At 42.6% G+C, this 72,089-nt stretch overlaps 3 protein-coding genes and 1 gene segment (V, D, J or C); 2 read left to right on the top strand and 2 right to left on the bottom strand.

The window, feature by feature from the left end:
• Positions 1-3,317, top strand: part of LOC139372646 (uncharacterized) — a 10,311-nt gene extending 6,994 nt beyond the window's left edge. Inside the window, exon 8 of the mRNA XM_071112422.1 lies at positions 1,686-3,317. Within this exon, the coding sequence (XP_070968523.1) occupies positions 1,686-1,751 (66 nt within the window). The 3' untranslated portion in view covers positions 1,752-3,317. The remainder of the gene's footprint in view (positions 1-1,685) is intronic.
• A 696-nt stretch (positions 3,318-4,013) lies between these two features.
• Positions 4,014-7,280, bottom strand: LOC139372323 (Ig mu chain C region-like). The segment is given in 5 exon segments: positions 4,014-4,051; positions 4,987-5,109; positions 5,281-5,583; positions 5,838-6,173; positions 7,231-7,280. Coding segments are annotated over 5 exon segments (846 nt in total).
• Positions 7,281-8,193: 913 nt separating this feature from the next.
• Positions 8,194-12,764, bottom strand: LOC139372645 (immunoglobulin lambda-1 light chain-like). Its single transcript, XM_071112421.1, has 4 exons — positions 12,444-12,764; positions 12,031-12,330; positions 11,697-11,813; positions 8,194-11,534 (listed from the first exon to the last, which is right to left on the bottom strand). Exons 1-4 carry the CDS (start codon positions 12,718-12,720, stop codon positions 11,479-11,481), a joined length of 750 nt encoding a protein of 249 aa, XP_070968522.1. The 5' UTR covers positions 12,721-12,764; the 3' UTR covers positions 8,194-11,478.
• Positions 12,765-30,203: 17,439 nt separating this feature from the next.
• Positions 30,204-64,958, top strand: LOC139373522 (uncharacterized). 4 transcript variants are annotated; one of them, XM_071114131.1, is made up of 8 exons: positions 30,204-30,357; positions 33,502-33,633; positions 37,711-37,716; positions 54,279-54,317; positions 55,335-55,435; positions 61,234-61,389; positions 62,175-62,303; positions 62,488-64,952. In XM_071114131.1, the coding sequence occupies exons 1-8, from the start codon at positions 30,346-30,348 to the stop codon at positions 64,085-64,087; spliced, it is 2,175 nt and encodes a 724-aa protein (XP_070970232.1). In that variant the 5' UTR covers positions 30,204-30,345; the 3' UTR covers positions 64,088-64,952. The 4 variants fall into 4 exon arrangements, with proteins under 4 accessions (XP_070970232.1, XP_070970229.1, XP_070970230.1 ...); XM_071114128.1 differs by lacking the exons at positions 30,204-30,357; positions 33,502-33,633; positions 37,711-37,716; positions 54,279-54,317 and adding an exon at positions 54,428-54,566 and having other exon boundaries at positions 62,488-64,958; XM_071114129.1 differs by lacking the exons at positions 30,204-30,357; positions 33,502-33,633; positions 37,711-37,716; positions 54,279-54,317 and adding an exon at positions 54,428-54,566 and having other exon boundaries at positions 62,491-64,956.
• Positions 64,959-72,089: the final 7,131 nt, after the last annotated feature.

Genomic DNA, 72,089 nt, shown 5'->3' with positions numbered 1-72,089 from the left:
GTTCGGAGGATAAAGGGGGAGGCTTGCAAGCTGAAAAACACCATCCCAACCTTGAAGCACGGGGGAGGCAGCATTATGTTGTGTGGGTGATTTACTGCAGGAGGCACCACTTCACAAAATAGATGGCATCACGAGGATGGAAAATTATGTGGATATATTGAAGCAACATCTCAAGATATCAGTCAGGAATTTAAAGCTTGGTCGCAAGTGGGTCTTCCAAATGGACAATGACCCCAAGCATACTTCCAAAGTTGTGGCAAAATGGCTTAAGGACAACAAAGTCAAGGTATTGGAGTGGCCTTCACAAAGCCCTGACCTCAAGCCTATAGAAAATGTGTGAGCAGAACTGAAAAAGTGTGTGCGAGCAAGGAGGCCTACAAACCTGACTGCGTTACACCAGCTCTGTCAGGAGGAATGGGCCAAAATTCACCCAATTTATTGTGGGAAGCTTGTGGAAGGCTACCCAAAACGTTTGACCCAATTTAAACAATATAAAGGAAATGCTACCAAATACTAATTGAGTGTATGTAAACTTCTGACCCACTGGGAATGTGCTGAAAGAAATAAAAGCTGAAATAAATCCTTCTCTCTACTGTTATTCTGACATTTCACATTCTTAAAATAAAGTGGTGATCCTAGCTGACCTAAGACAGGGAATTTTTACTAGGATTAAATGTCAGGAATTGTGAAAAATTGAGTTTAAATGTATTTGGTATGTAAACTTCCAACTTCAACTGTACTTATCAATTTAGAGATTGTTTAGTATTTTGGTCCATTAATAGTAGTATTTTCAAAAAGTAAAAATGTCAAAAAGTTGATAAATGTATATTTTCATTAATTTATCATACTACTGCATGTTTAAATGGACATATACATCCATAATTGCAAAGCTCACTACATTGAATCACACATTATTTAAAAGCCCATTTCACAGAGAATATTGCAAACTGGACAAGAGGGTGATTGGGTCTAAATTGGTAGTCTACATTTCAGTGACCTTGTCATTCATTATATGCCATTTCCCAAAAGTCAGACTCTTCCTACCCGCCAACTAATTTTTCTCATCCTCAGAAGCATCTGCACCAAATTGTGTGTGTTATCCTTAGAAATATTCTCTGGATTCTTAGTATGTTGTCAAATGTTAATTCTAGAGGATTTTTTCTTCTGAAAAATTTACCAAAAATATGATTAAGGGGGGATACCCTATTAGGGTGTGGTTCCTGGCCGTAGTATTATGATCCGAACATTCTGCTCTGAAAATTTCTCATGTCTCATACTGGCGTATTAATTGGTAAGTATAGTGTAATTACAGTACTTATTGGCGATATACCTTGTGGTTTGTGTAAAATACAGATTGGCATTTTTATATGGATTACATTTGTTAACAAACTCCAATGAATTGAGGCTAAACCTACTCTCACCTATAGAAGGATTGTTTTAGATTATTACTCAGTTATCTTCATTGTGAATGTATTGATTGAGATTGACTGACTATCCTTTCTATGGTGTGAATAGTCACAAATGAGACCCTGGTTTACATTTGCAGTATTGCTGCCCCAATTCAGTCCACATGAAGTGTTAAAGCATTTCTGTATTTAAAGCAACAGCAACAGCTATACCTATTTCTGATTCCTTGAGAAACAAATGTTCCTATAATGAACTCCCTGGTGTTGATTGTTCCACAGGAGGTCCAGTATGCGACTTTGGACCACATCCAGTTTGGGAGACGCCCAAATACAATTATCCAATAATATTTTGAAGAAGAAATTGCATAAGAGTTTTCAGATTATTATGTATGTATTTGTGTATTAAGCAAGAGCCAGTGTCCCATATTGCTAAGTGCCCAGAGCCTATAGTGCGACACAGAGCTCTTTTTTTATATTGTAATTCAACTGTGGGAAATCCTCCTAATAGTCATTAAACTGTCCCAGTCCTAAAATGTTTTCAGAGGTCAGGTTAGAGCCCTTCCGTGGGAAAACGTGTACAAGCCTACATAGGAAAATTACTGAAATAGTCTTGAATTTTGTATTGATGATATATTTATTGTGGTGTAGGCTAATTGGCTGCTTATAGGCCCATGTGTTTTCCTGTGTATTTTTATTTATTTTGTACCTTTATTTTAACGAGGCAAGTCAGTTAATAAGAACAAAGTCTTATTTTCAATGACGGCCTAGGAACAGTGGGTTGTTCAGGGGCAGAATGACAGAATTTGACCTTGTCCTGGTTTTGTCCTACACAGAGGACCACATTGGAAATAAGTGTTCTTAGCCATCCTGTCTCACCCTCAGGGATTAATTGTAAATTAATATCTTGTTTATTTCTTTGTTTTCATTTTATTACCTCTTTCATTACCTCTTATCTAATTTACAATTTTCCTGGAACTGTTGGTGCCAACACTGCCTATGTATTTGAACACGTTTAAAAACATTGCTTGAATGCTAAAAAAAATACATTCAAATTCTCAATCTGAAACGCACTTTGACGAACTCTGTACGGCCTGTTTCTCTGACCAAAATGAGAAGGTTCACTGTTTTTGACACTTGTGAGTTGTTTGATCCGGCACAGACTGCAGATTGTGTAACATATGAAAAAGTGTGACAGGTGCAGGACTGTAGCCTTCAGAACAGAAGCTGACCACATACCACAGTAGTTTAAGCTTTAGCTGCCTAACGCTCTCCTGCACACACACACACGCTCAATCTATCTATCGCTCTCTCTACGAGGTGTGGTATTCTCAGTGTGATATGCTTATGGACAGACACAGCTTTGGTCAAATCTGTTCCTTGCTATTAACAAACCACTAGCAAATTCTATTTGCAGGCTTTTTTTTCACCCAATAGCACATTATGAGAGATAAACCTTTGTACTTTCGTGATATGCTATCAGCTATCACTTAACCTCAGCAGCTTTCACGATATCAATGAAACTCAGAAAATAGGACGGAATGTACTGTTATTATTGTATCAGTTCATTTTTCCACAACAACATTATTTTAAAGGGTTGGAAAATAGTTATATTCCTGCTTAGTCCTGAATGGAAAATAAAGCACCCTGGCTAATTAATGAAAATGATGCATTTGGATTAAGTCATGGTAAAATCAAGTAAGTAATGGCAAGACTGAACAAAAGTATTCCCATTTAGGTAATGAAATGTTAATACTCTCAATACAAAGTACAGTAGTCATTTCTGTTAAATAAAAGTTACACTGATTTTAGTCAACTGTAAAAAATAAAAAACACAATTAATCACTTTTACACTATGATACAGCATGGGGCAATGTAGACCCATCACAGAAATAAAAACTTAGTTTAAAAAAATGATGGCTAGTTTGTTTAATTGTTGATGCAGACAACTTGGTTAATGGAGTTTTCTACCTGATGTTTTAGAATAGTTTAAAAAAGCTCCAGCCTATCTCAAATCAAATTTAATTTGTCACATGTGCCGAATACCTGACAGTGAAATGCTTACTTTTTAAAAAGTTATAAATAGCTCAAAAAAGTATACACAATAGCACAATTGGTTATGGGATTATAAAATGGCAGCCATCTCCTTCAGGGCTATTCTTCATTCAATCAGTGTCACTACAATGGACGCACAAGTGACAGAAAGGGTAGGTTGTAGATTTTGAGTAAACACTGATATCTACTGGATGTTTTGGGATGGTGACATAAGATGAGGGAAAAAAAACATTTCATCACTACAGTACTTTCAGGATATCACTTTATGGAAGAATTAGGCTATTCTAACACATTTTATTTTTTATGCATATTGCTTATCTGACAATTTTCATAATTTTCATAATGAAATCAAAAGCAAAGTGAAAAGGATTTTTTTTTAATAAGAAGTCACGTAAAAATTATATAGCCTTTCGACACCCAGTGAAAATGTACTACATACTTAGCGTCTTCCTAGTTGGTATGAAGCACTCTGATTCACTCAAAGCCCTCAAATTCTGAATGTTGGTTTCCTGCAGTTTTCACAATAAACACAGAATCCCAAAGCCCTCCTTTTCTTTAGTTTGGGGGGTTTCTGTTGCTTTTCTTACGCTTGCCTGAAGAAAAAACAAACAAACACAGTTAGCACTTTTAGTTAGTTCAAAGTTTTAAAAAAGAAAGAAAAATGTCAAACAAAAAAAACACGTGTGTGTATTCACATCGAACTTTGTTTCACGCACACACACGTAACTATACTGAACCAATATATAAATGCAACATGTACAGGAGCTGAAATAAAAGACAGCAGAAATGTTCCATATGCACAAAAAAAACATATTTCTCTCAAATGTTGTGCACAAATTTGTTTACATCCCTGTTAGTGAGCATTTATCCTTTGCCAGGATATTCCATCCATCTGACAGGTGTGGCATATTCTCCTTGTGCTGGGAACAATAAAAGGCCAATCTAAAATGTGCAGTTTTGTCACACAACACAATGCCACTGGTGTCTCATGTTTTGAAGGAGTGTGCCATTGGCATGCTGACTCCAGGAATGTCCACCAGATCTGTTGCCAGATAATGTAATGTTCATTTCTCTACCATAAGCTGCCTCCAATGTCGTTTTAGAGAATTGTGTAGTATGTCCAACCGGCCTCACAACCACAGACCATGAACATTTAACCACGCCAGCCCAGGACCTCCACATCCAGCTTCTTCACCTGCAAGATCATCTTAGACCAACCACCCAGACAGCTGATAAAACTGAGGAGTATTTCTGTCTAACAAAGCCCTTTTGTGGGGGGGGGGGAAAACTCATTCTGATTGGCTCGAACTAGCTCCCAAGTGTCTGGGCCTATGCCCCCCCAGGCCAACCTGTGGTTGCGCCCCTGCCCAGTCATGTGAAATCCATAGATTAGGGCCTCATGAATTTATTTTAATTGACTGATGTCCTTATATGAACTGTAACTCAGTAAAATCGTTAAAATGGTTGTATGTTGCGTTTATATTTTTGTTCAGTATATAATGAACTATCATACAAAAATACCTCTTACCTGAATTGTTGCTCTTGCAGGATAGCTGTACCCGTGCAGTCAGTGTAAGGAGAAGAAGAAGAGCGGACACAATTCCCAGAACCCTGTAGAGACTCACTATGGTGTAACACATTGTGGAGAAATCTGACAGGACACAATAACATCTCATCAAAAGGAATGGTACAGCTCAATACAGAAAGTTTCAATATCTTCAAATTCACTGCATTTATTGTCAAATTAATGTTACTACATGAACATACGGTCAATATTATTACAGTAGGTCTAACTAATGATAGTAAGAGGAAGAGCAGTTACCATTGTGTTGCACGGTTTTGTTGATGTACTGCCCTTCGAACTCTACCACACACGTGCATTCTGCTCCTCTGTCCCACTCCTCTGCTTTGACCAGAATCTGGTTCCTAGTGAACTCTGTGGCTGAATCACTGTTGTCTGTCCAGGTGGACTCAGTAAGTCCACTGTCCTCTCTCCCGTCTATGAGCCAGAACACATGGACTTGAGACGGTATCACTCCTGACACCAAACACAGGAGAGAGACAGAGGAATGGTAGCTGTTCAGCGGTTTCAGGATTTCAATGGTTGGAGGAGCTTTGGTTCCATCTACATGAAATAAAGGGAAGAAATTGGGGAAGGAAATAAAAATGATGTTAGATCATTTGGAAACTGATTTGATCTTCATTACAAATACTGCATCAGTGACATAGCTCATGCCTGTGACTCTTACGGAACACAAGTTAAAGCTTGAGATACAACACATCAAGATCATGCGAAAATCAGGTTACAATTAAAAGGTCTATGAAGGTTTTGATAGTTAAAATGCTTGTAGGACCAACATAAAATGCTATAATACTAACCTTTAACAATCACTGTGGTGCCGTTGCCTAAGTAGATCTGCTGGCCATATATGACAGCACAGTAGTAAATCCCAGAGTCGGTGACAGTTACGTTGTAGATGGACACTGGGCACATATGCTTGAAGATTTCATACTCAGATCTGGTGTTGATAATGGTGTTCTTGAGGACTCGCAGCGCGCCGGGTTGTTTGGGCAGTCTTATCCAGGCGACGGTATAACAGTAAGAAGTCAACCCTTCCAGAATGCAGTTCATGGTGATGTTGCCGCCAACTACCTCCTCAACAACAGGTGGATACTGGATCACTGTTGAGTCCTCCGACATGATGGACCCTACAACTGAATATGGAAACATGATACTGAACCAAATGCCTTGCATAGATTCATATGGGGTTAGAGTGATACACTACATGACCAAAAGTATGTGGACACCTGCTTGTTGAACATCTCATTCCAAAATCATAGGCATTAATATGGAGTGGTCCCCCCTTTGATGCTATAACAGCCTCCACTAACGTCCGACTTCAACTCTAGACAAGTGTGTGCCTATCCAAATCATGTACAATCAATTGAATTTAATACAGGTGAACGCCAATCAAGTTGCAGGAACATCTCAATGATGATTACTGGAAACAGGATGTACTGGAGCTCCATTTCGAGTCTCATAGCAAAGGGTCTGAATACTTATGCACCATCGAGAGCATCCTTACTGGTTGCATCGAGCAACTGCTTGGCATCTGATCGTAAGGCGCTACAGTGGGTAGTGCTCATGGCCCAGTGCGTACAGCCCAGCATACGGCCCAGTACATCACTGGGGCCAAGCTTCCTGCAATCCAGGACCTACACATACCCAAGAAGAGTCGTGGCTATAATTGCTGCCAAAGGTGCTTCAAAAAATTCCTGAGTAAACGGTCTGAATACTGAGGAGTGGCTTCTCTGTAGCACTCCACCAATCAGGTCAGATGGAGTGCTGACCTGCTCCAGAGCGCTCAGGACCTCGGACTGTGGCAAAGGATCACCTTCCAACAGGACAATGACCTTAAGCACACAGCCAAGACAACGCAGGAGTGGCTTTGGGATAAGTCTTTGAATGTCCTTGTTTTGATTTAAACCCAATCTAACATCTCTGGAGAGACCTGAAAAAAGCTGTGCAGTGACGCTCCCCATCCAACCTGACAGAGCTTGAGAGGATCTGCAGAGAAGAATGGAAGAAACACCACAAATACAGGTGTGCCAAGTTTGTAGCGTCATACTCAAGAAGCCTCGTGGCTGTAATCGCTGCCAAATGGGCTTCAACAAATAACTGAATAAAGGGTTTGAATACTTACGTAAATCCATCTTGAATTGTGTCGAATAAATTAAATACAATTAGTGAATACAAGTAGATGTAGCTTACCTTTCAAAATATGCATGTAGCACAGAATCAGAAGCGGAGTATACATGTCGAAGCTCCTTCAGCTAAGTAATAAAGACATTTGACAGGATGGAAGAATAGTCCACCAACCCCCCCCCCCCCCCCCCCCCCCCCCCCCGCCACCCCCCACCCACACACACACACGCACACACACGCACACAAACGCATACCAATGGGCAATACCTAATGAAAGTATTTCAGATAATTGCTGCAGATCGAAAATATTTCAGCAAAAGATAAGCCTTTGTTAATTGACAGGTGATAATGGGGTACTGAATTAGAAATAAATTAGAAATGAAGAGAACGCTGAATGACAATGAGGGTGTGCTTTTCATTTCAAAACAATTTCTGAAAGATATTACAGAGACATTTATGTAGTTTTGTAGAAAGCTGTCTCTCGATGCAGCCCGTGACAGATTCAGGAGGATGTTATATTCTAAGGCATATCAGTACATTTTTCAGTCCAAGTAATTATAAGCAAAAATGGTTTGTTTACATCAGTATATCTTTACAAAGTACGTCTTTACAGTTTATACACTCTTCTTTAGCTAATTCAAAGTGGCTTTATTCATTTGGCATGTCAACAACAATTGAATCAAAAGTGGACACAGACTGAAATGCTCTCCAACCTAAATGTGCAACATGGTGGCCTTTTGTTTGACCTGATTAAGGTTGTGAGGCCATACCACTGAGTAAAAAGGGACTGCAGACAACTGATGCTACCATTCTGGTTAGCAACCTCAGACAAACACACCTTTTAAAATGAAGAGGTAGTTAGTGGTCTCCATTGTTTCAACGCTAGTCAGTGCCGGTTGCATAAGTTTAAAAAAATATATATTTAATTGAAATGGAACTGACACAAATGATGATGATGATCATGACCTCTGTATTTTTTTTTTCAAAATGATTTAGTTGGAGGTGACAAATAGCACAAAATGTCATGCATTTTTTTTTCATGAGTGCATGAATTCTTCAGAAGTCGACCTATGACATTTGCCTTGAAAGCCCACCTCAGTCAGTGTCGCCTCTTCAAACCACAAGCCACTGCTGTACCTCCTGACTTGATTGTGTGTTTCTTTCTGTCCACTGTTCTGGCACAATTATGAACAGAACGCAAACCACATTCAGGTCTACTCTGCCACTAAGTCTCATTCTCAGCTACAGATCTCACGTCATTTTCAGCAATTCGGAAAGTACTCAGACCCCTTGACTTTTTACACATTTTGTGACGTGACAGCCTTAATCTAAAATTGATTAAATCGTTTTTCCCCTCATCAATATACACACAATACCCCATAATGACAAAGCCAAATCAGGTGTTGACAATGATATATTTTGTCTTCCAGTCCCTGACGCTGAATAACATATCCACAGCATGATGCTGCCACCACCATGCTTCACCGTAGTGATGGTGCCAGGTTTCCTCCAGACGTGATCTTGGTTTCATCAGATCAGAGAATCATGGTCTGAGAGTCCTTTATGTGCCTTTTGGCAAACTCCAAGCGGGATGTCATGTGCCTTTTATTGAGGAGTGGCTTCCTTCTGTCAGAGTGACCATTGGGTTCTTGGTCACCTCCCTAACCAAGGCCCTTCTCCCCCGATTGCTCAGTTTGGCCGGGCGGCCACCTCTAGGAAGAGTCTTCCATTTAAGAATGATGGAGGCAACTGTGTTCTTCGAGGCCTTCAATGCTATAGACATTTTTTGGTACCCTTCCCCAGATCTATGCCTTGACACAATCATGTCTTGGAGCTCTAAGGACAATTCCTTCAACCTCATGGCTTGGTTTTTGCTCTGACATGCACAGTTAACTGTGGGACCTTATATAGACAGGTGTGTACCTTTGAAAATCATGTCCAGTCAATTGAATTTACCACAGGTGGACTTCAATCAAGTTGTAGAAACATTTTAAGGATAATCAATGGAAACAGGATGCACCTGAGCTCAATTTCGAGTCTCATAGCAAAGGGTCTGAATACTTATGTAACTACTGTATTATTTTTTATTTAATAATACATTTGTAAACATTTCTAAAAAACTGTTTTCGTTTTGTCATTATGGGGTATTGTGTGTAGATTGATGACGATTTTTATTGATGTAATCAATTTTAGAATAAGGCTGTAACGTAACAAAATGTGGAAATTGTGAAAAGGTCTGAATACTTTCTGAATGCACCGTATACCAATCTTTCTACTTTTCCATATGAACATGTTATTACTCTATTTAAATTAGCCTGTATGTTTTAACTCCTCATTTGGAATATGGGTTGAATGAAATGACTGTTCATTGGCATATGGTCTATGAGATGTAGGGCAGGAAGGAAGAGGAGGCTTCTATGTTATCGACTGACAAATCTGTAGCAACCCAAAAAATGGACATGGAATATGTCTGGCAGTTCATTCTCTGAACGAAATCATGCTCTTCTCCATTAATTTACCTGGCAATGACATTTAAAGCGATAGGTTCACTCAAATAATAAAATTCATTCATTCATTCCTTAATTCATTAATTTCATTACCCTCAAAGTAGTCTATAGATAAGGAGAGACTGCAATCCATGCTTTGGAGTTGCTTACGGTACCATTTTTTTAAACCAAAAAACAAATCAATTTTGATTTGTCACATGCGCCGAATACAACAGGTGTAGTAGACCTTACCGTGAAATGCTTACTTACAAGCCCTTAACCAACAATGCAGTTCAAGTAATAGAGTTGCTCAGCAGTCTTATGGCTTGGGGGTGGAAGCTGTTTAGAAGCCTCTTGGACCTAGACTTGGCGCTCCGGTACCGCTTGCCGTACGGTAGCAGAGAAAACAGTCTATGACTTGGGTGACTGGAGTCTTTGACTATTTTTTGAGCCTCCCTCTGACACCGCCTAGTATATAGGTTCTGGATGTCAGGGAGCTTGGCCCCAGTGATGTACTGGGCCGTTCGCACTACCCTCTGCAGCTCCTTACGGTCAGATGCCAAGGAGTCGCCTTACCAGGTGATGATGCAACCGGTCAGGATGCTCTCACTGGTGCAGCTGTATTTGAGGATTTGGGGACCCATGCCAAATATTTTCAGTCTCCTGAGGGGGAAAGGTGTTGTCGTGCCCACTTCACAACTGTCTTGGTGTGTTTGGACCATGATACTTTGTTGGTGATGTGGACACCAAGGAACTTGAAACTCTCGACCCGCTCAACTTCAGTCCCATCGATGTTAATGGGGGCCTGTTCGGCCCTCTGTCTTGCCCACATTGAGAGAGAGGTTGTTAATCTGTTACCACACTGCCAGGTCTCTGACCTCCTATTTCAGAAATGAAAGCAAAACGACAGAGACCAGCAATAATCTCGCCCTATCTCACATAGGACACGTTTACACATTTAGTCTGTTGGACTAAATAAGATGATTCGGATAAGCGACGCTGCTGCACACTGCTTACCTCATTTGAAGGACAGGTATTGCACAGCATTTGCAATTATTTTAGCATAAAATATGCACGTATCTGTGTTATTATTTCCTTTTTTTATTTAGCACATAAAAATAAAATAAAACGTTTTAACTCTGCGTTGGTGGGAGAGGGCTCGTAAGGAAGCATTTCACAGTAAAGTCCACACCTGTTGTATTCGGTGCATGTGACAAATAAAATGTGATTTGATTTGATGATCTGATATGCACTTATTAAGAGAAAGAGTTGGGTATCATGTCTCTCCTTTACAAGTTAGGAGTCAAAACAGATGGTGAGGATTTCTGGAAAAGTTTCTTACTTTAGCAAATAAGCCAGTAACAGCATAGCATGAGAATATAGGAATGAAGCAATACTATTGCATTGCATCTTTTTAAACATGGGCATTTTCTTGAAATGGATTCATTCGAAGTCTGTGACGACACAGTTGCCTGCATGAAGCCTAGCAAAGTGTGGTTCACAGAGGGGAATTCAATAACATTTCGATCACTCGCGCAAATGTTTCGAATAAGAAAAAAAGTGGATATCTGACCCAGGACTTTGTAATGAGAGAGCATTTAAAGTGGATAATAATTCAGTATGAATATGTTCTATGAGAAAAATATATAACTGCAATTTGAAATTCTAATGAGCTTTTCCCCAATTTACACTTTCATTTTTCAATATTTAGCAACAGTTAAGCAAGCGACGACAACAACAACAAAAATAAACAACTTTTCCCAATGGTCTTAACACACGTCAATGCGACCAAAATGACTTTGTACAAATGACAAACTGTAAAACCTTTTTATGATGAATTATGCCTTCGTCCCCTGGTCTTTGAGGTATCATTCCTCTGAACACCTAAGTCACAAAATAAAGACAGTGCATGTCAAAACAGGTGAATTACTCGACAGTTTAACTGAACCATTACAACGTGCAGTACATTTGTACATTTGTATTATTACATGCTACTCTATTCATGTATTTGGGTCATTCAGGACCTAAGTCAGTGTTTATACATACCTCTAGTCTTGCCCCTGCATGCTGCCACAGTGGTAGCCAGGATCAACAGCAGAAGCCAGGCAGTTATTCCCAGGAGTCTGTATATCCACACTGTGACGTAACACAGCACGCCAAGATCTGAGGATATGACATACCATACACAAAGAGAAGTACGTAAATGTACTAAGTAAGTAAGTAAGTAAGGTAACTGTAATCTGCATAAATATTCTGTACCTTGTCATGGACATTGTTGAGAGAATTCTCTAGCAGTAAAACAGTCGTTTTGTTCACTGCAAGGGTGCAATTGTGAGGGGAATGTTGACCATGTCCTGAAAAAGCATATTTTTTTACGTACCTATTCTTTGCACAGTTTTGTTGATAGAATTTCCCTCAAACTCCACCACACACGTACACTGAACCCCTCTGTCCCACTCCTCTGCCTGGACCAGAATCTGGTTCCTAGTGAACTCTGTGGCTGAATCACTGTTGTCTGTCCAGGTGGACTCAGTAAGTCCACTGTCCTCTCTCCCGTCTATGAGCCAGAACACGTGGACCTGAGACGGGACCACGCCAGACACCAAACACAGCAGAGCGACGGAGGAGCCGTCGCTGTCTGATGGGACGATTTTGATGTTTGGGGATTCAGTGCTGCTCTCTGTAATGAGAAGAATAACTTTCAATTAACATTTGGGGAAATTCCTTCCGCCTTGTTATTTGCAGTGCAGCTTATATGGTGTTGATATTAGCAAATGCATAGTTGTGTTTCACCTGTGACGATTAGATTGGATCCGTTGCCAGTGTGGACCGCCTTGGAGTGAACAGCCAAACAGTAGTACATGCCAGAGTCGCTCACTAACGCGTTGGTGATGGTTGCCGAACATACTCTGTCCCGTTTCCCCACCTCAGAGGTCGTATTCATCTTTACGTTAGTTCTTGTGCTCATTGTTCCAGTCCTGGCGTCTACTTTCATCCAAGTCACTGAGTGGCAAAAGGCGAGAATCTGATCAACGTGGCACTTCAAAGTCACCGTGCCACCGGCTATCATCTTCACCACACCAGGTGTCTGGGTCACAATTATTTGGTTTGTCCAAGTAGCTGTAAGCAGAAACATGAATGATGAAACTCAGAATTATGCAAACTGTCTGATTGGTAGTTGTGATGGAAAAGCAAATAATTTAAAAACATTTTTTTACCAATGTTTGGGTTAAGAATTTGCCATAAAGGAACCATTGTTGAAGTGGTAATAGCACAAGAGTTGGAAATGAATTTACCTGAGAGAGTACTCCATAACAGAAAAAGGCAGGCACGCATCTTGACACATCAGAAGAATGACTGTCTCAAAGCTTTTTTAACCATATATGTATATATATATATATATATATACACCCTTCAAATCGAAATACCGGAAACCTTTTTTTCTTTTTTACATCTTCAAGTGTCCCTATGTTAGATAAAAGGGGTATGATTAAAAGCTTACACCAATGCTTCACAGCACATTTAAAAAATAACTCCTAGGGATTTTTAGGGAGTATTTTGGGAGCCATTTAAGGAGCACTTTGACTCTAATTCCAATTTTTTTCTGTATTTGTCGTGATAGATAAACCTCAACACATCCATTGAAACGTGGTATAATGGTTAGTAATGGATATTTCAGTAATTATCACAGATTTTTCCTTGTAAGTAAGATTATTCATGTTTATGTACTGTATGTGTTTGCAAAACAGCACAGGCTCCTACCGGAGGAGCTCACAGTGTTTGTAAGAGCTCAGAGTCACTCTCCACCTCTAACCACTCTAACCACACACCTCATATCAAAAACAAGGCTGTGCTCTCTGCATGGGCCTGTGTTTCCTGTCCACTTGTCTGTTTAAAGCAGCAAGCACACTGACTATTAAAATATAAGGAAACGCCTCGGTAGAATCATTGCATCTCACATTTCAGCTACAACTAGCGACTATTAACTGACAACTCTTTTCTTGTTTTAGCTGCTCACAATGTATGACAGAAAAACTGGTTAAAGAAAGACTAAAGCAAGACTGATCAACATGAACACAAACAAGGGGACACTAATTGTATACTGTACTTTCTTCTTTGAATTCGAATGCCTTGCAGTGTCCTTTAAGGGTGGTTGACGTTGAATGTTGAGCATTTGAATCGTTTTGGAGTTATGCCAACTACAGGAAATGGCATTGTGTTAGTGTATTGTCCTATATATCGTATTGTTTAATGTGCCTAACATTGAATGTATTTACAGTTCCTTTGGAAAGTATTCCGACCCCTTTACTTTTCCCACATTTGTTATGTTACAGCCTTATTCTAAAATATATTAAATAAATACAAATCCTCATAATGACGAAGCAAAAACAGGTTTTTAGCATTTTTTGCAAATGTATTAAACATAAAAACAGAAACACCTTATTTGCATATTTATTCAGACCCTTTGCTATGAGACTCGAAATTGAGCTCAGGTGCATCCTGTTTCCATTGATCATCCTTGAGATGTTTCTACAACTTGATTGAAGTCCACCTGTGGTAAATTCAATTGATTGAACGTGATTTGGAAAAGCACACACCTGTCTATATAAGGTCCCACAGTTGACAGTGCATGTCAGAGAAAAAAACAAGACTTGAGGTCGAGGGAATTGTCCATAGAGCTCCGAGACAAGATTGTGCAGGAGTGGCTTCGGGACAAGTCTCTGAATGTCCTTGAGTGGCCCAGCCAGAGCCCGGACTCGAACCTGATCGAACATCTCTGGAGGTACCTGAAAATAGCTGTGTTGCAACCCTACCGACCTGACAGAGCTCGAGAGGATCTGCAGAGTAAAATGGGAGAAACTCCCAAAACACAGGTGTGCCAATCTTTTAACGTCATACCCAAGAAGACTCGTGGCTATAATCGCTGCCAAATATGCTTCAACAAAGTACTCAGTAAAGGATCTGAATAGATATGTACTGATATTTCTGTTTTTTTTGTTGTAAATTAGCAAACTTTTCTAAAATCCATTTTTTATTTGTCATTATGGGGTATTTTATGTATATTTCTGAGGGAAACAAACAATGTAATCGTTTTAGAATAAGGCTGTAACCTACCAAAACATGTCATAAGTTAAGGGGTCCGAATACTTTCCGAAGGGACTGTATATCCAAATGCAATAAATAACCACTGTGCATGTTTGTTCTTATTTGTCGTACTGCAGTGCCTCTCAGTCACATTTTGGTTCTAGCCCAGCACTATTAACACACTCGCTTCAACAATTTACGAGTTTAGTGATTAGTCAAGTAGTTGAGTCAGGTGTGTTAGTGCTAGGCCTTCTGGGTCCCACAGGAATAGATTTAGAAAGACTGTAGTACTGTGGTCAATACGTAAACCAACAAAATAAGCTAAATGGATCAGAATAATCCATGTTACAGATATGAATCAGATGACTGCTTTTATCCTTTTTGTCAAGTAATGCAAATGCATTGGTGGATTTGAATACTTTTTTAAAAATTTTATAACAGTTAGCTGCAGTTCCAAAAAACATAATATAGGCATCATTGAGATGTAAAGTCCATGGAAGTATTACTTAGAATTGACTATTTCAACATCTTTAGGCCTACACAGGTGCAATTAGGCCAAGCAAAAAAAAGTGATTTAGAAAGGAATCAAATAATATCACTAATCTGTCATGCAGGAGCATCCCAAAGCAGAAAATTAGAAATAAACTCAGCAAAAAAAGAAACGTCTCTTTTTCAGGACCCTGTCTTTCAAAGATAATTTGTAAAAATCCAAATAACTTCACATATCTTCATTGTAAATGGTTTAAACACTGTTTCCCATGCTTGTTCAAAGAACCATAAACAATTAATGAACATGCACCTGTGGAACGGTTGTTAACATCTTACAGACGGTAGGCAATTAAAGTCACAGTTTTGAAACACTTACCACACTAAAGAGGCCTTTCTACTGACTCTGAAAAACACCAAAAGAAAGATGCCCAGGGTCCCTGCTCATCTACGTGAACGTGCTTTAGGCATGCTGCAAGGAGGCATGAGGACTGCTGATGTGGCCAGGGCAATAAATTGCAATGTCCGTACTGTGAGGCGCCTAAGACAGCACTACAGGGAGACAGGGTGGACAGCTGATCATCCTCGCAGTGGCAGACCACATGTAACACCTGTGGGACAGGTACAGGATGGTAACAACAACTGCCCGAGTTACACCAGGAACGCACAATCCCTCCATCAGTGCTCAGACTGTCCGCTGAGAGAGGCTGGACTGAGGGCTTGTAGGCCAGTTGTAAGGCAGGTCCTCACCAGACATCACCGGCAACAATGTCACCTATGGGCACAAACCCACCTTGACTGGACCAGACAGGACTGGCAAAAAGTGCTCTTCAATGACGAGTTGCGATTTTGTCTCACCAGGGGTGATGGTCAGATTCACGTTTATCATTGAAGGAATGAGAGTTACACCGAGGCCTGTACTCTCGAGCGGGGTCGATTTGGAGGTGGAGGGTCCGCCATGGTCTGGGGCGGTGTGTCACAGCATCATCGGACTGAGCTTGTCATTGCAGGCAATCTCAACGCTGTGCGTTACAGGGAAGACATCCTCCTCCCTCATGTGGTGCCCTTCCTGCAGGTTCATCCTGATATGACCCTCCAGCATGACAATGCCACCAGCCATACAGCTCGTTCTGTGCGTGATTTCCTGCAAGACAAAAATGTCAGTGTTCTGCCATGGCCAGTGAAGAGCCCGGATCTCAATCCCATTGAGCACATCTGGGACCTGCTGGATCTGAGGGTGAGGGCTAGGGCCATTCTCCCCAGAAATGTCCAGGAACTTGCAGGTGCCTTGGTGGAAGAGTGGGGTAACATCTCACAGCAAGAACTGGCAAATCTGATGCAGTCCATGAAGAGGAGATGCACTGCAGTACTTCATGCAGCTGGTGGCCACACCAGATACTGACTGTTACTTTTGATTTTGACCCTCCTTTGTTGAGGGACACATTATTCAATTTCTGTTAGTCACATGTCTGTGGAACTTGTTCAGTTTATGTCTCAGTTTTTGAATCTTGTTGTGTTCATACAAATATTTACACATGTTAAGTTTGCTGAAAATATAGGCCGTTGACAGTAAGAGGACTTTTCTTTATTTGCTGAGTTTATGAAGTAATTCTTTGTTGAAAAATTAAAATGTGTGACGATGTGCCTGAGTCATTGCCACGTGCCTGAGTCATTTCCCTTCATTTTCCCCACACAAACTGAGACATTAACATTAATGTGTTAATATTAAGTAATGTTCATTTTAATGTCAAGTGTGTAATGGGAATGCCTTTCTAGGGTGATTATCACTTAATGTACCTGTTTGACTGTCTGAGCGGTCTATGCCAGGTTAGGGCAGGTCCTAGGATACCCATTCTCCTCATTCAGGAGGAGCAGCACTAATTGTAACATTTACTTACAGATCTCGATCATATTATACTCAACTTTGTGTGTTTCCATTGACAAGTCAAGTGTTACAAAAGGGTTCATCGGCTGTCCCCATAAGAGAACCCTTTTTGGTTCCAGGTAGAACCATTTTGGGTTTCATGTAGAACCCTCTGTGGAAAGGGTTCTACCTCTAACCAAAAAGGGTTCTTCAAAGGGTTGTCCTGTGGGGACAGCCGAATAGCTTAGGTTATAAATAGCACCTTTCCTTTTTTCCTGAGTGTACTATTTTGGCCAAGTAAGTCTATTATTTTTTAAGTTGATTATTTTGGTCAACTCTTTTCATTAAATCTGTCCATTTTGTAAATACTCAATGCTAGATCCAGTCTTCTTCATTACTGAAGATAAATACCACCTATTTTTGCACCTGAACCTCTGACTCAGTTGCACCTGTTGCTGCTCCACAATAACTAAATAGGCTGCCTGGTCCTATATCTTAGCAAAATTAAACATCCAAAAAATTGTCCCAATTATTTTAATTTTATTTATTTAAAATGGTCCCAAATATCCCAATTCCCCAGGGCAGTGATTGGGGACACTGCCCTGTGTAAGGGTGCTGTCTTTTGGATGGGATGTTAAACGGGTGCCCTGACTCTCTGAGGTCATTAAAGATCCCATGGCATTGATCGTAAGAGTAGGGGTGTTAACCCCGGTGTCCTAGCTAAATTCCCAATCTGGCCCTCAAACCAACTCAGTCACCTAATAATCCCCAGTTTACAATTGGCTCATTCATCCCCCTCCTCTCCCCTGTAACGATTCCCCAGGTCGTTGCTGCAAATGAGAACGTGTTCTCATTCAACTTACCTGGTAAAATAACGGATAAATAAATAAATATAATATATCTGTATCAAATTGGTCAATTCAACTTGATCTATTTACAAAGTATATACATTACATCAGTCGCTATGGGCTGTTATTTCTTTAAGCAGAAACACACAGTTGTAAATGCATTTTACTTGTGACAATTACCCTTGATCCATTGCCGTGTGGACTATTGTACCCTGAACTGAAAAACAGTAGCCTAGTACAGTGGTTCCCAACCTATTTTGGTTGCTGTACCACCAACTGAATTTTTGTTCTGCCCGGAGTACCCCTGAAGTGCCACCCCCTCATGTGCATTTTACCAGTCAGCCTATGGTAAAGTACCCCCCATGGATAGGCCTGGTTGGGAACCACTGCCCTAGTACATGCCAGAATCCCTCACTGTTGCGTTTGTTGATTGTAGCTCCACATATTCTGATCCGTCATCACTTTGTCACTTTTCTAGCGAGGGCCTCATCTTGTTGGTGAGAACAGTCAGAGTCTCTCTCCATCTCTGACCACATGACCTCACATCAAAGACAAGGGTCTGCTCTCTGCAATGGCCTGCCTTTCCAGACCACTACCTGTTTGAAGCAGCAAACACAACTGACTATTACAACATAAACACGTCCGTTTGCATCTCTCAATTACAGCTACAATTACTACTTACCGACAGCTTTTTCTTGGTATTTCAGTTTCATCATGACTTTTTATATAGCAGCTGCGTACAACTACAGTCCTCGTGGACCACAGTGTTCATGCCTTTGAATCGGTCTCTGGGAAATTAGTGACAATCAATCAAGTGCAGGGGGGAATAAAAAACAGCGAGATTGCAGTGCCTGAGGATTGGAGTTGTGCATCTTCAGATAATTATATGACAGTGATAATGCTGCTTTGTCTGTATTTAAATTGTAGTACCTACTATTGCCCTGTAGGGTGACTCATGTTTCTTCAAGTGTAAAGGATGAGGGTGGCAGGAAATCTATGAGTGCATCTCAATAATCAAAAGCGCCTTCCTCTTCAAGTCTCCTTTCCTTCGTTTGCACTGATGTGAAAGAACTTGGACAGGTGAAAGTATATTCCTGGTCGGTGCTGAGCCACACATACATTGCAGAAATGTCTATGGCCAAGTATGTAAACAACACAGGAATATAGTAAATTCACTATGCTGCAAGTTTTAACATGTTCTGGAATTCCGTAATAATGACGTGACTGAAACGAGAATAGAAGTGGTTTAGCCGTTATTTTTGTTGTTTCGTTTTAAAAAATGGAACAGTATCTCTCTATCTCTCTCATAGTGTAAACATAATTTTGATTTAAGATATACATGAGATGAAGTCCTTGTGGAAGCAATCAAAATATTTACATATTTGAACAACCTGGTAAGCACTACAAAAAAAGTTTCAATACTGGGAGTGGTCAGCCTGTTTGCCTTCAGAGTGAGACCAGGAGCTCGATACAAGCCCCCAAAATCGCAGCACCATATCTCAACTATGAGACTATGAGTCATTTAAGGACTCATGACCATACAAGTCATATTTTGTCAAAGAATTGAAAGGTAGTTCAGGGACATAAAATTAACCCAGTTCAAGTCGCTTTTTCAGGCTTGTCAAGTAAACAAATTTACATAAGTTTCAACTGCAGTAATGACAAGAATTCTGTCATAGATGTGACACACATGTAGACACACACACACACACACACACACACACACACACACACACACAGGTTGGCACGCCAATACATGCAGAGACAGAGGAATGAGACCACACATAATGACACTATTACAATACAAAGGGCATGACTGTCTGAAAGTGAATTATGTAGAAGACTAAGAATGCGTTGAATTGCCTGTGCCACAGTGTGTGCCTGTTTCCTTCCCAAAATCATATCTGTATAAGTAGCTTGTATAAGTTATGTACTCATACTGAACTTTCGCTCATTCATAGGGAGTTTTTAATCTTAGGGTCATTAAAGATAATTTGATCATTAATGCCAAATTTGACTACTGTTTTATATAATAGCTATACTGTACGACACGTGTCAAACTCATTCCGAGGGCCGTGTGTCTGCGGGTTTTCGCTCCTCCCTTGTACTTGATTAATCAATTAAGGTCACTAATTAGTAAGGAACTCCCCTCACCTGGTTGTCTTGGTCTTATTTGAAGAAAAAAAAACCAAGAGACACTAGGAAGGCAGATGGGCACAAGCATCTGCCTCAGGTCAAGCATCTGACTCTGGGTGCCAAGGTTGCACGTTCGAATTCGGTGATAGAAAGTGTTTTTTGCTGGTCAAGCATCTGCATCTGGTGCCAAAGGTTGCATGTTCGAATCCAGCGATAGAAAGTTATTTTGAGACAAAATAAATAAATCATTGGAGTTAATGCATGAACTTAACCTTAAACACTTCTAAATTTGACATTTGAACTTTGATGTGTCAGAAAGATGGAGCATCTGCCTCTGGTGCCAAAGATTGCATGTTCGAATCCGGTGATATAGAAAGATGTTTTTGTGATTTTTGTTTTAAGACTATTTCAAATCTTAACCCTTACCTTAACCATTCAGAGTTAATGCCTAACTTTAAGATTTCAAAATGAATGCTTAAACCTAAATTTAACCTTAAACACTTTAAAATTTGACATTTGGAAGAACTTCGAAATGTGACGTTTGAGAAACATGGATGAACGTCTAATTCTGACATGAGACTGTGGGAGCTAGTGTGGTTTCTAGTGGTTTCTAGTGGCGTCTAGTGGTTTCTAGTGGTTTCTAGTGGCGTCTAGTGGGTTCTAGTGATTTCTAGTGCCTATATGGCATGTTGATTTTGCTTTATATTTGGCTCTAGAGTTTGAGCGGTTTAAGCTACAAAATATTATGACCCCATTCCTGAAAGCTATGACTCAGGAACATGCACATGCCTTCTGTTTTCCTCTCTGATGGTCACAAGGACTCGTTAGAAGCAGTGGAGGCTGCTGAGGAGAGGACAGTTCCTAATGATGGCCGGAACGGAGCCAATCGAATGTCATCTAACACTTGGAAACCACGTGTTTGATGTATTTAATACCGTTCTACTGATTCCGCTCCAGCCATTACCACGATCCCGTCCTCCACAATTAACATGCCACCAACCTCCTGTGGTTAGAAGGGAGTGTGTAAAAAAAAAACGCACCTAATGACTGAGGGAATTTAATTCAAACATACAGTGCATTCGGAAAGTATTCAGACCCCTTGACATTTTGCAAATTTTGTTCCCTTAAAGCCTTACTCTAAAATTGATTAAATTGTATTTTTCTCATCAATCTACACACAATACCCCATAATGACAAAGTAAAAACTGTTTTTTAAGAAATGTTTGCAAATGTATAAAAAACCAACAACTGAAATCTCACATTTACATGTATTCATGTTTACTCAGTACTTTGTTGAAGCCCCTTTGGCAACAATTACAGGCTTGAGTCTTATTAGGTATGACACTACCAGCTTGGCACACCTGTATTTGGGGGGTTTCTCCCATTCTTCTCTGCAGATCCTCTCAAGCTCTGTCAGGTTGGATGGGGAGCGTTGCTGCACAGCTATTTTCAGGTCTCTCCAGAGATGTTGGATTGGGTTCAAGTCTGGACTCAAGGACATTCAGAGACTTATCCCGAAGCCACTCCTGCATTGTCTTGGCTGTGTGCTTTGGGTCGTTGTCCTGTTGGAAGGTGAACCTTCGCCCCAATCTGAGGTCTGGAGAGCTCTGTAGAAATGTTTCATCAAGGATCTCTATGTACTTTGCTCCATTCATCTTTCTCTCGAACCTGACTAGTCTCCCAGTCCCTGCCGCTGAAAAACATCCCCACAGCATGATGCTGCCACCACCATGCTTCACCGTAGGGATGGTGCCAGGTTTCCTCCCGACTGGACGCTTGGCATTCAGGCCAAAGAGGTCAATCTTGGTTTCATCAGACCAGAGATTCTGAGAGTCCTTTAGGTGCCTTTTGGCAAACTCCAAGCAGGCTGTCATGTGCCTTTTACTGAGGAGTGGCTTCCTCTGGCCACTCTACCGTAAAGTCCTGATTGGTGGAGTGCTGCAGAGATGGTTGTCATTCTGGAAGGGTCTCCCATCTCCACAGAGGAACTCTGGAGCTCTGTCAGAGTGACCATCGGATTCTTGGTCACCTCCCTGACCAAGTCCCTTCTCCCCCGATTGCTCAGTTTGGCCAGGCGGGCAGCTCTAGGAAAAGTCTTGGTGATTCCAAACTTCTTCCATTTAAGAATGATGGAGGCCACTGAGTTCTTGGTACCCTTCCCCAGATCTGTGCCTCGACATAATCCTGTCTTGGATCTCTACAGACAATTCCTTTGACCTCATGGCTTGGCTTTTGCTCTGACATGCACTGTCAACTGTGGGACCTTATATAGACAGGTGTGTGCCTTTCCAAATCATGTCCAATCAATTGAATTTACCACAAGTGGACTCCAATCAAATTGCAGACAAATGTAAAGGATGATGAATGGAAACAGGATGCACCTGAGCTTAATTTTGAGTCTCATAGCAAAGGGTCTGATGCTTAGGGTCATTGTCCTGCTGAAAGAGCTCCTTGGTCTTCATGGTGCCACTTGCATGAAACAAGTTTTTTATTTTTTTTTCACTTAACCAATTTGGACTATTTTGTCCATTACATGAAAAATACAAACACAAAAATCCATTTAAATGACAGGTTGTAATGCACCAAAATAGGAAGAACGCCAAGAGGGATGAATACGTTTGCAAGGCACTGTAGGCCATCCCTTAAGCTATAGCTGGGAATGGTGTCCCTTGAGAAGGCAAGCATGAGATGTATGCCCGGAGAAGTGCAGTATTATCACAAGGAGACGTATACTTAGAGGAATGGAGGGAAAAGGAGAGGCAGAGGAGGTCGAAGAGAGAGAGAGGGAGGAAGAGGGTGAGCTTGAATAGGTAAATAATTGTGGAAAAATGGGACACGGTTTGTTAAAGAAGAATGGTGGAAAGTGTAAGCAGTGAGCTGCACACCAGATCGAAGACAGGATGAGAAATGGAAGTGAATGAAGGTGAAGTATCGGAGGTGGAAGGAGTGGTGAAGATCTCGGAACCCAAGGCTTGCACCGAGGGTCGGGATAAAGATGAGTCTGTGACAGTAGGAGTGACATTTTTTGGAAAAAGCGGACCCTTTCCTTTTGGCTGATCCATTTGTGGTTTCAGGGTGGGTGAAAGCGGAATTAGGTGCTGTAGAATCGGTGAAGGTAACCCGAAGTGGTCTTGTGATAATTGTTTGTGTTTGTATTTGTATTTACTAGGGATCCCCACTACTCTTCCTGGGGTCCAAACACATTAAAGCACTTACATTACATATAAAACAAAAGATAAAACAGTACATCATATAATATTATTACACTACTACATATCTACAATACAAAATGTTTGATACCACCATACAAAATATCACAATGTATGTGTATGCATGTGTCTGTACCTTTGTGTGTCTCTTCACAGTCCCCGTTGTTCCATAAGGTGTTTTTTTTAACCATTTAAAAAAAATCTGATTCTACTGCTTGCATCAGTTACCTGATGTGGAATAGAGTTCCATGTAGTCATGGCTCTATGTCGTACTGTGCGCCTCCCATAGTCCATTCTGGACTTGGGCATTGTGAAGAGACCACTGGTGGCATGTCTTGTGGGGTATGCATGGATGTTCGAGCTGTGTGCAAGTATTTTAAACAAACAGCTTGGTACATTTAGCTTGTCAACACCTCTTACAAAAACAAGTAGTGTTGAAGTAAATCTCTCTTCCACTTTGAGCCATGAGAGATTGACATGCATGTCATTAATGTGAGCTCTCCGTGTACTTTTAAGGGACAGACGTGCTGCCCTGTTCTGAGCCAACTGCAATTTTCCTACGTCACTCTTTGTGGCACCTGACCACACTACTGAACAGTAATCTAGGGGTGACAAAACTAGTACCTGTAGGACCTGCCTTGTTGATAGTGCTGTTACGAAGGCAGAGCAGGGCTTTATTATGGACAGACTTCTCCCCATCTTAACTACTGTAGTATCAATATGTTTTGACCATGACAGTTCACAATCCAGGGTTACTCCAAGCAGTTTAGTCACCTCAACTTGTTCAATTTCCACATTTTTCATTACGAGATGTAGTTGAGGTTTAGGGTTTAGTGAATGATTTGTCCCAAATACAGTGCTTTTAGTTTTAGAAATATTTAGGACTAACTTATTCCTTGCTACCCATTCCAAAACTAACGGCAGCTCTTTGTTGAGTGTTACAGTCATTTCAGTTGCTGTAGTAGCTGACGTGTATAGTGTTGAGTCATCCGCATACATAGACACACCGGTGACTTGTCATTAATTTTTTCACCTCTCCCACACCGACTTCACAGAATTAAAAAGTACAAATCTTGTCTTTCATAATTTGGTCAGATATAAACGCAACAAAATAAGAAACGTCCTCTCACTGTCAACTGCGTTTATTTTCAGCAAACTTAACATGTGTAAATATTTGTATGAACACAACAAGATTCAACAACTGAGACATAAACTGAACAAGTTCCACAGACATGTGACTAAAAGAAATGGAATGATGTGTGCCTAAATCAAAAGTAACAGTCAGTATCTGGTGTGGCCACCAGCTGCATGAAGTACTGCAGTGCATCTCCTCCTCATGGACTGCACCAGATTTGCCAGTTCTTGCTGTGAGATGTTACCCCACTCTTCCACCAAGGCACCTGCAAGTTCCCAGACATTTCTAGGGGGAATGGCCCTAGCCCTCACCCACCGATCCAACAGGTCCCAGACGTGCTAAATGGGATTGAGATCCAGGCTCTTCGCTGGCCATGGCAGAACACTGACATTCTTGTCTTGCAGGAAATCACGCACAGGACGAGCAGTATGGCTGGTGGCATTTTCATGCTGGAGGGTCATATCAGGATGAGCCTGCAGGAAGGGCACCACATGAGGGAAGAGGATGTCTTCCCTGTAACGCACAGCGTTGAGATTGCCTTGCAATGACAAGCTCAGTCCGATGATGCTGTGACACACCGCCCCAGACCATGGCGGACCCTCCACCTCCAAATCGACCCCGCTCGAGAGTACAGGCCTCGGTGTAATGCTCATTCCTTCGACGATAAACGTCAATCTGACCATCACCCCTGGTGAGATAAAACTGCAACTCGTCATTGAAGAGCACTTTTTGCCAGTCCTGTCTGGTCCAGCGAAGGTGGGTTTGTGCCCATAGGTGACATTGTTGCCGGTGATGTCTGGTGAGGTCCTGCCTTACAACAGGCCTACAAGCCCTCAGTCCATCCTCTCTCTCTCAGCACTGATGGAGGGATTGTATGTTCCTGGTGTAACTCGGGCAGTTGTTGTTGCCATCCTGTACTTGTCCCGTAGGTGTGATATTCAGATGTACCAATGTGTACCATGTGTTGTTCCATGTGGTCTGCCACGGCGAGGACGATCAGCTGTCCATCCTGTCTCCCTGTAGCGCTGTCTTAGGCGTCTCACTGTATGGTTATTGCAATTTATTGCCCTGGCCACATCTGCAGTCCTCATGCCTCCTTGCAGCATGCCTAAAGCACGTTCATGTAGATGAGCAGGGACCCTGGGCATCTTTCTTTTGGTGTTTTTCAGAGTCCGTAGAAAGGTCTCTTTAGTGTCCTATGTTTTCATAACTGTGACATTAATTGCCTACCGCCTGTAAGCTATTAGTGTCCTAATGACCGTTCCACAGGTGCATGTTCATTAATTGTTTATGGTTCATTGAACAAGCATGGGAAACAGTGTTTAAACTCTTTACAATGAAGATCTACAAAGTTCTTTGGATTTTTACAAATTATCTTTGAAAGACAGGGTCCTGAAAAAGGGACGTTTCTTTTTTCTGCTGAGTTTACTTGGATGTGTAGTATCAGCGTGTGTTGCTGGCATGTCATACCTAAGTTTGCTTATTGTATGACCTCTTATTTCATTCCTGTGCTGTTTGTAAATACCCTGGAAGGTTGACTGACAACCTGAAACAGGTTGCAAGCACTGGTTACAGTTTGAAGTTTTTTCTTGAGTGGGCAGCTTGATGAGAGCCAGTCAATATTTAAAATCACCCCAAACATATACTTCTCTGTTGATATCAGACATGGTCAAGCATTTCACACATGTTATCCAGATACTGACTGTTAGCACTTGGTGTTCTATAGCAGCTTCCCACAAGAATGGGCTTAAGGTGAGGCAGATGAACCTGTAGCCATATGACTTCAACAGTATTTAACATAAGATCGTCTCTAAGCTTTACAGGAATGTGGTTCTTAATATAGACCGCAACACTGCCCCCGTTGGCATTTCTGTCTTTTCGGTGGATGTTATAACCATGTATTGCTACCACTGTATTGTCAGATGTATTAACAAAGTGAGTTTCAGAGATGTTACAAGGAAGTTATTGACTTCATGGACCTTGTTTCTCAGGCTGCATATGTTAATATGGGCTATTTTACTACTTTTCTGGATTGCTTGATTGTTTTTAATGCTTTACTGGGAAGCTTATCAGTAGACTTGCTCATGTTATTTACATTGGCGCTGATAATGCAGGGTGAGCTGCACACAGTGGTCTGAGCCAAGAGCCAAGAGTCCAGGAGCCAAGATGATTTGGATGTAGAGTATCTTCTGTTTCCAGAAGGTGTCACAGTTATCTATAAAAATGATTCCAGCTGAGCTACAGTAATATTTTAGCCAGATGTGTAATGCCAGTGGCCTGCTGAATATTTCTTACCTGTGGCCCATCAATGGTACTGGACCTGAAATGATTGGCTGTTTTTTGGAGTCTTTTAATGCTAAAATCAGTTCTTTAAAATCAATTTTCAGATGTTCCGAGCTAGCCCTCTTGCTGTTGTTTGACCCCACATGGACTGCGACAGCATCAGCTCCCGGCATCTCCCGTAGATTAGTCGGAAGCAGTCTTGTTATGTCCCGTACTCGTGATCCTGGGTAGCACAGGGTTTTTGGCTTGGGCACCGAGATGTTTCTCACCATAGAGCTGCCGATGATGACAGTTAGTGATGTTGAATGGGCTGCTCTCAGGCAGTCTCACGGTCTGATGAGGGTGGGAGCTCTGAGGATCTGTGACCGAGGTAGAAGCCACCGAAGACGGAGACAGAATCAAGGACGAAGACGCAGGTACTTCCGGATCCGATCTGGAATGGGAATCCCCTAAGGAAGAAGGTGCCGGAACCTCTGGATCCAGGGCAGCGAAGCCGTTTCTGGTCTGTGTCAGGTCCGGACTTATCATCTCCAAGAAGACTCCCGTTGCCAGAGGACGCTGTCTTCGACTTCCACAGCAAGTGACATATCTCCATGGCTGGTTGGTTGGGTCGAGAACAGCTCTGTTCTCCACGAATGGGGAGACCCCCCTCAGGGATGGATCCTTTCTGAGTACCGGCCAGTCGGCTGTGGAGAGCCGACACGGCGGCGACATTTCCACCAGACCAGAGCAGTGTCGGGCTACTGGGGTGGAAGAAAAATAAAAAGTAGGGGGGCGTTGTTTCCCCAGTAGTTTGTGTAGGTTTGCTACCTGCTTGAGTAGCCACTTTTCCCCTGTGGTCCTCCTTAAGGAAGCAGTTGCCACATTGAAAGTCAACAGGGTCCACATTGTCCCAGAACAAAGGGAAGTAAACACAGCTCCTGCAGTGCTGGAAACATTCAATAGTGACTTCCATTTGAGACCGCCGAGCCAGCTAGGCAAGCTGGGCTTCCGTGACTCTCCCCCTATGCGGAATTTGTCAGAATCCCGGGACAGACAGCAGCGCGTACAGCAACTAAGCCCAAAAGAGCCGCAGGATCCAAAATGTAATAAAAACACTGTCAACTTTACAAAAACAATCAACCAAGATCTCTCGTTCAGCATTCAACAACAAACATATGTCACGCTCAGATGACGCCACTAGGTTGTGTGTTTCTGCTGGTCAGAGGGAGCAGGTGCTCCGCATCGAACCACTGGGGACAAGAAATGTCAATTGTTTTGCTCTCAAGAAAAGGGTGCCATTGAAATTAGTGATTATTGGGGTAGTGGTAAATGTGGAAGTGGACCAACTGAAGGGGAAGATTCCTGGTGTTTGTTATGCTCATTGTTTGAGCGTTGCAGACAGGGTGGCATGAGCAGTGAAACAGAAGAGTCGTTGTCTATTCTTTTGAGTTTTGGTGTTGAGTCTTTGCCCGACAAAGTGATTTGAGTTGTAGATCTGTAACAGTACAGAGAGATTGGCCAACAAGTGATATATGCTTCAGTAAGATTGGGTTTTTAGCATTTATAGCAATGGTTACTGTACTGTACTGCAGGCATGGAACGTAAGTCACAGAAAATTGAGGTTGTGTTGGCAGCTGCTGGCAGTTTATCGCACAAAATCTGCAATGCTTGTATATAGTGAGATGTGCAACAACACGTTTTGAGAACAATGATCAGCAATAGCCAATGAGAGCTCGGGAGATGATGATGTTATTTCACATCACCCAGAATGTGTAGACTCTCAAGCAGGAGCGATGACTACTAGTATACATTCGTACTTGCCTTTAACCAAAGCGTCAAATTGTTACAGCTCTGAAGTTCACAAGCATTATTATTTAACTCAAAATGTTGGCTAGACCGGCCGTGACCGGGAGGTCCGTGGGGCGACGCACAATTGGCCTAGCATCGTTTGACTGAAAGTTTATGAAGCTGGTTTGAGCCACAGCTCGTAGCTACATGAAATCTAATCACATCATTGTTTTTGCAGACAGTGTGATACCGAGAATCCTCATGACCAAGTGAAGAATCATGTAGTGTGTAACCACCGTCTGTGCCACATCGGTTAGTGTGCACACCACTACGTTGGCAACACAAAAGAAAATATAGGAAAGACGGACATTTAATGTGAGAGGCTCAGCGATGTTAGGATTTTGAAAGTCGTGTAGTGTCCACCCGGTTCGCTGATCCTGTGGCTTCGAAAATGTGGGCGTCTGTTTTTTCTGGAAGACAGCGAAGAGGAGTGGCGAGAGAGCAGGACATCGGAAGCTCTGGACGCGAGGACACGCCCATCTCCCCAGGGATATAAGTAGCTACAGAACCCACTTGTGCAACCAAGCAGCTGCACATTCTGAGGACACATGAACCGTTTTACCGGGGACGGTATTTGATTATGACATGAATTCGTTTTTACAATCATATGTTTTTCAAAATTCAAAAGGCACTTGCACATCTGACGAAGGCCATGAGGCCGATACGTAAAGCTTATTAAAAAGCAGTGATACTATCAAGAGCAGTGTGCGGGTTTCTTCTACAGTCATATGTTTAACAGGGGTGGGTGGTAGTGCGAAGCAACGGGTTTGGACCAATGATAAACCCTGTTTTGCTGATGCTATGTATTGGCCATTGTTGAGAGGCTTTGAAGCCACCGGTTGGCCACATTGGCACCCCCCAGTTGGAACAATCCTGCATAGGAATGACATGTAATGTAGTGAAGTAAAAGTAGTCAAGAATATAAATAGTAAAGTAAAGTACAGATACCTAAAAAAACTACTTCAAGTTGTACTTTAATGTATTTTTACTTAAGTACTTTACACCACTGACATTGTGGTAGCATAACGAAGATCCTGGTTGACCTATGACGATATCGAGTGTACCCACCTCTCTGTCAAAAGTCCTAAATCCGTCTTTCAATAATGTGCTCGTGCCTGTTCATTGTGCACGCATTGCTTTTTGGTTCGCATATCCTTATCAAACTCAGATGTCAAAATTAATTTAGGCCTAATGGAAATTGGAATAGACAATTACAAACGACTTTTATTATAAACGACCTCGAAAAAAAACTTGCCCGGGAATGGTTCATAAAATAAATATATTATTTTGGGTGGATATTCAAAGCTTTACAGAAACTGCAGAAAATATGTATCCCAATATGAGGGGTTAAAAATTGCGACAATGAAGAAGAAAAACCCCAGTCTAAACTTGCAGACTGTTCCAACTTTTGCTAAATGTTTCCAGATGTTGATTGAAGCACTCTCGGGCTCTATTCTTGAATAGCCTACATTTTAAATACACAACTATGTAAACTACTCTGACGTAGAATACATTAAAACAATAATGGTTAATAGAAGTTCGGTAGGCCGATATATGACTGCGTGTAGATTCGCTGCCTCCTGAAGTTTACAGTTCCAATGCATCGGGTTAGACAGTGCACTTTAATTTCCCCCACAGCTTTCCCTGACTGACACGGAAGGTGGAATCCAGTTACATGTTTTTTCCTTGAGTGGGAGGATTTAGGAATCTTGCCAATATGTGACTGAAGCAATGGAACGCTGAGCAAGAAAAGTAACAATTACTGAACGTCGCAGTGAGAAAACTTTACTTTGAAAAAGGACAGCACAACACGATCCAAATGGCAGAACAGGTAGGTCTACTATACCATTTTAATATCAACACTTGTCAAAACGTTGCACTTGAAGAGACGGTGTCTTTACTCATCTTAGAAGCAACTAATGGAGCATTCTTTTGGTGCATCGAATGGGGCATTATTTGGGGGATAACTTCCCCCACACTTTTAGGCGTCGTTCTGGTTATCTTTGGAAGTGGCACATATGTAGTTTAACCAAAACTCCATAGACGTTATGCTATCCAATTTATATCATGACATATTCTATTAGATCATATTAAAATAGTCCAAGCCCTGTCTAAACCGGGGAGTTATACTAAGCTATATAGCATTGTTTTAAGAAGGTCATACCCAAGGATAATTTAGTTATTTCATTTAGAATTTTAAGACCCCTTGAAGTATCAAAAAATTATATTAAAAAAATTGATGAAAAATTGTATTTGACCTTACTGCTATTGGCCCATACAAACGCCTTGAATAACAGATTCACTACATGGAACAACAGTCCCCAATTTTTTTTTACATGTATTTAACCCCTTATTTTTGGCACTAAACAGTCTCCTTAAATACTTCCATTAATTTTTTCAACTGGGGACCTTCAGACGAATCTTGTGAGGCCTGTGGGCATCCTAGAGCAAAACACATAGGGGTCATATTAGTGTGTAGCCCAAACTGTTCGGATGCTACAGAGGATTTTGTGAGAAGTCATGAGATGTCTCAGGATCTGACAAACACCGCTCTAGCTCTGTCACCTTTTCACTGCAGATGCGGAAGTGCGTCAAAAGCGGATGAGGTGGATTGAGACGTATCCAATGCAAAAAAATATATTAAAAAATGGATATCTCTAGCACACGTAGAACAATGAGACAGATATTTCACCGGATGTATGAATGTGAAGCATCCACTTGGCTTTTCCACTCACTTCCAAATATGGTGGTGTGAGGAAGCCCAGTGGCCGGCAGTGGGAGAAGATTGAACGAGATGGATTTTGGCCGACATTCTGAAAACCTTCTCATCGATGAAACATTTGATCTCAATACAGTTTTCTGTTCCCTGTTTTCTGTTAGGAACATAGTGGACTAAGTTTTGTAGACTTTACCCTTTGCAAAAGTAAAAAACAAGTTATTGCACACGCACACTTCCCAGAGTAAGCGTTCCCTAACTGAAATATGCAGATGTTTGCTAGAATGCGCCAATAGGATCTTGCTAGCTCGTGGTTGGCTCTGCCCACCTCTTTGCTTGTTCTGCCCACTATGACTAATTTGTTCCCATTGGAAATGATAGACCACAGCCTATCTTGGTTTAGTTATGAACTAAAATGTCTCTAACTTAAACTGACAGATTTTGCTTCTGTATTTTTTATTCTGCTAATTCGATTTCCGTGGGGAGCGGACATCGAGTTAAATCCTATTGGCGCGTTTGCATATAGCCTACTTTCCTTGCACTCTTGCCAGCTTAACGTGAGTTTATATCATTTCAATGCACTGATCAGTGTGCATGCTTGGACAGCAGAGAATAATGGACAATGACAAATTAATCTAGGCCATATGTTGACTATGGAGCAAGAAGCTATTCTCAGTTGTGTCTAAGGCAGAGACTGTGTGGAAATGAAAAGCACTGGGAGTCAATCAGTCTCTTCTCATTCCATCCCCATGGCCTATGACACGGAGACCTTCTTTGGAGATAGACTACTGTGTGAGGGATGACAGCTAGACAAACAGAAAGACAGACAGACAGAATGAGATGCTCACTGTCGGCGAGCAAGCGCCTTACCATTGTTGCCTACTGTATCCATTTTGTGACATTTTTTGGCTGCAGTGAGCTATCTGTGGAAACATCATAAAATGGAGCACTGTAGTGGTAGCCTAGGCCTAGTGAGTAAGGCTTTTAATTTTTTTTGTATATCCTACCCTGACAACTGAAACAACTACATTGTTTCTGGATGTCTCAATGAATTTGGTTTAGCGTTTAGGAGATAGGTAAATAGAGTTTGAAGTCACCACTGATTCCTCTCCCTGTTGCCCAAGGTTCTTGTGCATGCCCCAGGCACAGACTGGGACCAGAACTCGGCCATGGCATTTCTAACACACCGTCCCTTTGAGACCCCCACACCGGCTAACTTTTTCCCTCAAGGCCCCCACACTGGTACACTTTTCCACTTGAGGCCTCCATTATTAGACAGATCATTTTGTGTGAAAAACTCAAGTTAGACAGGCCCAATGGGCAAAATATTGACCAGCCCATCTGGCATTTCGGGGCCTGTCCCCCCCAGCACACCCTGAAGATAAACAGTGACAGGGAGATCTGTCATAGCTACCCCAACCTGCAGGTATTTCATGTACATTCTCCATGTAGACAAGTTGTCTGAATTTTCCTTCCAATACCAGTAGGCCACTCAGTCTCTCATTACTTAAGCGTACTCCTCCCCACCCAAACCACACATCGCCCACATTTCAATAGCATGTTAAAATATCAATTTGTGACATAGAAAAATTCCTTTAGTTATTTAATGTTTGTGATTTAGGATATAAATAAAAAAAGTAGTATGAAGAAAAACCTGTCAGCTACAATAGATTGTGTGTTTGGTTCTTGGTTTAGAGAGAGTATGGAATGATGTTCTTCACAATGACCAAACTAACCAGTCTGTGTGACAGATTCATATGCCGCTGCAAAACATAAGGTCTACTTTTGAACTTTTGTTTTAAGGTGACTTGCAACCTAGAAGTATAACAGTTCTTGTAGGAGTATAACTTTTCACTCAGCATATTATTTCTCACAATTTTTGGTTGACCACTCAGCCTTCCATGACAATGATACTGTGAATGGTGCGATACAAACACAAGTTAAACATCAGAGTGCCATCTTTGCGTAGACTTCGGACACGTGGAGGCATGCAAGATATGCACTTGAGGACGGATGTGAGTGTGTCTGAAAAAATGTTGGTATTTGGGACTAAATTGAGTGGAGATCGGTACACTTTGGCAAAAACCTGGGGAGCCTGTCTCATGAATATATTCATTTTCTTCTTCCTTTCGTAATGATCTATTATAATAATAAACTTCACATAATAAACTTCAAAGGACTGTCAGAGGACGCTTTTCTTGTTGCTATATTATTTGATTCCCCCAATCTAACAGGCTTTTTTCTCCACCTCTGGCGCAGCACTCAGACCTGGAAAATGCCATCAACACTTTGGTCACAGAGTTCCATGCCGCTGCTGCCAATAATGGTCCCACGCTCCAAACCCAAGAGTTCAGAGGCCTCCTATCCTCCCAGCTGCCCAACTTAGTTACGGTACGTAAACTGCAACGGCCGGCTAATTTGCTCCCGCCCTTCCCGGCCACACCCATTGAATCGACCAGTAAGGCGTGGCTCTGACTCTTACTACCCTCCCACTCAGCCCCAAACATACAGTACACACGACCTCCTATGACTTCCAAACAAACACTCAGGAAAAGCTTTGAGGCGTCAATTGCCAGGTTCGATGCAAATCCCAAATTTGCTGTAATATACTGTGTGCTCAGTCACCAATTGAGTTTTAAACATGCTTTATTTGAATCTGACACCTGCTTTATTTGAATCACGGAAAAGGATAAATGATCTTGCTTTGTCTTCATGTTGGAACTGGTTGCTTAGTTGTCTGAGGCCCAAGCCTGTATTCCAGGACGAGTCTGAATTTACCAGAGGGTGACAAAGATAGCTATGCTTCTGAAAAAACAGGAAAAGGCCTGTTCAAATACATGAGCAAGTGAGGAAGGTTCAAGGTTGTTTGCTCATCTAGATGGGGAAAAACAAACGGACAGATAAATAACAGTTTCCATTATAAACAAAGTAGCAAGAAATATGTAATTGTAATATGACTCCTTGCACCAAGTCGACTTCATCCACCATAAACTCGACAAACAAGTAGAGTATTTCTGCAACACAATAGTTAGCCACAACAGCTAGGAAATATTTGTTCAACTGTTGAAGTAAATATAATGCTTAATTACCAAGTAAATATGTTTTCCATTACATCCAGTCTTACACTTATATAAAACCAGAATCTTTTTAAAAGAAAAAGTAATGATCACATCATTCAAATGGGATTCCATTGCAAACAGCTCTTTATATTGTCTCAGCTGTAGAGCAGCATTCATTCAGATTTTCCCAACTCAATTTCCTATTGTGGCTGACAGCTTTATACAATTTCAGAATGAAATTACTGTAGATAAGATTGGCTACCCAGATACTAATATTGATTACCTCATGAATACCAAACAAACGTTGCTACAGTTGTCAGAAGTTTACATACACTTTACATACACAGAAGTTTACATACACGTTTTTCAACCACACTACAAATTTCTTGTTAACAAACTATAGTTTTGACAAGTCGGTTAGGACATCTACTTTGTGCACGACAGTAATTTTTCCAACAATTGTTCACACACAGATTATTTCACTTATAATTCACTGTATCACAATTCCAGTGGGTCAGAAATGTACATACACTAAGTTGACTGTGCCTTTAAACAGCTTGGAAAATTCCAGAAAATTATGTCATGGCTTTAGAATCTTCTGATAGGCTAATTGACATCATTTGAGTCAATTGGAGGTGTACCTGTGGATGTATTTCAAGTCCTACCTTCAAACGCAGTGCCTCTTTGCTTGACATTGTGGAAAAATCAAAAGAAATCAGCCAAGACCTTAGAAAAAAATGTGTAGACCTCCACAAGTCTGGTTTTAAAAAAAGCTATTTCAAAACGCCTGAGGGTACCACTTCCATCTGTACAAACAATAGTACGCAAGTATAAACACCATGGGACCATGCAGCCGTCATACCGTTCAGGAAGGAGACGCGTTCTGTCTCCTAGAGATGAACGTACTTTGGTGAAAATCAATCCCAGAACAACAGCAAAGGACCTTGTGAAGATGCTGGAGGAAACAGGTACAAAAGTATCTATATCCACAGTAAAACGAGTCCTATGTCTCCATAACCTGAAAGGTCACTCAGCAAGGAAGAAGCCACTACTCCAAAACCGCCATAAAAAAGCAAGACAAAGATCGCACTTTCTGAGAAATGTCCTCTGGTCTGATGAAACAAAAATAGAACTGTTTGGCCATAATGACCATTGTTATGTTTGGAGGAAAAAGAGGGAGGCTTGCAAGCCGAAGAACACCATCCGAACCGTGAAGCACGGGGGTGGCAGCATCATGTTGTGGGGGTGCTTTGCTGAAGGAGGGACTGATGCACTTCACAAAATAGACGGCATCATGGGGTAGGAAAATTATGTGGATATATTGAAGCAACTTCTCAAGACTTGGTCGCAAATGTGTCTTCCAAATGGACAATGACCCCAAGCATACTTCCAAAGTTGTGGCAAAATGGCTAAAGGACAACAAAGTCAAGGTATTGGAGTGGCCATCACAAAGCCCTGACCTCAATCATATAGAACATTTGTGGGCAGAACTGAAAAAGCATGTGTGAGCAACGAGGCCTACAAACCTGTCTCAGTTACACCAGCTCTGTCAGGAGGAATGGGACAAAATTCACCCAACTTATTGTGGGAAGCTTGTGGTAGGCTACCCAAACCGTTTGACCCAGGTTAAACAATTTAAAGGCAATGCTACCAAATACTAATTGAGTGTATGTAAACTTCTGACCAACTGGGAATGTGCTGAAAGAAATAAAAGCTTAAATAAATAATTCTCTCTACTATCATTCTGACATTTCACATTCTTAAAATAAAGTGGTGATCCTAGCTGACCTAAAACAGGGCATTTTTACTTGGATTAAATGTCAGGAATTGTGAAAAACTGAGTGTAAATGTATTTGGCTAAGGTGTATGTAAACTTCCGACTTCAACTGTATATGCAAATACCGATACAAATTAACATGTTCCTTGAACAAGAGCCATGGATCTGTAACCACTAGAGGTTAGCAAAGCCTGAAACATATGACAGTTAGTTGACAAAGTATACTCATGATGTGTTTATTCAGCTGCATACAGTACAGTTGAAAACTGCATACAGTACAGTTGAAAAGGGGCTATTAGTGGATTATGAAGTCAAACATGTTGACTGGAGTTATTCAGCTGAATTATTGATACAAGAATTATCGCTGAAGAAATTAGTTCTGTTAAGAATATCACCTACCAAGTAATGTAAGGCACCAATGTTATACGCTCAAAAGTGTAATAGACTAATTGCTAACTTCCTGCTAATTCATGTCTATGCATGATTACTTAATTGCTTAATTAACTGGTCAGTAATTTAAATACCGTGTACATATAGTGAAGAGTTGTTTTTGTGCTCCCTCCCCTAGACTGGAGCGTCAGAGCAGGGCCTGGGCGAGGTGATGAGACAAATGGGTGTGATGGACGGTGAGGGAATCACCTTCAATCACTTCTGGAAGTTGATCCAGTCACTGGCCACCACACAGCATGGTCTACGCTGCAGCGAGGAGGTGTCCAAGTGTTCCTGTGTGCTTCTGTGAAGGCCATGCCTTCTGACGGTGGTGTGACCTAGGGGGAACCAGACAGCCTTATAGTATGCCACCCAGTGTCAGTACCCCTTCTCACCACACTGCTCCCATCCAACCCTGGACACTCACATATTCCTCACCCCTTCCACTACAGGCCTCTTATGTACATTCTCCATGCTTGGTAGTGCTCCATGTCAGCAGTGTTCATCTCTTTGTTCTATGCCACTTGGTTTACAGGATTTTTTTTGTACTCCCTTAGTGTTATCGGTGGTGTTGTTTCCATCCAAATATCCCTTCTATTGAAATATCCCCATTCTCAAACCTTGAAAGACTTTCCTATAGCCCTATTACCAGTCTAACCACTACAAATAATCCTTAGATGACATATGACCCAAAGTGAAATCAGAAAGCCATGGGCAAGGTTTAGGTGCTAGACAATGAAAACATGTATTTACACACGGCAGTACACGTTAGTGGAAAGCTAATTTGAGCCACCAGTTGTCCACATACATACAGTACTGGTGTTGCAGAGTGCCCATAGCATGTTTCTTTAAACAATGTTTTCCACCACTGTGGTATTGCAGTTTTGTATTTATATTTTCTAATTCTCTTTATTCATGCCCATGTGATAACATACTAAAACATGACAAGAAATGATATAATAAAGATCAAAAGAAATTGCAACAATGGTGAACTCCGTTATTTGTATTCATTTTTGTTGAATTATTACTCAAATCATTAATCAACATATTACCCACTGACAGATTCACATTTTACGAAATGCATTTAGTGATGAAACAAAAAAAAGAATCATAGACATATTTCAGTGTATTAACTAGAAGGTGAATGGTTGTCACCACTATACAGCTGTCACGCCCTGGCCATTTATTCTCTATTTTGGTTAGGCCAGGGTGTGACTAGTGTGGGCATTCTAGTTTCTTTATTTCTATGTTTTTTATTTCTTTGTTTTTTGCCGAGTGTGATTCTCAATCAGAGGCAGCTGTCTATCATTGTCTCTGATTGGGAATCATACTTAGGTAGGCTTTTCCCCACCTGTGTTTTGTGGGTGGTTGTTTTCTGTTTAGTGTCTGCACCTGACAGAACTGTTTAGTTTGGTTCACCTTTGTTATTTTGTTGCGCATTATTTTTGAACGCATTATTTTTGCACGAGTGCTAGCAATTCCAGTGAATCCCTGTACAGAGAATGCCATTCTAAAATTCTGAACTACCACTCTGAAACCCCAATGCTAAGAGCAATGGTATCTTCCTAAATCAGCAATATAGTTTCACAGGCACATTATGCTTCACAATTATTCAAATAACCAAGCCAACCCAGCTACTTACTTACTTGATTAGGCCTTTGGATACCTTACGGAACATTGCCAACCCAGCAACTTCATCTTATTGTAGAACTGTACTCAATGGATAAACCTACAGATGGATGAATATTTAAAAGATAGTACAGGAATCAACCTTTGAAATTATTGTACATTTTTGTGTGAATGACCGTGTACCAATATTAACTAGAACCACTGTAACAACAATTACAATTTTGTAATCTCCTTGAATAGGGTCTAGGTCATCTAGCAGCCATGTTCCATCCTCATGCTCTGCATCCTCTTGCGTTCCCCGAAATAATTCAAAATATGAAAACACGTATTTATTCATGACCTTACCACGTTCGGGCCAAGGGTCGTCTCCTACCATAGGGTGGTTGTAACAAATTCCCTTCTGGTGACTGTTATCAGCACCTCACAACCTTGAGCTGCACACTCCACTCCCCATCCCCCCAGGACCGGAGCCTGCAAGTCTAGACACTACCAAAAACCTGCCTCTCAAACTCTCTCTGACCGGAATGACCTGTGCCCTGATAGGTTCCTAGGGAGGTTACTAAGGGGCTGGATATCTGCCCATCCTCTTGACTCTGCAGGTCACGCAATACTTGCAGTCTCCCAATATTTGCAGTCTCCCTGCCAGTGGCAGAGAGCAACATCTGTCTATGCCCATCAACTACTGGACTCACTCATATCTCTGGACTTGTGGGATGGAGTGCGTGCCCAAAAGCCATCCCCATGTACATTCCCATATTCATCTTCATCTGTGGGTGGTTAAAGTTCCTGTGTGTGTTAACTCTTGGGCTGCTCTCTTCCCCTCTAACCGGGGGCGGTGTCATTGAGTCACAAACCAGTAAAATACGTAGACCCGGGTTGCTCTCTCTCAGTGGTCATCCCCAACAAAGGCTGTCAGAGCCTTGCGACCGGACCACCTTGCATGCGATAACATTCCTGAGGAAGAGCGAGAAGGCGAGAAGGTGCGAAAGTTTCGGCCGGATGCAGAGAACATGGCAGCTGTGAAGTAGTGGCCCCAGCGCTCACAGTCCCGGATACATTGATGCGGCTGGAACATCTGGTGGCAGAAGTTGTTAAATTCGGATGCCTTGAGGCCCTGTCTACGCTCTCAGAGGGAATAGTGCTCCTTCTGGTCCCAGAAAACATCAGTGAATTTCTCAATTTCTTCCAGATGGTTAGAATGAATGTACTAGAAGGTTGTCCCATGCACCTTGAATGCAGTCTTTCAGAACGTAATACAAGTCAAAAACTGTCATCCCTAGAGTTGTACCTGTTTTCCACCAGCAGATTGAGAATGGTGGTGAGGTGCTTGATAGGAATGTCTCCCATGGGTTTGTGGTCAGTCAGCCACACGGGCGTGAAGTTCCCCTAATTGTACACTGGTACGTAATCTGGAGCGTGCCTTATTTCATTCTCCTCAAAGAACAGGCTCCATGTCAGCCACACTAGACAGTCAATGGAGGTGTACTTATTACGCAAGTCTGCTGAGACAAACAATTGAGTGTAGGTCGGCCATTCTAAAGTCTGTATGTATAGGGCGTGCCCCTGGTAGTTGGGAATGACCTCTCCTCTTTACTTTACTGACTTTATTGTCCCCATGGGGAAATTTTGAGGCAGTGTCATGCATACATTTAAAGTGGGGTTTTAAATACAAAACAAATTGACAACTTTCATAACAGTTTCATACTAATAAAAAGAGACTAGCCTGCTGTCCTTACTGGGTCGATAGGAACATTAGCCAAAGCTGTTTAGGAGGGATATGACACAAATTATTGTCTAGTTCTGTTTTTCCTACCGAGCTGTGCCCTATACCTGCACGCAGAGGGGAGTAGTTCAAAGTCCGGGTACAGGGGGTGGCTTGGGTCTAAATTTATTTTGTGAGCCCGACCTTAAAGATCTCATCTAGAAATCAGAAACTTTCTGTCCAAAGATTATGCAGAAAAATGAATCCATGCTTTTGTTATTTCTAAGTTAGACTACTGCAATGCTCTACTTTCCAGCTACCCGGATAAAGCACTAAATAAACTTCAGTTAGTGCTAAATACGGCTGCTAGAATCCTGACTAGAACCAAAAAATGTGATCATATTACTCCAGTGCTAGCCTCCCTACACTGGCTTCCTGTTAAGGCAAGGGCTGATTTTAATGTTTTACTGCTAACCTACAAAGCATTACATGGGCTTGCTCCTACCTATCTTTCCGATTTGGTCCTGCCGTACATACCTACACGTACGCTATGGTCACAAGACGCAGGCCTCCTAATTGTCCCTAGAATTTCTAAGCAAACAGCTGGAGGCAGGGCTTTCTCCTACAGAGCTCCATTTTTATGGAATGGTCTGCCTACCCATGTGAGAGACGCAGACTCGGTCTCAATCTTTAAGTCTCTACTGAAGACTCATCTCTTCAGTAGGTCATATGATTGAGTGTAGTCTGGCCCAGGAGTGTGAAGGTGAACGGAAAGGCTCTGGAGCCCTTGCTGTCTCTGCCTGGCCAGTTCCCCTCTCTCCACTGGTATTCTCTGCCTCAAACCCTATTACAGGGGCTGAGTCACTGGCTTACTGGTGCTCTTCCATGCTGTCCCACTTGAGTGGGTTGAGTCACTGACGTGATCTTCCTGTCTGGGTTGGCGCCCCCCCCTTGGGTTGTGCCGTGGCGGAGATCTTTGTGGGCTATACTCGGCCTTGTCTCAGGCTGGTAAGTTGGTGGTTGAAGATATCCCTCTAGTGGTGTGGGGGCTGTGCTTTGGAAAAGTGGGTGGGGTTATATCCTGCCTGTTTGGCCCTGTCCGGGGGTATCATCGGATGGGGCCACAGTGTCTCCTGACCCTTCCTGTCTCAGCCTCCAGTATTTATGCTGCAGTAGTTTATGTGTCCGGGGGCTAGGGTCAGTCTGTTATATCTGGAGTACTACTGCTCTCTCTAATTCTCTCTTTATTTATTTCTCTCTCTCGGAGGACCTGAGCCATAGGACCATGCCTCAGGACTACCTGGCATGATGACTCCTTGCTGTCCCCAGTCCACCTGGCCGTGCTGCTGCTCCAGTTTCAACTTTTCTGCCTGCGGCTATGGAACCCTGACCTGTTCACCGAACGTGCTACCTGTCCCAGACCTGCTGTTTTCAGACAGCAGGAGCGGTAGAGATACTCTTAATGATCGGCTATAAAAAGCCAACTGACATTTACTCCTAGGGTGCTGACTTGTTGCACCCTCGACAACTACAGTGATTATTATTATTTGACCATGCTGGTCATTTATGAACATTTGAACATCTTGGCCATGTTCTGTTATAATCTCCACCCGGCACAGCCAGAAGAGGACTGGCCACCCCTCATAGCCTGGTTCCTCTCTAGGTTTCTTCCTAGGTTTTGGCATTTCTAAGGAGTTTTTCCTAGCCACCGTGCTTCTACACCTGCATTGCTTGTTGTTTGGGGTTTTAGGCTGGGTTTCTGTACAGCACTTTGAGATATCAGCTGATGTAAGAAGGGCTATATAAATAAATTTGATTTGATCTAGGCTTTTCTGTTTGACTCCAAGTACCTTGCTTGCTGTGGTGATAATCCTTCTCAGCATATTTTCCTGGTTGATAGTGGCATTGCCAAACCAAAAAACAATACAAAAAGTTGAAATACTCTCAATGAAACAGAGGCAGTATAGTCAACATTAAAAGATCCCAGCTTTTTGGGAAAGTAGTCTCTGTTGACTCTTTTTGTAGGTCAGGTCTGTACATTTATGCAACTGAAGCTTATTGTTCAAGAGGTCACCCAGATATTTGTATTCCTCTATAATCTCTATGCTCTGACCTCTGATAGATGTTGCAGAGGTAGGTGTTGTACACTTCCTGAAGTCTATGCACATCTCTTTGTTCTTGTTGATATTGAGGACCAAGTGTGATTTGTCACACTACTCTATAAAGTAATTTAGGACCGGGCCATGGTGTTTGCCTTGTCATCATGATCAAGGCAGTGTCATCAACTTAACGAGGTGTCTGTCAGGATGGGAACTAGTACAACTATTAGTGTACAAGATGTACAGGAGTGGGGACAAAACACATCCTTGAGGGGAGCCTGTGTTGGTGGTGCGTATTATCGACACGTGGGGACCTACTTTGACCCGCTGTGACCTCTGGCTCAGGAAGTCCAACAGCCACAAAACCAGCCCCTAATCTAAGGATAAGTCCCTAATGAGTCCCTGTGCCAGAATGTAAGGCTGGATTGTGTTGAAGGCAAAAGAAAAGTCAACAAACAGAACCCTGACATTGGATTTGGCACCCTCTAGATGTCTATAGACCATGTTGAGGAGAGTAAGAATGGCATCATCAACTCCTCTGGTGGGCTGATAGGCAAACTGAAATGGGTCGAGGAGCTTTTGGGTGACGCTGAAAATGACTTTTCATAATTTTCTCAAAGCATTTCATTACTAAGGATATCAAGGCGACAGGGCAGTAGTCATTCACCACAGAGGGATTAGATGCTTTAGGAATGGGTATAATTATTGAGTTTTTCCACAATACTGGCATGTGTTGCTGGTCAAGTGAGGATTGGAAAATGTCTGTAAAAACACCAGCCAGTTGTTCAGCATAGTGCTTTAACACATGTACACTTATTTTGTCTGGGCCTGGGCTTTAGTGTCCGTTACACCCCCTGAGCAACTTCAAAACATCAGCCTGTTTAACATCAACCCTCTCAAACATTTATAATGATGCTTCCATTTGTTTTACCCCCGACACAATGTCGTCAGATTCAAATCTTGAGAAGAAAACATTCAGTTCATTAGCCATGTTCTGGCTCTCATGTCTCGCAAGGTCAGCATTGGTTTTTCCTCTGCCTATGTGGGGGGCACTAGCCATGGATTTAATCCCTTGCCAGGCCACCCTTGAGTTTCCTGAGGAGAGGGTCCTCTCTACCCTTTGCTTGTATGCACCCCTGGAGACCAAATACCTCCCACATGGTACAGTCAAAACACCCCTGGAGACCAAATACCTCCCACATAGTACAGTAAAATACCTCCCACATCGTACAGTCAAAACACCCATGGAGACCAAATACCTCCCACATGGTACAGTCAAAACACCCCTGGAGACCAAATACCTCCCACATAGTGCAGTCAAAACACTCCTGGAGACCAAATAGCTCCCACATAGTACAGTCAAAACACCCTTGCAGACAAGTGATACTGTTGTCGTTCTAGATCTGGACAGTTTTAACTGTAAGTTTCTCCCTCTCCAGGAGCAGACAGTAGGTTAGCCTGAGGTAGACAACATTGTGGTCTGATGTCCACAGGGGAGGTCTGGTGGTGGCAGAGAAAGCATTTGGTATGATTCCATAGCACAAATCAAGAGTCTTATTTTTCCTAGTGTGACATTTCACATACTGGTGGTACATGCGTAGGACCTTGTGCAAAGTACAGTTGTTAAAATCCCCCAAAATACATTTGGGTGTGTCGGGGGAGATAGATTCCAGTTTCTGTGAGAGATTATAAATAATCTCTGATGCTTTTGCTATATTAGCTTTTGGTTGAACGTACACAACAGTAAAAAACTATTGGGGGAACTCACGGGGCAGATAGTAGGGTCGCAGTGACACAGACAGCAGTTCGATGTCGGGGGTACAGAGTCTCTCTCTTACCAGGATCCTGCCGCCGTGATGTTCCCTGTGACGGTCAGATCGGGGTCCGCTCTGACCAGTGTGAAGCCAACCCGGCTCCACTTCCCTGACTGGGCCTCTAGCCAAGTCTCAGTAAACGCCAGCAAAGAGGCCTCCTGGTATTTGTGTTGGAAGCGCAGATTCGCTGACAGCTCATCCGCTTTCCACCTCAGTGACTTGGCATTGGTGGGTAAAGGTCTTTGTTTTATTTGTCTGATTCCCCCGCGTTTTCCATGTTTGCAGTTGGGTTTTATAATCCACTCGCAGACAATCAGGGATTAGATAGGCCATTGGGATATCCATCGCGTTTGTGTTTGAGTTGCATTGTAGTAGGAACTTTCTGCTGTATTGGATTCTGCTGCCAGCAGCATTTTCCTAATTTAGTCCGTTTGTAGAGTATGTACATGATCAACAAGATCAGTCCAACACCCCACCACTGTAAAACCATTGTTGACCGATGGTTTACAAAGTGTACAAATTAAAAACATAAAAGAAGGCCACACACTGTCGCCCCCCCACCACTCTGGTCAGCAGGTTACCGTTCTGGTCCAGCTGGGCGATGACTTTCTTGGTGCCGTCTTTGTGCCTCAAGACTCCCTCCTCTCTGGTCACCTTCTCTCCGTTGGGGCTGACGGATACTGCTGAGGTCCTCGGGTGCATTTTGGTCTCCATGTTGAGGGATATAAGCTCTTGTAGCAGCCACTCCGCAAACTGGAGGTCCTTTCGTAGCGCACAGCCCGCCAGGCCGAGAGTGTGCAGATGCCTATCATCTGTCTTCATGGCCTCCACGACTTTGGCAAGTTCCTCTGGCCCATAACTCCCTCTTCTGGCCACCCCAACACTGCCATGACCCACCAGTACCACACGTCTGTCTGGTTAACAGGTATGAGAGCCCCTGAGGAGTGTAAAGACATTGAGACAAATCTCTAACAGCCATGTTTTTACTTTCACCACCCAAATGAGTCACTTAGCTTCTGGTCGAACAAAGGGAGCAAATTATTTTCAGACCACCATCACAGTACTTTCTTACTATAATATGGCTACCACTGACATTTCCAAACAGTCAACACTGTTACTTAGATGTGATAAGGGCTTTCATGGGGCACAACATGGCACTATCGGGCACTGCACAGACTTTCTCAGGCTCGACATGATTATGTAAATCAGCACTGGATCTAGCACCATTTGAGGATGTTAGTGAGGAGACGAGGGCTGTGGTCCAAACACTTAAAAGACACACTCGTCCACTTACACTTGCCTTATGCCCTTGGGGGAATCCCTTTTGCCATCTTGGAGGGTGGTCCAAATGATTAGCCAAGCAAGGGAAGTTTGCAGTGTTGTTTTTAGTCGGCTTTGCGAGTGTACAATTATACTCATCCCCGGGGCCTGAAACTCCCCATAATAAAATTTGCGACGATTGTACATCCGCAAAGAAAAGTCAGCAAAAACTTTAAAAAAGCATCAACGGAGAAGTCAACATACAAGTGTAAGTAAAGATGAATGTAAATCAGTTAGAAATTGTGCTACTAATGCATGATGGCACAAACATGCCTCGTAAAAAGTACATTGATTTTTGTTTGGTTATCTTTTGAAAATTGTAGAAATAAAATAATTTTCCTTCTTCAGAAGTTCCAACTAGGCAGGCTAACGTTAGTTAGCTAATTAATTTGGTAGCTATCATACAGTATGCATATATTAATCATTATACATTTAATATAAGTAGACATGCACAAATAATTGACTATAGCGCATATAAAAGCACCCACAAGCAACCGGTGGCTGAAAACACAATCATCTCGGGATGAATGAGTGACGAATTTCCGGCCAAGGGTGATCCATATAAAAATCCTTCCTTCCTCCCTCGCCCCTTGCCCTGCAAGTGTATACTCATCAGACGTCATGATACGTAATAATAAGTGTCCACTTACTTTGAGGGCTGAGGGGATAGTGTGTGTCTTTTAAGTGTTTGGACCGCAGCCAAGGTCCCGTGGAGTCTTTTCAGTTGGTGGCAGTCTGTACCTGACAAAACCAAAACTTGGACAGAAAAAAACCCTATATCTTCATAGTTCTCATTTTTAACAAGATGATTTAGGCATGTTATTTGGATTATGCTACAATGGTCCTACCACTCCCAATGTTTTGCACCCTATGATATTTAACAAACCAGGATCATTCAAATACTAAATTGAAAAAAACAATAAATAATGTTACACAATTTAAATAACTGCCTTCAACACGAATGTTGAAATAATTCTGGCCAACAGATATATATATATATATATATATACAGTGGGGAGAACAAGTATTTGATACACTGCTGATTTTGCAGGCTTTCCTACTTACAAAGCATGTAGAGGTCTGTAATTTTTTTTATCCTAGGTACACTTCAACTGTGAGAGATGGAATCTAAAACAAAAATCCAGAAAATCACATTGTATGATTTTTAAGTAACTGAGTCAGGTTTGTAGGCCTCGTTGCTCGCACATGCTTTTTCAGTTCTGCCTACATATTTTCTATAGGATTGAGGTCAGGGCTTTGTGATGGCCACTCCAATACCTTGACTTTGTTGTCCTTAAGCCATTTTGCCACACTTTGGAAGTGTGCTTGGGGTCATGTCCATTTGGAAGACCCATTTGCGACCAAGCTTTAACTTCCTGACTGATGTCTTGATGCTGCTTCAATATATCCACATAATGTTGTCCTCTATCTATTTTGGGAAGTGCACCAGGCCCTCCTTCAGAAAAGCACCCCCACAACATGATGCTGCCACCCTCGTGCTTCACGGTTGGGATGGTGTTCCTTGGCTTGCAAGCCTCCCCCTTTTTCCTCCAAACATAACAATGGTCATTACAGCCAAACTGTTCTATTTTTCTTTCATTAGACCAGAAGACATTTCTCCAAAAAGTACGATCTTTGTCCCCATGTGCAGTTGCAAACCGTAGTCTGGCTTTTTTATGGCGGTTTTGGAGTAGTGGCTTCTTCCTTGCTGAACGGCCTTTCAGGTTATGTTGATATAGGACTCGTTTTACTGTGGATATATCCAAGATGGCGTAGCAGTCAGACGTCTTTGTCTTGTCTTGTCCCATGTGTATATATATTTTTCTTTGCATTCTTTTAAATATTTTTTCCTAAACCTCAACTTCAAAATACTCTCCTGCAACCCGCCTCACCCAATGTGGTGTGGATTTGGTTTTTTTCCCTAAAGTATTTCTATTTACCTCCGAACTGGAATACCTCAACTGAAGCTAGCTAGCTAACTAGCTACCAGCTATCAGTCAGCTAACCACTGCTAGTGGTCATCAGCTAACCTTTAGCTCGGAAAGCTCTCGCCAGTTCGTACAACGCGTTTCATACCAGAGCATACCGGACCTATTTTTCTCTCCATATCCCCAAATTCCTACCACAAACTCTGGGCTCACTCCTGGGCTACAATATCCGGACCCCTTCTACTGCCGGTACGGGGAACGGAACCCCGCCCATCCTCTACGACTGGAACACCGACATAATCTGCCCGAGGATTCCAACAGGCCCCTCAGGTGCGACGTCCGCTGAAGGCCCATTCTGCTAACCTGCTAGCTACCTAGAGCTACTTGGAACCCTACTAATTCCACGTCTGATCTATCGACGTCACCGCACGCAGAGGCAAAAACAGAATTACCCCCATCGTGACGTCCCCCATAGGCTAACTTGCTAGCCCCGGTCTGCTAACTGCTAGCTTGCCTGCCCCGGTCTACTAACTGCTAGCTTGCCTGCCCCGTTCTGCTAACTGCTAGCTTGCTAACCCGGTCTGCTAACTGCTAGCCCCTACTAACTGCTTGCTTGCTAACCCGGTCTGCTAACTGCTAGCTTGTTTACCCCCGGCCTACTAACTGTTAGTGTGTTAGCATCGGCCTGCTAACTGTCTGAATCGCCGTGTCCCCAGTCAGCCCAACCACTCACTGGACCCATATGTTCACTTGGCTACGCATGCCTCTCTCTAATATCAATATGCCTTGTCCATTACTGTCCTGGTTAGTGATTACTGTCTTATTTCACTGTAGAGCCTCTAGCCCTGCTCAATATGCCTTAACCAACCATGTTGTTCCACCTCCTACATATGCGATGACATCACCTTGTTTAAACGTCTCTAGAGACTATATCTCTCTCATCATTACTCAATGCCTAGGTTTACCTCCAATGTACTCACATTCTACCTTACCTTTGTCTGTACACTATGCCTTGAATCTATGCTATCGTGCCCAGAAACCAGCTCCTTTTACTCTCTGTTCCGAACGTGCTAGACGGCCAGTTCGTATAGCATTTAGCCGTACCCTTATCCTCTCTGTTCCTCTGGTGATGTAGAGGTTAATCCAGGTCCTGCAGTGCCTAGCTCCACTCCCACTCCCCAGGTGCTCTCATTTGTTGACTTCTGTAACCGTAAAAGCCTTGGTTTCATGCATGTTAACATTAGAAGCCTACTCCTAAAGTTTGTTTTATTCACTGCTTAAGCATACTCTGCCAACCCGGATGTCTTAGCCGTGTCTGAATCCTGGTTTAGGAAAACCACCAAAAACCCTGAAATCTCCATTGCTAACCATAACATTTTCCGCCAAGATAGAACTGCCAAAGGGGGCGGTGTTGCAATCTACTGCAAAGATAGTAATACAGAACTCTGCAGGCTATCCAAGTCTCTACCCAAACAATTTGAGCTTCTACTTCTAAAAATGCACCTTTCCAGAAACAAGTCTCTCCCTGTTGCCGCTTGCTATAGACCTCCCTCTGCCCCCAGCTGTGCCCTCGATACCATATGTGAATTGATTGCCCCCCATCTATCTTCTGAGCTCGTGCAACTAGGTGACCTAAACTGGTACATGCTTAACACCCCGGCCATCCTACAATCCAAGCTTGATGCCATCAATCTCACACAAATTATCAATTAACCTACCAGGTACAACTCCAAATCCATAAACACGGGCACCCTCATAGATGTAAACAGTAGTTTATGTGTCGGGGGGCTAGGGTCAGTTTGTTATATCTGGAGTACTTCTCCTGTCCTATTCGGTGTCCTGTGTGAATTTAAGTGTGCTCGCTCTAATTCTCTCTTTCTTTCTCTCTCTTGGAGGACCTGAGCCCTAGGACCATGCCTCAGGACTACCTGACATGATGACTCCTTGCTGTCCCCAGTCCACCTGGCCGTGCTGCTGCTCCAGTTTCAACTGTTCTGCCTTATTATTATTGGACCATGCTGGTCATTTATGAACATTTGAACATCTTGGCCATGTTCTGTTATAATCTCCACCCGGCACAGCCAGAAGAGGACTGGCCACCCCACATAGCCTGGTTCCTCTCTAGGTTTCTTCCTAGGTTTTGGCCTTTCTAGGGAGTTTTTCCTAACCACCGTGCTTCTACACCTGCATTGCTTGCTGTTTGGGGTTTTAGGCTGGGTTTCTGTACAGCACTTTGAGATATCAGCTGATGTACGAAGGGCTATATAAATACATTTGATTTGATTTGATGTCATCCTAACTAACTCGCCCTCCAAATACTCTGCTGTTTTCAATCAAGATCTCAGCGATCACTGCCTCATTGCCTGCGACCAAACGACCACCCCTCATCACTGTCAAACGCTCCCTAAAACACTTCTGCGAGCAGGCCTTTCTAATTGACCTGGTCGGGGTATCCTGGAATGACATTGACCTCATCCCGTCAGTAGATGATGCCTGGCTATTCTTTAAAAGTGCCTTCCTAACCATCTTAAATAAGCATGCCTCGTTCAAAAAATGTAGAACTAGGAATAGATATAGTCCTTGGTTCACTCCAGACCTGTCTGCTCTTGACCAGTACAAAAAACATCCTGTGGCGTTCTGCATTAGCATCGAATAGCCCCCGTGATATGTAACTTTTCAAGGAAGTTAGGAACACATATACTCAGGCAGTTAGGAAAGCTAAGGCTAGCTTTAGGCTAGCTTTTTCAAACAGAAATGTGCATCCTGTAGTACTAACTCAAAAAAGTTCTGGGACACTGTAAAGTCCATGGAGAATAAGAGCACCTCCTCCCAGCTGCCCACTGCTCTGAGGCTAGGAAACACTGTCACCACCGATAAATCCACTATAATTGAGAATTTCAATAAGCATTTCTCTACGGCTGGCCATGCTTTCCACCTGGCTACCCCTAACCCGGTCTACTGCCCGGCACCCTCCACAGCAATCCGCCAAAGCCCCCACCATTTCTCCTTCACCCAAATCCAGATAGCTGATGTTCTGAAGGAGCTGCAAATCTGGACCCCTACAAATCAGCCAGGCTAGACAATCTGGACCCTCTCTTTCTAAAATTATCTGCCGAAATTGTTGCAACCCCTATTACTAGCCTGTTCAACCTCTTTTTGTATCGTCTGAGATTCCCAAAGATTGAAAAGCTGCCGCGGTCATCCTCCTCTTCAAAGGGGGTGACACTCTAGACCCAAACTGCTACAGACCTATATCTATCCTACCCTGTCTTTCTAAGGTCTTCGAAAGCCAAGTTAACAAACAGATTACCGACCATTTAGAATCCCACCGTACCTTCTCCGATCTGCAATCTGGTTTCAGAGCTGGTCATGGGTGCACCTCAGCCACGCGCAAGGTTCTAAACGACATCATAACCACCACCGATAAGAGACATTACTGTGCAGCCGTATTCATCGACCTGGCCAAGGCTTTCGACTCTGTCAATCACCACATTCTTATTGGCAGACTCGACAGCCTTGGTTTCTCAAATGATTGCCTCGCCTGGTTTACCAACTACTTCTCAGACAGAGTTCATTGTGTCAAATCGGAGGGCCTGTTGTCCAGCCCTCTGGCAGTCTCTATGGGGGTGCCACAGGGTTCAATCCTCAGGCCGATTCTCTTCTCTGTATACAACAATGAGGTTGCTCTTGTTGCTGGTGATTCTCTGATACACCTCTATGCAGACAACACCATTTTGTATACTTCTGGCCCCTCTTTGGACACTGTGTTAACTAACCTCCAGACGAGCTTCAATGCCATACAACTCTCCTTCCGTGGCCTCCAACTGCTCTTAAACGCAAGTAAAACTAATTGCATGCTATTCAAACGATCACTGCCCGCACCTGCTGGCCTGTCCAGCATCACTACTCTGGACGGTCCTGACTTAGACTGTAAACTTTCCTTCCAGACTCACATTAAGCATCTCCAATCTAAAATTAAATCTATTCAGCTTCCTATATAACAACAAAGCATCCTTCACTCATGCTGCCAAACATACCCTCGTAAAACTGACCATCCTACCGATCCTCGACTTTGGCGATGTCATCTATAAAATAGCCTCCAACACTCTACTCAACCAACTGGATGCAGTCTATCACAGTGCCTGAGCTGTGCTTTGGGTCATTGTCCTGTTGTAGGAGGAAATTTTAGTAAATTGGCTCCAATTAAGTGCCGTCTACAGGGTATGGCATGGCGTTGCAAAATGGAGTGATAGCCTTCCTTCTTCAAGATCCCTTTTACCCTGTACAAATCTCCCACTTTACCACCACTAAAGCACCCCCAGATCATCACATTGCCTCCACCATGCTTGACAGACGGGCGTCAAGCACTCCTCCAGCATATTTTCATTTTTTCTGCGTCTCACGAATGTTCTTCTTTGTGATCCAAACACCTCAAACTTATATTTGTCTGTCCCTAACACTTTTTTACAATCTTCCTCTGTCTGGTGTCTGTGTTATTTTGCCCATCTTAATCTTTTATTTTTATTGGCCAGTCTGAGATATGTTTTTTCTTTTCTTTTCAACTCTGCCTAGAAGGTCAGCATCCCGGAGTCACCTCTTCACTGTTGAGGGTTGAGACTGGTGTTTTGCGGGTACTATTTAATTAAGCTGCCAATTGAGGACTTGTGAGGCGTCTGTTTCTCAAACTAGACACTCTAATGTAACTATTATTTTGCTCAGTTGTGCACCGGGGCCTTCCACTCCTCTTTCTATTCTGGTTAGAGCCCGTTTGCGCTGTTCTGTGAAGGGAGTAGTACACAGCATTGTACCAGATCTTCAGTTTCTTGAATGGAATAGCCTCCATTTCTCAGAACAAGAATAGACTGACGAGTTTCAGAAGAAAGTTATTTGTTTCTGGACATTTTGAGCCTGTAATCAAACCCACAAATGCTGATGCTCCAGATACTCAGCTAGTCTAAAGGCCAGTTGTATTGCTTCTTTAATCAGAACAACAGTTTTCAGCTGTGCTAACATAATTGCAAAATGGTTTTCTAATGATCAATTAGCCTTTTAAAATTATCAACTTGGATTAGCTAACACAACGTGCCATTGGAACACAGGAGTGATGGTTGCTGATAATGGGCCTCTGTACGCCTATGCAGATATTGCATTAAAGAATCTGCCGTTTTCGAGCTACAATAGTCATTTACAACATTAACAATGTCTACACTGTATCTCTGATCAATTTGATGTTATTTAATGGCCCAACAATTTGCATTTCTTTCAAAAACAAGGACATTTCTAAGTGGCCCCAAACTTTTGAACGGTAGTGTACATACAGGTTCAATATTATGTGCATTTATAAATTATTAATAGCTGCAGGTAAATAGTGGCTCACTATTTAGCAAGCACTGACTAGCTAGCTCACTATTTTGACCAATGTTTTATAACCCATTTAATAATGGTTTATAATGCATTTACAAATGATTAAATAACCATTATTAACGTCATTACAAACGGTTTAGAAACCATTTACAAATTAAACCATATTGTAAAGTGTTACCCATTTTACTCATAAATGTAATTTCTTATAAATTCCAAGACACTCCCTAGAGTACCAAATATTATTTGTTTTTATTAAGGTTAGGTATATGCTTTTGTCTTATTTATATAAGAACATTCCAACTTGGTTTAGCATGATCTATTCCATTATGGCATGATTCCATAATCCTTATTGTGGCTAGCTTCACATAGGTGGGTCCGACCACCATTAATCAAGTAAGAACTGTCTTATAAATTAGGGTTATTTTAGATGATAACTAGCTAGATAGGTGGGTCCGACCTAGCTAGTTATCTAAAATAACCCTAATAACCCTTGTTATAGGGTTATTACCTATGTGAAGCTAGCCACAATAAGGATTAACCACAAAAGTGGAATTTGCTGTTCGCCTTCAAAGTACAAGTATCTCATTGAAAGTGATGGAAATTAATACAAATAGTGGAATCATGCCATAATGGAATAGATCATGCTAAACGAGGTTGGAATATTTCTGTATAAATTCAACAAAATACAATTTGTTTATTTGACAAGAATCTGTTTTAATTACACTTGATATATTAGACTTTAGAATTGCATTTGTATTTTATTTAACCAGGTAAACTAGTTGAGAACAAGTTCTCATTTACAACTGCGACCTGGCCAAGATAGAGCAAAGCAGTGCGACACAAACAACAGCACAGAGTTACACATTGATTTTGGATCAATGACATGGGGTATCAGTCTACTCAGTGACAGCCAGAGAACATTAGCGTCGTAGCTCTTATTGCGGGACTCTGAAACCACTGTGAATTGAGACACATTTATTGTACTATTCCAGAGAATAAAAATTACAACGTGGATGTTTTGGAGCCTGATAACTATTGAGGACTTTGGGAAAGGCATTTGGGTGCTAAGTATTTAATTATTTATTTTATTTAACTCGGCAAGTCAGTTAAGAACAAATTCTTATTACAATGACAGCCTACCGGGCAACTGCCTTGTTCAGGGACAGAACAGATTTTTACCTTGTTAGCTCGGGAATTCAATCCAGCAACCTTTCGGTTACTGGCCCAACACTCTAACCACTAGGCTAACTTACCTGCCACCCCTAGTAGACTGATACCCAATCCTTAGTGCAATATGAATGTCAATACGCACAATAGGCTAACTGGGGAGGTGATTTCCCACAGTCAAAGTCCCGCAATAGGAGCTACGAAAGGCCAAACGCAAATTCCACTTTGTGGCTAATCCTTATTGTGGCTAGCTTCACAACACATAACCCCGTCCGGTCAAGCATACCAGACAGATGAAGCTAGCTGGATGCGTATAACGTTAGCTTTGGGCAACAAACAGAGTAGCTGGCTAGCTAGTTGTTTCAATAGGAGAACAACAAGTGGCTACCTAGCTAATTACTGCAATTTCAACTGGTCATTGTTTTCAAGCTGGTTTCATTTGTGCTAGCTATGTACCAAGCTAAAGCTAGCTACCCCATAAGTTGCTAATAACGCCTGTATCAAATATATTTGTAAACATTGTTTATCCTGCTCGTTTGATTCTGATCTAATTTCAAATGCTCACACAGACGTTTTCCCTTTCAGTCGAACGAATAATACCTTATTACCAAAGCAATATTGCACAGCAGTGATCATAATGGTGGCGCTTGGCTTGTACATGCAAATTCAGCACACACAACATTCTATAATATAACTGTGTTACTTGACGTGTCAAATTAAATGTGTATTTATTTTTTGACACGCAAAGACCCAAACTGCGTTCCATAGAATTATGCTGTCTGAAAAGGTACATAAGCTTCTGACCCGGCACCGTTTTTACTAAAAACTGTCAGGTTCGAACATTGAGCAAAACCAGCAACAGGTCTTTAAAAACAATTTGATTGGATATTAACAAACGCAAACTACCTCGCCTACTACCTACATACATTCATTGGCTAGATAGAAAGGAGGCGGGATTTATGGTAGACTAGTCGTCGTCGCAGGGGAGGAAGGGCAAGACGGACATCTTGGTGAGGTCGAAAGATTGAGTGCTAAGGTAATTCTTTAAATAATTAACTTTTACAAATATAAACTGCATAACGGTATACTATATGTGTTAATAGTCAAACTGTTGTTGAAATATGGACAGCATTGACGGCGGTCAGCTTCAACCACAGTCGTTTCTGAGCTAGCCAGTCGTTAGCTAGCTTGCTGGCTTACAACTTCTGTACGTTAGCTAGCTTAACAGTCTTGCTGCCTGAAATGAATGTGTTTTGGGGCGATGATATTGCCACTGTGAAAAATAACATGCAATGTTTGCTTGCTAAGAATAGTTAACAACCTAAAGAGCTCCTGGGTCATTAATCGTGTCATATTTTTATGATGAAACAAGCGCTTTCCTTCCCTGGACAGGCAAGGCAAATTGTGCGAGTTTGACTGTGATAAGTTGTGCTCGATTTAGCTTGGAAGGCTAGCCGGGTGGGCGTGGTGTAAATGTTTGGGACCATTCCATCGGCTGGCACATCGGGCTGTGACTTAAATCGAGTGCACCTACTCTTATTTATTGCATCAAGCACAAATGTAAATTTATATGGACCATAATAACGAATTAATGCACACGGTTTAGTATTTGGGAATTTGACTACAGCATAATTACCTTCATTGTCAAATAATCAGTATGTTTCATGTTATTAATTTATTTAATTAACCCTTAAATAAATGATTTTATTCAAACGAATTAGTTACCATATAAGTTCATGTGTAGGGTATGTCAGAGAATGGTTTATCTATAGATGGCTATAATAACACATGTTTTTCCCCTCAGCTTGCCAGCTATCCTGCTCAGATGCCTAGACATTGCTCTGCAGGTGGATGCAAATCCCGTGACACCAGGGAAAATCGTAAGGCTGGCATTACCTTTCACAGGTAAGTGGATCCAATATAATTTTACCTAAGCATTAAGACGATGGCCTCTATTTTCGTCTGGCGCTAAGGAGGCGCAAGTGTCAAACGCACGTTAGTTTGCAATTTTGTCATGTAAAAATTGTCGCACTGGCATTTTCAAGCCCTAACACCAGGTTTGGCAATTTACCTGTACAGTGCCTTGCAAAAGTATTCATCCCCCTTGGTGTTTTTTCCTATTTTGTTGCATTACAACCTGTAATTTAAACGGATTTCTATTTGGATTTCATCTAATGGACATATACAAAATAGTCAATTGGTTAAGTGAAATGGAAAAACTTGGAAACGTGGTGTGCATATGTATTCACTCCCTTTGGTTGCACCAGATCTTATTTAGGGGCTTCATAGCAATTACCTTCAAAAGTCACATAATTAGTTAAAGTCCACCTGTGTGCAATCTAAGTGTCACATGATCTGTCACATGATCTCAGTGTGTATATATATATATATCACACACACACACCTGTTCGGAAAGGCCCCAGAGTCTGCGGCACCACTAAGCAGCACCATGAAGACCAAGGGGCCCTCCAAACAGGTCATGAACAACGTTATGGAGAAGTACAGATCAGGGTTGTTCAGAAAAAAAGCCTGAAACCATGTCGAATGACTGTTGACATCTAGCGGAAGCCATAAGAACTGAAATCTGGGCCCTAACCAATTACATAGTTAATAGGCATTCAATGGAAAACCACTCACATCAAAAAAATTCCACTTCCTAGGTGGATTTTCCTCTGGTTTTCGCCTGCCATATCAGTTCTGTTATACTCGCAGACATTATTTTAACAGTTTTAGAAACTTCAGAGTTTTCTCTATCCAATGCATATCCTAGCTTCTGGGCCTGAGTAACAGGCATTTTACGCTGGACACGCCATTCATCCGAATTCCTGAATACTGCCCCCTATCACTAAAAAGTTCATCAGAGAGGCAACAAAGAGACCAAAGATTAACCTGAAGGAGCTGCAGAGCTTCACAGCGAAGATTTGAGTATCTGTCTATAGGACCACTTTAAGCCAGACTCCACAGAGCTGGGCTTTACGTTAGAGTGGCCAGAAAAAAAGCCATTGTCTAAAGAAAAAGAATTGCAAGCACGTTTGGTGTTTGCCAAAAGGCATATGGGAGACTCCCCAAACATATGGAAGAAGGTACTCTGGTCAGATGAGACTAAAATTGAGCTTTTTGGCCATCCAGGAAAACGCTATGTCTGGCGCAAACCCAACACCTCTCATCACCCTGAGACCACTATCCTCACAGTGAAGCATGGTGGCGGCAGCATCATGCTGTGGGGATGTTTTTCCATCGGCAGGGACTAGGAAACTGGTCAGAATTGAAGGAATGGGCCTCCCGGGTGGCGCAGTGGTTAAGGGCGCTGTACTGCAGCGCCAGCTGTGCCATCAGAGTCCTGGGTTCGCGCCCAGGCTCTGTCGTAACCGGCCGCGACCGGGAGGTCCGTGGGGCGACGCACAATTGGCCTAGCGTCGCCCGGGTTAGGGAGGGCTTGGTCGGTAGGGGTGTCCTTGTCTCATCGCGCACCAGCGACTCCTGTGGCGGGCTGGGCGCAGTGTACGCTAGCCAAGGTGGCCAGGTGCACAGTGTTTCCTCCGGCGCATTGGTGCGGCTGGCTTCCGGGTTGGATGTGCGCTGTGTTAAAGAAGCAGCGGCTTGGTTGGTTGTGTATCGGAGGACGCATGACTTTCAACCTTCGTCTCTCCCGAGCCCGTACGGGAGTTGTAGCGATGAGACAAGATAGTAGCTACTACAACAATTGGATACTACGAAATTGGGGAGAAAAAGGGGTAAAATTAAAAAATAAATAAATAGAATTGAAGGAATGATGGATGGTGCTAAATACAGGGCAATTCTTTCAGTCTTCCAGAGATTTGAGATTGGGTCGAGCAGGACATACTGCTAAAGCAACAGTCGAGTGGTTAGTCGAGTGGTTTACGGGGAAACATTTAAATGTCACGGAATAGCCTAGTCAAAGCTCAGACCTGTATCCAAATGAGAATATTGCTGTACACTAGCGGAACCCATCCAACTTGAAGGATCTGGAGCAGTTTTGCCTTGAATAATGGGCAAAAAGTCTAGTGGCTAGATGTGCCAAGCTTAGAGACATAGCCCAAGAGACTGGCAGCTCTAATTGCTGCAAAAGGTGGTTCTACAAAGTATTGACTTCGGGGGGGTTGAATAGTTATGCACGCTCAATTGTTTTGTCTTATTGCTTGTTTGTTTCACACAAAATATTTTGCATCTTCAAAGTGGTAATCCACTGGCTCAAATTTGTGTAAAACAAATTATACACCCCCCCCCCGTCCCAAATATCATTTTTAATTCCAGGTTGTAAGGCAACAAAATACGAAAAATGCCCAGGGGGTGAATACTTTTGCAAGCCACTGTATAATGTCAGCTCGCTTGCGCTGATGTGGCAGATACGGCAGTATTTGAGGTGTGTCCTTAAAAACAAGCGCAAAAGTGAAAATTCCATGCAGCACTAATGGGAAGTTTTAAGACCCACAAAAAGGTAACGGTAACGCAGTTAATAATGGCATGTATTTTGCGAGTGGTAGCGTATCCTATCCATGATACACAGTGCCCATGGAATGAGAAGTTTATTTTGTACTGGTGATTTTCATAGGCTTGTATTTAGAAACCAACTAATGGTCCCCCCCCCATTTAGTTTAATTTGATTAAAAGCCAAACACAGCCTACCCTCCACTTAAATGCTGGTTTAACAGCATCGCACAGGTGTCTTTTTATCCTGGCCAAGGAGCCAAGTAGTCTATGAATAAAGGGTTTTAAATGGTCTACCTTAATATTTGAGATATTATGGAGGTTTTTGCCCTCGTGCTTTTTCATTGTTTACAATTCACACTTCACATGCTTGTTCGTCCCCATTTTCAAAGAGTGCCCCTTGTCGGATTACCAAAGACGCGCTCCAGTCCAAACTATTCAGTCCTATAATGCCACTCTTTTTTTTTTTAAAGAATCTGCCTCGCACATAGGCAACGATACAATTGACAGGAGCCTATTATTTTGTATAGACGTGCGAATGTTCTGCGTAAAGATATTTAGGTCTGCGAGTGCATAGAGTGCCTTGGAACGAGAGAAGCAATTCATCATTTTTATGACCGATCCTATTTAGAAATAACAGGATTTTAGTCAAATTAAAAGAGTAACTTATTAGAAAGATTCACAGTTTATGGTGTGAATGTACATGGCTCGATTGTAATGCTATTTCTGGATAAGTGCAAATATGATCTGTAAGATGGTTCCATGGTGTTTATAAAACATTAATACAAATAAAATTACTGTTATAATGCTCGCAAATGTGAGTGGCCATTCCCTCTTTCTTTATATTGGATCTTTATCCAGCCCCTTTGAAAAGTTTGGATGTGCATCAAACCCTCCATAGTCTACCATAGATACTTTGTCTGTATTATACGCCCACAGGGAACAATTATGATTTACCATTGTGTTAGATTTGTTCAAATAGAGCCCTGTGACTTTTACAGTGTGTTTGGAAAGTATTCAGACCCCTTCTCTTTTTGCAAATGCTTCTTCAAAATGTATTTAAAAAAAACATAACATTTACAAGTATTCAGACCCTTTGCTATGAGCCTCGGAATGGAGCTCGGGTACATCCAGTTTCCATGAATCATCCTTGATGTTTCTACAACTTGATTGGAGTCCACCTGTGGTAAAATCAATTGATTGGACATGATTTGGAAAGGCACACACCTGTCTATATAAGGTCCCACAGTTGACAGTGCATGTCAGAGCAAAAACCAAGCCTTGGAGGTCGAAGGAATTCAAATCAAATCAAATTTTATTTGTCACATACACATGGTTAGCAGATGTTAATGCGAGTGTAGCGAAATGCTTGTGCTTCTAGTTCCGACAATGCAGTAATAACAAGTAATCTAACTAACAATTCCAAAACTACTGTCTTGTACACAGTGTAAGGGGATAAAGAATATGTACATAAGGATATATGAATGAGTGATGGTACAGAGCAGCATAGGCAAGATACAGTAGATGGTATCGAGTACAGTATGTACAAATGAGATGAGTATGTAAACAAAGTGGCATAGTTTAAAGTGGCTAGTGATACATGTATTACATAAGGATACAGTCGATGATATAGAGTACAGTATATACGAATGCATATGAGATGAATAATGTAGGGTAAGTAACATTATATAAGGTAGCATTGTTTAAAGTGGCTAGTGATATATTTACATCATTTCCCATCAATTCCCATTATTAAAGTGGCTGGAGTTGAGTCAGTGTCAGTGTGTTGGCAGCAGCCACTCAATGTTAGTGGTGGCTGTTTAACAGTCTGATGGCCTTGAGATAGAAGCTGTTTTTCAGTCTCTCGGTCCCAGCTTTGATGCACCTGTACTGACCTCGCCTTCTGGATGATAGCGGGGTGAACAGGCAGTGGCTCGGGTGGTTGATGTCCTTGATGATCTTTATGGCCTTCCTGTGACATCGGGTGGTGTAGGTGTCCTGGAGGGCAGGTAGTTTGCCCCCGGTGATGTGTTGTGCAGACCTCACTACCCTCTGGAGAGCCTTACGGTTGAGGGCGGTGCACCGGTTGAGATTGCATCGTCTGTGGACCTATTTGGGCGGTAAGCAAATTGGAGTGGGTCTAGGGTGTCAGGTAGGGTGGAGGTGATATGGTCCTTGACTAGTCTCTCAAATTGTCTGTCGAATTGTCTGTAGAGCTCCGATTGTGTCGAGGCACAGATCTGGGGAAGGGTACCAAAAATGTCTGCAGCATTGAAGGTGCCCAAGAACACCGTTGCCTCCATCATTCTTAAATGGAAGAAGTTTGGAACCACCAAGACTATTCTTAGAGCTGGCCGCCCGGCCAAACTGAGCACTCAGGGGAGAAGGGCCTTGGTCAGGGAGGTGACCAAGAATCCGATGGTCACTCTGACAGAGCTCCAGAGTTCCTCTGTGGAGATGGGAGACCCTTCCAGAATGACAACCATCTCTGCAGCACTCCACCAATCAGGCCTTTATGGTAAAGTGGCCAAACAGAAGCCATTCCTCAGTAAAAAGGCACATGACAGCCCGTCTGGAATCATGGTCTGATGAAACCAAGATGGAACTCTTTGGCCTGAAGGCCAAGCCTCACATCTGGAGGAACCTGGCACCATTCCTACGGTGAGGCAAGGTGCTGGCAGCATCATGCTGTAGGGATGTTTTTCAGCGGCAGGGACTGGGAGGCGAGTCAGTATCGAGGCAAAGATGAACAGAGCAAAGTACAGAAATCCTTGATGAAAACCTGCTCCAGAGCACTCAGGACCTCAGACTGTGGCGAAGGTTCACCTTCCAACAGGACAATGACCCTAAGCACACAGCCAAGACAACTCAGGATATTTCAGTTTATTTTATTTTTAATACATTTGCAAAAATGTCTAAACCATTTTTTTTCTTTGTCATTATGGGGTATTGTGTGTAGATTGATACATTTTTTTTTAATCAATTTTAGAAGGCTGTAATGTCAAAATGTAACAAAGTCAAGGAGTCTGAATACTTTATGAATGCGCTGTAAAGCAGTAGCCTACTACGACAGAAAAGTTGTGTTCAGGTATGAACTGGCAATCATCACCAACTCACTGTTTAGAAACTCCAAACCCTGAACATTTGTCATATATACAGAAGATTTTTAAATGAACGCAGACCTTCTACTTAACCATGTGCATGGCAGACTAATACATTATTGCAAGTCTTCATTAAGTTCCTGTGGTTGCCAGGTTGCCAAAGCGTGGAACACCACGCCGGGACCTATGGATCATCAACTCGCACCGCAAGGGCCCACAAGGCCAGGGGCCATGGGACCCCCAGAGCAACTTCATCTATTTCTGCTCCAAGCACTTCACCCCAGAGAGTTTTGAACTCTCAGGTGTCAGGTATGTAGTGTCTCTTCTAACTGATAGAGGGCAAGCTTAAGATCAACATGCACAATGTCAAGCATTGGCTGGAGTGGTGTAAAGCTCACCGCCATTGGACTCTGGAGCAGTGGAAACGCTTTCTCTGGAGTGCTGAAACACGCTTCACCATCTTGACAGATGAATCTGGGTTTGTTGGATGCCAGGAGAACGCTACCTTCCCCAATGCATAGTGCTAACTGTAAAGTTTGGTGGAGGAGAAATAATGGTCTGGGGCTGTTTTACATGGTTTGTGCTAGGTCCCTTAGTTCCAGTTAAGGGAAATCTTAAGGCTACAGCATAGTGACATTCTAGATGATTCTGTTTTTCCAACTTTGTGGCAACAGTTTGGGTTAGGCCCTTTCCAGTGTCAGCATGGCAATGCCCCCGTGTAGAAAGCGAGGTTCATACAGAAATGGTTTGTCGAGATCAGTGTGGAAGAACTTGCCTGGCCTGCACAGAGCCTAATCGCCTAACATCAGTGCCCGACCTCACTAATGCTCTTGTGACTGAATGGAAGAAAGTCTCCGCAGAAATATTCCAAAATCTAGTGTAAAGCCTTCCCATAAGTGTGGAGGCTGTTAGAACAGCCAATGGGGGACCAACTCCATATTAATGGACACTATTTTGGAATGAGATGTTCAACGAGCAAGTGTCCACATACTTCTGGTCATGAAGTGTATGAAAATATACGGTATGTAACAGTGCATCAAGGATAACTGCCAGCATTTTAAATGATCGCCATCTTACCTTCTAACTTTACACAGTGGGTACCGAAGGCTCAAGGACGATGCATTGCCCACAGTCTTCGAAATGGTCCTGCAGCCAGGAGGAAGAGGAGGGGGAGAAACTCCTAGAGGAAAGGGCAAACAGAATGTCATAAGCCTACAGACCAGGTAAGAAAATTGAATAAATTAAATGTATTTGTTATATTGTCTATCATATATATGGGACGTACATGTAGCACAGTGTGCAATTTGATTTTAGTCGTACACTTTATGAATTGAAACGATGAGTCGCTATTGTACATGTAGATCAGAGCTGGGATGCATGTTAAATGTCATCTATTCTTTTTTTAAGGAGGTCCCGCTCTCTGAAAGTGGAACAAAACAGCCAGAATGGCACACAACAAGAAATTGAAGTGAAAAATATAGTTAGTGGAGAACAAGTTCAGGGCTCTGAGACACCCAATGGGGAACCTAATAACCGGATAGAGCCCCTCCCTTCCCCCCAGGGAACGTCTGCGCCGACTGTTGAAACACCACAGGGTTCCCCTCAACAACCATCAGGCTCTTCACCCGGAGACCCACCTGGCTCTCCATGCTCTCCCCGTCCTCATTCCCCATCGCGATACATGCTGCGCCTACCCCCACCTCCTGGCTTCTACCTGCCCAAGGAACACAACTATGCTCAGCATTGCCCCCTGGAGTGGCGGAAGCGTTACGACAGGGCCATCGACAGCCTGGAGAAGTCCCTGCGTCTGCTTAGTGCGGCCAGGCGGAGGGAGAACCGGCTGCGGCATGCGCTCCTGCGCCTCAGAGAGAATCGTCTGAAACACACCCTGCTTCGCTCCCGGGATGGAGCTAAGGGCAGGGGAGGTCGAATTCAGGGGTTGGAGAGGAGAGGACATGGAGATAAGGTAGGAGGTGCCAGCCTGGCAGAGCCAGAAGAGACTGAGATGGATGGAGTGCCAGAGGACTTGGGGCTATTTGAAGACGGACCTGGGGAACCGATTGACTGGGGTGGGCGGGTCCAGACTACAGAGACTAAAGCTGGGTTGGAAGAGGAGGGGGGTTACTGCTTCTACTGTGGAAGAGGGCGAGAGGACGATGGGGTTAAAGTGTCCAGGGGAAGCTCTCAGATAAGGAAAGGTGGACAGGGAACTATGGATGATGGCTCTTGGAGCTCTCAGGTTGATGAGGGGGACAGAGATGGTCGAAGAGGAAGACGAATTCTAAAGAAGGCTCGAGTTCGAAAGGTTGGAGAGGCCACAACATATGCAGGAGCGCCACAGGAAAGCTATGAAAGCTACTACTATCACTGTGGCGCATCTGAGAGTGGTGAAGATGTGCAGGTAGTCATGGTGGAGCTGCCACCTGAGAAAGGGGTGAAAGCTGGCGTGGAACTTCACTGCAACCCTCAGCTGTCCATCCCCCTGTTACAAACACAATCACCGGTGGGCCTTCAGCAGATGCAGCCCTCAGGCAGAGCAGCACTGCAGGATACCCACAGCCGGGTTCAATTCCTGCAGCCTTGCCCAGCCTCCCAGCAAGGGTTACTCGTCACAGACCTGAACTCAATAGAAGCAGAGCCAGTGGACAGCCAGCAGCAGCTGGAGGAGCCGGTGTTCTGGATGCAGGAGGGCCAACTGCTCTTAGTGCCTGTGCCCTCTGAAGATTGGCTGAAGGGCACAGTTGGGATGGAGGGAGAGGCAGAAGAGGTGGGAGCACAAACCATATTAGTGTCAGAGTTGGGATTTCCTAGAGACTTGGTGGAGGAGAAAAAGGGGCTGTGCTTGGAGGGTGGGGGTACAGGGCTGAGGGTTATATTGCCCACTGATGGACAGGGAGGCCACCACTCAGATATCAGGACTACTGTGGTGAGCGGTGACGTGAGGGAGCGGTTGAAAGAACACTTGGAGGGGTTTCAGCTCCAGCTTAGCAGTGAGTTTATTGACTGATGGCTGTATCATATTTAAGGTCCAAAGAGTGAAAGCCTTCATGTAGAGAGTGCAAAGGTGTCAGCACACTGTTGTTTTATATACATCAGCGAAGATGGTGGAATGTTAACTTAAATCAGGTTGGAAAGTCAAGGGAACCATTTAGCAGGACAAATCAGTCAGTCATATTCTTACCAGCTTGTTAGCCCAAAATGCAACCCAACCCAAAAAATACAAAAACATTCAATTTACTCACTTCACGCAGGCTTGTGTAGTAGAGCAGTGGTTCCCAAACTGGGGGGCGCGCTGAGAGGTCGGTGGAGGGCGCAAGGTGCAATTTCGAAATTGGGTAGTGCATCATCAGTTCCTCTTGTCATGTCAGTCATTGCATACCTTAGAGAGCTATTTATAACTTGTTAGAAATCAACTCGCCCATGTCAGCTAACTTTTTTTTTTTTTTAAGCTAGGTTTTTATAGCCTATAGATTCTGTTGTAATGTTTGAGTCACTCAAATATCACATGAATAAACATTAGACATGGCAAACTGTGTAGAATTGCAAGAAAATGTGCTTTAAACATGCAAAATGTTCTCTAAGCCAACAAGAGGGGTGTGAACAATTTGTGTCATGAACAGTGCTTGTGCCCATAAAAATAGACATGGTGCACGCATGCGCAGGGGGTGCGCTTGATGTTCCCCAATGCCGGAAGGGGGGGCCCCTTGTGAAAACGTTTGGGAACCCCTGTAGTAGAGCATACAAAGTGTAATTGAAAACATTTCAAAGCATACATCACATAATTAACAAAATACATTGTAAATCACGCTCAGTTACACTTGTCATTGCCTGTACATACAATTATTACAGTATTAATAAAATAACGTATAATCATTTCACCATCTGTAACCTTAAGACTTTGTTCATGCTTACAAATTTCATGTAACTGATTACATTTGGCATGCATGTCATTTATACCGTATTACAGGGGCTGCCAAAGGGTTGCTGGAATTGATATTTAGTTATTTTAAGACATTTCTGTTAGTTTATTCACAAAATAGTACAGAAGTGTGTGAGTCACTGCAATGACCCCAAAATGACTCAAAATCTAGGTACGCAAAACCCATCCAAAATATTGTCTTGGGCAATAAGGTACAGCCAAAATAAGTGAGAAAATCATGTTAGATTGTATTAAGTGGAACATCCCTTTTAATTAGGGTGCCCTGTCCTAAACAACGTGCAACAATCGGCTCACAATCTGAGGGCAAATTTAAACAATCCAGACTTGGAATGTTTTTTTTTCTTCCAAAAAATGTGTTTTACCCCTTCAACTGATGGTTTGATTATTCTTCACACTCAAGAAACTAGTGGCATCCTACATTTTATGCAGTTAAATTCATACATTGTGAGCCGTTTGTTTTAACTTCGAAAAGGCCTAGGCCTTTTCTCATTTAGAAAAAGTCAGTTCTCCATCCTCTGGCCCAGAATCTGGTCGAAGAGATGTCAATTTGTCTGTAAGTGAACGGAAGTGTCCCCTCCTCAATAGGCAAATCTCATCGAGGATAGTGTGTATCCTACCTGAATCCTTTGCGTTAGACTTCTGAAATCTAGGGAATTTTAAATTCCTCCGTCCTCTCTCACATCCTTTTGAAAAGGGTAATCGAGGGGAAAGTCAACAAAAATGGGCTTGTATGAAATTACTCTCCTCAACTCGCACGTCATCAGGCAAATTCCGTTTATAGGTGTGGATCCCAAAATAAATACGTAAAGTGATGCAAATAAATTTAAGTTCGCAAAATATAGGTAACACGATAAGCAGTGGTGGAGAAGGTACCTGATTTTCATACTTGAGTAAAAGTAAAGATACCTTGATAGAAAATTACTCAGGTGAAAATCACCAAGTAAAATACTATTTGAGTAAAAGTCAAAGTATTTGGTTTTAAATATACGTAAGAATCAAAAGTAAATTTAATTGCTCAAATATACTTTGTCAAAAGTAAAAGTATAAATCACTTTAAAATTCCTTATTATTAAGCAAACCAGAGCACCATTTGCTTGTTTTTTATTTTAATTTACAGCTAGCCAGATGCACACACCAATACCCAGTTGACTACATTAAAATGGTAGAAGCACTCAATGGTGCTGCCCATCCTTATACAGCGTTTTGGTCCCTAGAGGCCTTCACCACATAGCCTGGTTTCTTCCTAGGTTTTGGCCTTTCTAGGGAGTTTTTCCTAGCCACCGTGCTTCTACACCTGCATTGCTTGCTGTTTGGGGTTTCTGTACAGCACTTTGAGATATCAGCTGATGTACGAAGGGCTATATAAATAAATTTGATTTGATCATTATCTATGGGTAGGATACACTTGACTAGCCGCAAAGAAAGGGGGCTATTGAGGAAGCCTACTTGGTGGCTTTCCACACAACCCCCTCATAATTGTTCCTCGGTCTTTTAAAGGGGGCATTTGATTGCTACATACATTTGACTTTTAATTTCATGATATATGGCCATGGATGCATACATAGCTCTATGAATTCGAGTGGTTACGTTTGTCTATTCCAATTCCTCAGCTGTTTACCGAAACAGTGGCGGGGAAACCTGCTGTGTTATTGTTTGAACTGCAGATTGCCTCTTCAATCGAGATTCGGTAATAGACCGTCGCAAGAACACCACAGACGAGAACTTTTCCGTCTGCTCTCGTGGAGTCTGAGGTAAGTAATCTCTGGCCAATTTTAATAACAATCGCTTTAATGTAGGTTAAAGCCGAATGGCTAGACTTTTAAGTGGCTCTGTCATTAGCTAACGGTCGCTTGGAAATGGATTTGAGGGCCTTGCTTCTAGCTAGTCTCACACAAAGGTAATAAGACACGGCCACATCATTTACCTAGCAAACGTTCCATATGCTCAAATAAAACTTCCAATGTGACTCCAAGTTAATGTTTCGTGTCATTGTACGCATTTTACTCTTAATTACTGACTTTTCTTCTCACCTTTTTGTTTCATGGTGGTTACGAAGATGGACTGTTTTTTTATCGTTTGGTGAAACGGTATCTCTGAGAACTGACAACCTCGCCTGTAACCGCGCTCCCTCTGTGGCCCCTTTGACAGTGGTTGTGGTTTGTGTTGTGCGGAATTGAAGCCTGACAGAAATCTACCATGCCTACCTACACTGTGGGTTCCCTTGAGTGATTTCAAGACCGATAAGCCATATTGGATGACGGCACTGTAAAACTTTAAATTTCAGTGATTAGGTTATATTTAGTACTGTTATAACTAGGCTGAAGAGTCTCTGATCTGTCTGATTCACATGGTCCAATAATTTAAGTATGTCACACATGGGCAAATAACACGTTTACCACAAGTACGATTTTAAGTCTGATCAAGACATGACCAAGTGATGGCAGACGAGCAATCCTGTCCCTCCTGTGAATTTAATGTAGCTTCAATTTTTCTTCTAAAAAACAGCGGTACACTTCAGAAATCATTGACAATCCTTTCTTCTAGCTTCCCCAATGATTCAAAACCTCTGATAGGTAGTGGATGGATGCTGCTGTGAATGACTGTGAATAAAATGGTGATATTAATCAATCAATGTATACATGCAGTAACATGTTGGCTTTGAATGGAAGGAAAGCTGATGTGATGCTCCTTGTGCCCCATCCATAAGAGAGAGCAGATTAAGCTTTTCTGTGTGACTTGTGATCAGCGGACTTGCCGTGATTACCTCGACTAACCTGTAAGTAAGCATTTCACGGTAAGCTCTACGTATGTGGCATACAATTTGATTGTCGGCTAACCGTCAACAGGGAACACAAGTAAGATTTCCCTCAAGCACCTCTTTGCTGGCAACCCCGAAGGTGGCATCAGTTCCCTCATGCCTTACATTACTTCCTATGCCAAAAACACTTGTTTTTTTTAAACTTAAGTATATTTAACTCTTTCCTCTGCTTCCTTCAGGATATTTTTTTTAAGATCCCACTCTTATTCTTATTCTCTCTAATTTTTTATGTTTATTTTCTCTAGGTACCAGTTAGCCCAGGATGCTTTGCCAGAACAGAGGAAATGGTTACAGTATCTAATGGAGACTTTGAGGACAGAGAGAGTGACCGTGCAACAGGACCTAGATGGACGGTCAGTTGTTAACGTGTTTGTGTCTGGGTGTGCGCGAATGACAAATGATGTTGCTGTGAAAAGGATGGCGGCACACCTTGTTCAGGAGTCTGCTGTGTCCAAGACCGTTTCCAAGTCTCACTGGGTCAGTCATTGTTGATCGTTCATTTGTGGTCATTTATTCTCATGAAAGAACAAAGAATGAATGAATGTCTTAGCTAGCCTTGCATCCTTTGCTCCCAGGCTGTCCGACTTGGAGGATCAGCTGGAGAGTATTAGAGCGGAGGTCAAGGATATCCTCAAGGGCATCTGGAGTGTCCTGATGAAGAGAGCCATGCAACTTTCCAAGGAAATGCAGGTAAAATGTCACACTCACAGATGATCAGAATCTGGTCTCTTGGCCCCTCCCACCCATACAGTAGGACAGTCAAAGCTATTTTCTGTCCTCGCACCAGCTTCCCCCTGAAGCTAGGATAACAGAGTCCCTGCCTATCTTCTGAAAACATACAAAATATACCTCTTCAAAGAGTATTTTAAATAATCCCACAGAACCCCCCCCCCCAGCGTGACTTAAATGTGATGTAAATCAGAATGTCGATAATCCTATGTGATGGCCAATTTGCTTTGCTCTTGGGGGTCTCACCCTGTTAGACTATGCGTCAGACATCTATTCCTCATGTCTTTTCAGTAGGCAGGTTTCCATTGAGGCAGTTTTATTCAACAAAAGCAATGTTTCCCCCCAAAAAACATTGTAACGTGTTAATGAAAACGGCAGCTATATGAGAAATGTTCTGTCGACAATTCAGAAGTAGGTGATAATTATACACTTCAGAGCCAATGAGCTTAAGTTTGTAGCTAACAGCCCCACCCACATCCTCTACCAGTAATGCAATTTTGTACCAATTTGTGTTTTTTTCTCACTGCTGAACCAAACAAGTATTACACAATTAGTCTGATGGACTGAAGATAATGTTTAACCTGCTGATCTAAAGCCTAGGTATCTTCAGGTCTCAGAGGAGGTTACTCCTCATGCAACTTACGAGTCAACTTAATTCCCTGAGTCAACCCAGTCCTGCCAATGAAAAATCGCTGAATGATTGGTCATCGACACGTTGTTTGCCTAGGCTCACTGTTGGAAGGAGAGTGAGTGTGTCACAAAGAGACATGCCCATCTTAGGAAACTGGGAGAGCGGCAGGAGTATGTCCTGGCCTTCACAGAGAAATCTCTGAACAGTGAAGGCCACACCTTCCTGCTCTCTTGCAAAAGACTGGTACATAATAAGTGTACTCTAAGATCAGCGGTAATGTAAAGGAAACACTCCGGTAACATTAGAGATAATACATACTACTGCCCTGATCTATTAATGTAAAACTTAGATGAATATATCCCTATGAACCAGAGAAAGTGACCCTTGCACTCTTTACAGCAGGGGTGTCAAACTCAAATACCCAGTGGGCCAAAATGTAAAACCTGAACAAAGTCACGGGCCAACATTGAACAAATTAACCTTTTAATATGGACCCAAACAAGTTTTGCTTTAACATTGAATATGGAACAAGCATCGCTTATTACCATACAATATATAATTTAATAGTGGAGACATGCAAAAGAATTTAATGAAAAAACACATCAATGGCATTCATTTATTAAATAAATAAAATGTAAATAAAAATTGTACTGCAGCCTTCTGATTTAAATACCAAAATAAACTTTTTCCACTGGCTAATAATACAAATAAAATGATAATAAATCAATCAACCATTCAGGCGCATGCCTTGTAGCAAGAAAAAGTGCATAAAGAAAACGTTAATTATTGCACACTGGTCTAATCTGATGTGCCCAAGCCAGATACCCGGCATCTCTTCTTGGATGCTAGTTCATCAATGTCTGGGCTCAAGCTCTGAGCTGAAGAAATCCTCAGTATCGAGCGAAGATGTTCATCAGTCAGACGTCTCCTGTGAGTTGTTTTGGTCATCTTCATCGAGGAGAAAAGTTGCTCGCATAGATAAGTGCTGCCGAACATGGAGAGCATCTGAGCAGCTTGGGTGCGGAGCTGAGGCATTGTGTCAGGAATGAACCGTGGAAACTGTGCGGCGCCCACAGCATCATACTTTGACTTCAGCGTGTCGTTGCACTGGAGTTCAATCAGCTCCATTTGGATGTTGGTTGGTGCATTTTCCACATCAACTGCGAAGGGATTACTAAGCAGTTCAAACTTGCATTTCTGGGCATCGAAGTCGGCAAATCGCCGGCTAAACTGAACACTGAGTTTTTCAGCAAACTGTGCGCATGGGAACACGCCGGTAGAGATCTGCGCTTTTATGGATTGGCAGCAGGGAAAATGGCAAGGGTTTCCTTGCAGCATCTGATTCTCCCACAGGCACAGTTTAGTTTTGAAGGCCCTCACTGCAGCGTACATGTCTGTGATGATGCGCCCCCGCCCCTGAAGCTGCAGGTTCAGCGCATCGAGATGGCTCGAGATGTCACAGAGAAAGGCCAGCTCACACAGGAACTTTTGCTCCCGGAGCTGTGCTGTATCCTTCCCTTTGGTTTCCAGGAATTGACATATTTCCTCACGCAGCTCGAAACATCTGTTCAGTACTTTTCCTCTGCTTAGCCATCTCACCTCTGTGTGATACGGCACGTCTGCGTATTCCGAACCACACTCCTCCAGAAAATATTTAAACTGGCGGTGATTTAGACCTTTGGCTCTTATAAAGTTAACTACCTGTGTTACTGTGGTCATAACATGTTCCATCTTTAGGGCTTTGGCACACAGTGCTTCCTGATGTATGATGCAGTGGTAAACAGTTAGCTCACCTGCACAGTTCTCTTCCCGCATCTTCTCCCGAACCATGCCCACCAGTCCACTCTTTTTACCCGCACATCGCTGGCGCACCATCTGTCGTTAATCCAACGAGTTTATCCCACGGCAGCTTTATTTCAGTTACACATTTGGAAACCTCCTCAAAGATTTCCTTTCCTGTGGTTGTGCCATGCATTGATTTGAATCCTAATAGCTCCTCCGTAACACACAGATTTGAGTCCACTCCACGGATGAAGACTGACAGCTGAGCAGTATCAGATGCGTCGCAGCTCTCTCCACAGCGAGGGAGAACGCAACAAAATCTTTTCCCTTTTCATCAGCTGGTCATACAGATTGGTGGCAAGATCACATGTGCGATCAGCTACTGCTCAGGCTCACGTTTGAAAATGCTTGTTTTTTCTCTGGGCATACGAGGTCACAAACCTTCATCATGCACTTTTTCATGAACTCTCCCTCATTAAAGGGCCCTGATTTTGCGATCTCTGCTGCCACTATATAACTAGCCTTTACAGCAGCCTCGCTTTGTGATGTGGCTTTTTTAAACATATTCTGTTGTGAAACCAAACTTCTTTTCATCTCCTCTACTTTCTGGCTCCTTTGAGTCATGTCCAGGTCCTTGTATTTGTCATGGTGTTTGTAGTGTCGTCTAATGTTGTACTCCTTACTTACAGCCACGTTGACTCCACAAACAAGACAAACAGGTTTGTCTTTTACATATGTAAACAGATATTCTGCCTCCCACTTGTCCAGAAAGCTCCTGTTTTCTGCCTTTCTTTTCGCCATTTTTGGGAAGGGTTAGCTCGCTGACAGTTGTAGCGTCTATGTTGCTATGACTACTGTCACAGAGGAGAGAGCGTTTCTGGGTCCTGTCCTGATTGGCGCGCGAAAACAGCAGAGCATTATGGGATTCGTAGTATTAGTGGTGAATGCGCTGTATAATACCGGCGGGCCAGCTCTAGTAGTAATTTGGTAGCGGGCCAAATATAATTACCCCGCGGGCCAAATTTGGCCCACGGGCCAGAGTTTGACACCCATGCTTTACAGGCACTATCCTCTTCCTGCTCTCACAGCCCTCTGGTCTTGTACTCTGC

This window comes from Oncorhynchus clarkii, chromosome 18, assembly GCF_045791955.1.
Source record: "Oncorhynchus clarkii lewisi isolate Uvic-CL-2024 chromosome 18, UVic_Ocla_1.0, whole genome shotgun sequence".
Lineage (NCBI taxonomy): Eukaryota > Metazoa > Chordata > Actinopteri > Salmoniformes > Salmonidae > Oncorhynchus > Oncorhynchus clarkii.
This window is presented reverse-complemented; position numbering and strand designations above follow the sequence as displayed.

Bases quoted from the DNA above. Each gene is read 5' to 3' on its own strand.
- LOC139373522 (XM_071114131.1), top strand. The intron at 54,318-55,334 runs GTACATAAGCTT...TTTTCCCCTCAG, and splicing joins GAATTATGCTGTCTGAAAAG to CTTGCCAGCTATCCTGCTCA. The intron at 55,436-61,233 runs GTAAGTGGATCC...TGTGGTTGCCAG, and splicing joins GCTGGCATTACCTTTCACAG to GTTGCCAAAGCGTGGAACAC.
- LOC139372645 (XM_071112421.1), bottom strand. From the start codon at position 12,720: ATGATAGCCGGTGGCACGGTGACTTTGAAGTGCCACGTTGATCAGATT. The intron at 11,814-12,030 runs GTACGTAAAAAA...TCATATCCTCAG, and splicing joins CAAAACTGTGCAAAGAATAG to ATCTTGGCGTGCTGTGTTAC. The intron at 11,535-11,696 runs GTATGTATAAAC...TTTGTGACTTAG, and splicing joins ATGCAGGGGCAAGACTAGAG to GTGTTCAGAGGAATGATACC.